The 72,089-nt window shown below is 41.1% G+C and overlaps 2 protein-coding genes across 3 annotated transcripts; both read right to left on the reverse strand.

Moving 5' to 3' along the window:
* Window positions 1-699: 699 nt before the first annotated feature.
* Window positions 700-14,651, reverse strand: LOC133960437 (meprin A subunit beta-like). Its single transcript, XM_062395035.1, has 15 exons — window positions 14,458-14,651; window positions 14,320-14,347; window positions 13,883-13,933; window positions 13,748-13,785; window positions 11,756-11,834; window positions 11,552-11,669; window positions 10,939-11,117; window positions 10,501-10,719; window positions 8,177-8,326; window positions 7,607-7,822; window positions 3,531-3,787; window positions 2,472-2,682; window positions 2,218-2,394; window positions 1,354-1,604; window positions 700-1,241 (listed from the first exon to the last, which is right to left on the reverse strand). Exons 1-15 carry the CDS (start codon window positions 14,590-14,592, stop codon window positions 1,197-1,199), a joined length of 2,154 nt encoding a protein of 717 aa, XP_062251019.1. The 5' UTR covers window positions 14,593-14,651; the 3' UTR covers window positions 700-1,196.
* Window positions 14,652-14,822: 171 nt separating this feature from the next.
* s100p (S100 calcium binding protein P) lies at window positions 14,823-33,174 on the reverse strand. Of its 2 annotated transcripts, none has more exons than XM_062395039.1 (5): window positions 33,060-33,174; window positions 19,617-19,724; window positions 17,564-17,734; window positions 17,232-17,427; window positions 14,823-16,405 (listed from the first exon to the last, which is right to left on the reverse strand). In XM_062395039.1, exons 1-5 carry the CDS (start codon window positions 33,107-33,109, stop codon window positions 16,121-16,123), a joined length of 810 nt encoding a protein of 269 aa, XP_062251023.1. In that variant the 5' UTR covers window positions 33,110-33,174; the 3' UTR covers window positions 14,823-16,120. The 2 variants fall into 2 exon arrangements, with proteins under 2 accessions (XP_062251023.1, XP_062251024.1); XM_062395040.1 differs by lacking the exon at window positions 33,060-33,174 and adding an exon at window positions 30,418-30,630 and having other exon boundaries at window positions 14,824-16,405.
* Window positions 33,175-72,089: the final 38,915 nt, after the last annotated feature.

A 72,089-nucleotide genomic window follows, 5' to 3' on the forward strand; every position in this document is an offset into this window, starting at 1 on the left:
CAACAGACATGGAGACATTTGACGACCTGTACATTGCTGCATTCGATAGTAATGTCCTCAAGATGGACTTTGAGAGGACCGCTTGCACCTCAACTAATGCAAGAAAACATATACAAAGAGCCTATTATCAAGAGCAACTTTGGGTCCAAGCACAATTTACAGACCTCACCTTAATCTTAAATGTAAGAAAGGGCAGTTTATTAGTCCCTGAGATTGTCATCTCAAAACCTGAAGGTTTGCCAGATCCCTGCTCATGTGGCAAGTGTGCACACAAGAATGTATGTCCCTGTCGGGTAGCTGGTATCCGTTGTTGCAAGTACTGCAAATGCAAGGGGGGCAATAGTTAAAAAAAATCCTATCACTGAAGTATTACCTTGCAGCACAGGGAATTAACCTGGAGTTTTTTGTATTTTTGACTTTAAGTTAACGTTCCAATGATAATAGCAAGGTTGGATATAAAATGTCTGTATATCACTTAAATGCTTGTTTTCTTTCTTTTAAAAAAGTCCAGTGTTTGTATACAATTGTATTTATAATCCCCCCCCCCCCCACACCCCACACACACACACAGCATCCACGCTGGACATCTACAGAGACAATTAGAAATATCAAACCAAAATTCTAACACTGTAAACATTGTGATCACCTAAGAAAACTGTAGCTTCAAGAGTTTATATTTAATATTTAATGAAATATTGCCTAATTTGCATATTTTATTTTATTTTTGAGACAAAGTGTATTACAAAATGTATTTCTCTTAATATAAAGATAAATCTGTTAGAAATTGATGAGGATATCTATAAAGGGAAAAAAAAAGTCCCATTAACCTGTAGTGTGATAATAGTGTCACCTATAGTGGTCATTTTCAAGACTTTTGTTCCGGATAGAGAATTTGGCACACATCCAACGTTGTTCAATGGGGTCATTTTAGTCTATAACAGTTTAGATATTCTCCGCTAAAAGATGTGCATACAAATCTTCCCCAGAACCTAGACTACAAGTGTTATTCCTCTAAATTTGAGGTTAAATTTAAAGTGAACACAATAAACTATCACTATTGAGAGAGAAGTTTTGAACAAAATAATTTGAATACTACTCCTGCCAGAAAATGTATTTCCGAGATACAGCTTCAGATTATTTGAAAAGGACTCATGTGCAGAGATGAGACGCGTCCTCTGCTCTGGTCAGTGAGGAGGTCATGCAGAGATCCCAACTGAGTGTAAGTCTTTGGTTCGGTGCTCCTGTGATGAAAAAGAGATTCAGAATTCATCGTAAGTGTTAGTGCACGCTAAATAATAGCTAGAATAAATTGTAATGACTTAAATTTGTGCTGACTCTAATAGTCGGACTCACACTGAAACGCATATCATGTAATGTCACCACATCGTTACTCCCTCGATGTCTCCTCACCCTCCACGCCTTGCGAAGAAGTACTGTGGAAACCACAAAAATGGCTGCTGACACACACATTGCTACAACCACTATCACCATGTGGTTACTAGCTGTTGACTGTGGGGTGTCTTGGTCAACAGCCTTCATCGCACTGGCTTCAGCATAGTCTGCAGAGCGAGGCAGTGGCTGAGGTTGCAGCAGGTCAGATATATCTGAGGACAAATACACAACAACCAAGATGTTTCAGAGAGGAAACAGATATAAACTGTGTCTAAATTTAGGGGCTGCATCCTTCAGAGGTTGTGTTTAAAAAAAACTATTGCATAACAGTGGCACTACGAGGCTGTCCCATTTCGAGGGTTCCTCAAGTTCCTTAAGAAGCAAGGGCTCAAACGTGTTGATCCTTCCTTGTCCAAATTGACCCAGAATTGATGAGTTGCAAGAATTTGAGTGTCACGCTTCAACCAATCAGATCAACCGTTTTTTTAAGAGGTAATGGTGCCGGCAAGTGATGAATAGTCCAGCACTTGATTGTCATGCTTCAACCAAACAGCTGACGATTCATACAAGAAAATAATCAAGGTGCATTAAAACTCTCTTTGTGTGTCCAACTTTAGCTCTGTTGCTGGGCACCAGCAATAAAGGCGGGACAAAGTAGTGGCGCAGATCACCAAAATCCTCTGTAGACCGATTCATTTGTTTCAGCCTATGCAGCCCACAAAGGAGGATGTCTTCATGGACGGTGTAGACCACGCTGTCTGAAGGATGCTGCTAAAGAGTATAAGTGTATGTGATGTCCTGGTCCTGTCTGAATGACTTCCATACCATCCAGACTTAACAAGAAGATGGCATCATCTCCTTTGATGAACTGTCTGCTCCTCAGCCTGCTGTGTGTGATGAAGGTTGAGGACCCCGTTCCTGGGCCTCTATAGTAAAAGCTGCCATCAGACTGCGTCACTTTAGACCCCACTTCCCTTGGGTCATCCCAGTAGTACTCATAACCTGAGAGAAAATGTTGAACAGTCATTCTCTGTTTGACTAACCCAGCTCAGCAGATGTATATCTTCAACATCTCTTACCATCACTGGACACCTTATCAGGGTCAGTTGTGACCATTCGGTACATGTTCATTTGCTCTCTGATGTCAGAATGCTGATCCATCAGGGCCATGGTCACCTGCTGCCAGGGGCACGGCCACTTGAGGTTGTGGTCGTTGGGGCCTGAGGTCAGATGGAAGTAGAGGCCCATGTACCCCTGAGGGTAGCTTGTTCCACCTAGATCAAGGCGAACCTGTGGATCAGAGAGCAGCATAAAGTGAGGTCTGTGGACTCAAACAATTCACCCATCCCTCTATCGGCCTAGTGGTGTGTAGATAATGAGCGAGTTTTAATTTTTCTGGGAACTATCCTTTTAAGGACATTATGTCATTTAGGAACTTGTAATCGAAAATTATACCACTGTACCATGCACTATACTGTATATTATCTTAAATAACTATTACCATTACAAACTCTAAAAAATAGACTTCAGGTTTCTTTAACAGGCTTGACGAAGTGTTTTACAGCATGGACATTTGTATATCTGAGATGGAATGGGTGATCATTTCAAGCTGATGTTTCTTTAAGTGGCTGCACCGGTTGAATATGGAAAGAGTCTACTGCTCGCTTCACTAGAATTTACTTTGTCATCTGTCACTGCATTAATAATTAACTCTTTATCTGTGTTCAAATCAGAAGAGCAATGGAAAGTTCTCTACTGGTCTCTGCAAGTCAATCATTTAATTTATTTTGATTGTTTATTAACAGATGTTTTTGATGATGAGCTAGATAAATTAATTCATAATATCAATATTCTATTCGATAAATTACAGCAGGCCAGACAAAAGATGAACAAACTATTCCAAATAGGGATATTTACAGTTGTGACAAATGTATTTAGAGCAGACTAAGATGAAATGTAGTTCTTACTAATGAATTAACAATTGTTATGTACATTTATTTCAATCCAATTTAAGCTTTTTACTTATTTATTAGTTTTCGTATTTGTGTTCTATTTATTTTTTTCTGTTGTTTCTCCTGTAAGGATCTCTTTTGTAAAAACAAAATAAAAATCGTGGAGAAACAGAAGAGCACACGTACCTGGAAGGAGTAACCTGCTGGAGAGAGAAAGCGAGGGCTGTTCAGTTGTTCTCCTGCTGGTGTGGTGGCCATCAGGCTGGTGATGTTGCGGATGCGCCAGATGTGCTGAGGGCACTTTTTGGACGACAGGTTGATGTCATCAAGAGAGAAACCACCACTCGATGGACTCTTTCCCCTCACGGCCTGAAAGACCACACGGGCCTTCTGTGTCATGTTCAGATCGACGTTATGCAGCTCCCAGGAACCCATGACACCTCCTGTAACAGAGATAATGTATATTAATCAATATTTATTCCAATGCATTATAGGTTGAATAACGGAAGGAGAGGAGATGTGACCCGGCCCGGAGGAAGCCCGGGGCCCCCGTCTGGAGCTAGGCCCAGACGGAGGGCTCGATGGCGATCGCCTGGTGGCCGGGTTTGCCACGGAGCTCGGTCGGGCATAGCCCAAACAAACTACATGGCACCCCCCCTCTCTTCATCCCATGGGCCCACCACCTGTGGGAAGACCCATTGGGGTCGGGTGCGCAGCCACATGGGTGGCAGCGAAGGTCAGGGGTCTCGACGGACCAGACCCGGGCGGCAGAAGCTGGCTCTGGGGACGTGGAACGTCACCTCGCTGTGGGGAAAGGAACCGTAGCTTCTGGTGGGGCTTACCTCCACGCACAGTCTCAGCTCTGGTACCGTACTCCTGGATAAGGGTTGGACTCTATTCTTCTCCGGAGTTGCCGAGGGCGTGAGGCGCCGGGCGGGTGTGGGGATACTCATAAATCCCTGGTTGAGCGCCGCGGTGTTGGAGTTTACCCCGGTAGACGAGAGGGTCGCCTCCCTGCGCTTAAGGGTTGTAGGGGCGAAAACTCTGACTGTTGTTTGTGCGTATGCACCAAACAGCAGCTCAGAGTACTCGGCCTTCTTGGAGACCCTGAATGTAGTCCTGTATGGGGCTCCAGTAGGGGACTCCGTAGTTCTGCTGGGTGACTTCAACGCCCACGTGGGCAACGATGGAGACACCTGGAGAGGCGTGGTGGGGAGGAACGGCCTCCCTGATCTAAACCCGAGCGGTCGTTTGTTATTGGACTTCTGTGCTAGTCATGGATTATCCATAACAAACACCATGTTCGAACATAAGGGTGCTCATAAGTGTACCTGGTACCAGAGTACCCTAGGCCGAAGATCAATTATCGATTTTGTGATTGTGTCATCTGATCTGAGGCCGCATGTTTTGGACACTCGGGTAAAGAGAGGGGCGGAACTGTCAACTGACCACCATCTGGTTGTGAGTTGGATCAGGGAATGGGGGAAATTTCCGGATAGACCTGGTAAGCCCAAACGAGTAGTGCGGGTGAACTGGGAACGTCTGGAGGAGGCCCCCGTCCTAGGTATCTTCAACTCACACCTCCGGCGGAGTTTTTCTGGCATTCCTGTGGAGGTTGGGGGCATTGAGCCAGAGTGGGCGGTGTTCAAAGCCTCCATTGCTGAAGCTACGGTGGCTAGCTGTGGCCTCAGGGTCTTAGGCTCCTCAAGGGGCGGTAACCCTCGGACACCGTGGTGGACACCGGTGGTCAGGGAAGCCGTCCGATTGAATATGGAGGCCTTCCGGGATATGATATCCTGGAGGACTCCGGACTCGGTTGCAGGGTACCGACAGGCCCGAAGGGCTGCAGCTGCTGCCGTGTCGGATGCTAAGCAGCGGGTGTGGGAGAAGTTCTGAGAGGCCATGGAGAAGGACTTTCGGTCGGCACCAAAGTGTTTCTGGAAGACTATCCGGCACCTCAGGAGGAGGAAACGGGGAACCATCCAAGCTGTGTACAGTAAGGATGGGACTCTGTTGACCTCAACTGAGGAAGTCGTCGGACGTTGGAAGGAACACTTTGAGGAACTCCTGAATCCGAATAACACGCCCTCTATGTTGGAGGCAGAGCTCGAGGTTGATGGTGTTTCGTCGTCAATTTCCCTGGTGGAGGTCACTGAGGTAGTCAAACATCTCCGCAGTGGCAAAGCCCCAGGGATTGATGAGATCCAGCCAGAAATGCTAAAGGCTCTGGGTGTTGAGGGGCTGTCATGGTTGACACGCCTATTCAACATCGCGTGGGAGTCGGGTACAGTGCCAAAGGAGTGGCAAACCGGTGTGGTGGTTCCCCTGTTCAAAAAGGGGGACCAGAGAGTGTGTACCAATTACCGGGGTATCACACTTCTCAGCCTCCCTGGTAAAGTCTACTCCAAGGTGCTGGAAAGGAGGGTTCGGCCGGTCGTCGAACCTCAGATTAAAGAGGAACAATGCGGTTTTCGCCCCGGACGTGGAACTACGGACCAGCTCTTCACTCTCGCAAGGATCCTGGAGGGGGCCTGGGAGTATGCCCATCTGGTCCACTTGTGTTTTGTGGATCTGGAGAAGGCGTATGACCGGGTCCCCCGGGAGAAACTGTGGGAGGTGCTGCGGGAGTATGGGGTAAGGGGGTCTCTCCTCAGGGCCATCCAATCTCTGTACTCCCAAAGCGAGAGCTGTGTTTGGGTCCTCGGCAGCCAGTCAGTTTCGTTCTCAGTGGGTGCTGGTCTCCGCCAGGGCTGCGCCTTGTCACCAATCCTGTTTGTGATATACATGGACAGGATATCGAGGCGTAGTCGTGGTGGGGAGGGGTTGCAGTTCGGTGGTCTGAGGATCTCGTCACTGCTTTTTGCGGATGATGTGGTCCTCATTGGATCATCGGCTTGTGACCTTCAGCACTCACTGGATCGGCTGGCGGCCGAGTGTGAAGCGGCTGGGATGAGGATCAGCACCGCTAAATCTGAGGCCATGAGCAGGAAACTGATGGATTGCTTACTCCGGGTAGGAAATGAGTCCTTAGCCCAAGTGAAGGAGTTCAAGTACCTTGGGGTCTTGTTCGCGAGTGAGGGTACTATGGAGCGTGAGATTGGCCGGAGAATCGGAGCAGCGGGGGCGGTATTGCGTTCGCTTTACCGCACCGTTGTAACGAAAAGAGAGCTGAGCCGCAAGGCAAAGCTCTCGATCTACCAGTCGATCTTCGTTCCTATCCTCACCTATGGTCATGAGGGCTGGGTGATGACTGAAAGGACGAGATCGCGGGTACAAGCGGCCGAGATGAGTTTTCTCAGAAGGGTGGCTGGCGTCTCCCTTAGGGATAGGGTGAGAAGCTCAGTCATCCGTGAGGAACTCGGATTAGAGCCGCTGCTCCTTTACTTAGAAAGGAGTCAGCTGAGGTGGTTCGGGCATCTGGTAAGGATGCCCACTGGGCGCCTCCCTTGGGAGGTTTTTCAGGCACGTCCAGTGGGGAGGAGACCTCGGGGAAGACCCAGGACTAGGTGGAGAGATTATATCTCAACACTGGCCTGGGAACGCCTCGGGATCCCCCCGTCAGAGCTGGTCAATGTGGCCCCGGGAAAGGGAAGTCTGGGGCCCCCTGCTTGAGCTGCTCCCCCCGCGACCCGACCCCGGATAAGCGGATGACGATGAAGTGATGATGAAGTGAAGTGCATTATAGGTGAAATTGTTATATAATCTGCACTCTAATACAACACTCTACAACTCGCAATTCCCCATGACTTAAAACCGCAGCTTCAAAATGGCGTTGGTTCATGATGGCTTATTGATTTGGAAAAGGTAGGAGCCAGGTTTCCCTCTTTCATTCACTCCTCACTCTGAATGCCTGTCTTACTCTGTGTCAAGTTGGTGAGAGAGTTGGATCTTCTCTGAAAACTTTGGAACTAACTGATGGTCACCGCTTCAATTGTCAGAACCAGGTCCGACTAGTTCAAGAGTAATGTTGAGCTGCAGATGAGTAAAAAAGCCAGGAAACCTTTCAAATAAAAATAATTACAAACAGAGTTTCTTTGCTGCAGCTCTTCTGGTTTAGGAAGCCAGGAATCATGGGTAATATCCACTAATCAATTGTGTTTCTGGAGCCCAACAGAATAAATATGTAGAGGGCGGTGTTCCTAAGTAAAAATGACAAACTGTGGGATTAAAGGTGTAAATTGGTATGTGAATATTGTATCTTTTACATAAAATCTTCCCCTGCTATCATGTTCCTTCTAATTGGGGCAAATGTCATACATTACCTGAAATGCTCTTGAAGAGGTTCAGTTTACCGTCGGGTGTGGCCTTGTCATACTCTCGCACCCAGATGTTGAGGACATCATCAGCCGCCCCCGTGTTATGGAGGAAGAACTGCAGACACTGAGCTCCAGGTTTGGGGTAAAGCCAGCGACTCTCCAGAGAGGCCTGGTGCCCAGGTTCAGGAGAAGCTGTGCTGAAGTGCATGAAGTTGCCTTTCCCTGGCAGAGCAGCCGAGAAGCAGGTCATACTAAGCATCCACAGTTTCTCACATTTAATTAAACTAGTTATGAATGTATACTGTATATATAATGCTCAATTGCAACTGTGTGTAGGTCTGAAGTAGGAGTTAGTGTAATGGTAAATTCCGACATGCAGATTCAACAATGAGCTGTTTATCCAGCAGGTAGATACTGCACAAAGTCCTTAACCACAAAGATGCATACTAAGTGTAATCTAAACAGCTACACATCTCACTCTGATCCAAGAAATGTAGTGGAGTAAAAAAGTGACAATTTAAACCTTGAGTAAATATACTTTGTTACTCGCATCCATTTTTAATGTATGATAATCACCTTCCCATTGCCCCATGGCGGTGAAGTTGTGCTGAGGCCCTCCACTCACAGATCTGCGTTGTTCCCACTTTGGGTTCCCAGGTTCCTGGATCATCCCACAGATGTTCTCCTGTTCAAAGTCACAGCTGTCCACAAAAGTGGAGGACTCCGCTGTGGACAGGGAAGAGCTGATCAGACACTGATCCCAGGACTCGAATAACCCAAACTTTTCATTTGTTTTACAGTAACTCTGTTTCCATTCATCTAAAAATCCTGGAATTCAGATAAAGTGAATAAGTTTTTGAAACTTTCAAAACACAATTATTCAGCCTTTTTAAAATGTATGAAAAGTGTGAGAGACTGGCAAGAGGAGGGTAAGATCACTACTGAATATCAGACCTATAAATGGCCAATGGCTCAATAATCACCTGATGGAAACTTCTCATGTAATCAATCAGGTCACCTCTGATCCACCACTCTGCCAAAGAGACAGTACGTGGTGCAACTGCTCCCATGCCAAACTTTCCACCTGAGTGCGGCTGTCATTTACTGATCTCTCTAATAAACATTAACCCATGTGACTATCACGTATATTATTAGGAATAATCTTAAATTACTATTAAAGTGATTCAATTAAATATTTTGGGGCATACCACATATGCTTATATGTTGTATTCTGACTTTGTTTGGAATCTAGTCCCATTTGAAATTCTATTGTTTTTTTACAACCTCAAGGGAAGGTTATATTTTCACTCATGTCTGTTTGAGTGATGTTTTATTTGTCAGCAGAATTACCAAAACCTACTTAACTGATTTCCACCAAACAGGGATAGGGCCTGGGAAGAACCTTCCAGGAGTGGTTTCAATTTTTTGGACTATGTTTTTATGACTAATGAATCAGACCGCTTGTTTTTTTCTATATTTCTACTAAAGGAACTTAACAATCATGTGTAGCATCATTCTGCCTTAGCAGATGTGGATGCTATTCCTTGTGTGTCTTCATTGTTTGCGATATGTTTTATTGGCAAAGTCACACTATAGTGTTGTGTAATACTTTGGAAATCTCCTTATGCCATGCTATGGCTACAAATTCCATATAACATATAATTGTATATAGCAGTGAATCTGAACAATACATGATGTATGATTAGTGTTCACTGCTGTCTGCCATATTTGATGCTACTACTATTATTATCTTTCATACATCCATACACTTATTTACTTCCTATATTAGCATATATATATGGAATAAACTATAGGTTCAAATGAACTGATATATCCAGCGGAAGGTGTTGCCTGAAGGCCAATGTATGCTTCTCCGTTTTGACAGACACGGACAGATAGGACCGCCTTCTCCAACGTGGAACGCCCTCTCGGGGCCTCTCCGCGGCTCCTCGGAGAGCTTTTCGTGCAGCTCTCATTTTTCTAACTACACGTCGAAATGGCGGACAGCCCACGGATAGCCCTTGGCTGTGATTGGTCCGCTATTGCGAGCATTTCGGGACAACATCATTTCCGGACCTCTAACTTCCTGTTTCATTCCCTAAATCACAATAAACCTAAATCACAACTACGACTCTATGATTAAAGTGACAAGTGTGTTAAGCCAGCAGTGTTGGCCGGCTGACTGTGGCTGGTTAGAGCACTTACAGCACGTGTGTACGGTCACATACGGTTATAACAAACTTTGATAACGGGGATAGCGGGCTAGCCACCATGCTAACTGTGGTGGGAACAGCGCAAAAACCCGCTGACTTTAATCCCACAGCTCTCATGACACTGTTTCTCAACACCGTCAGGTTAGAAGCAAACACTTGGTAGTAGTTAGTATCGGGAGTCCCTGCTGACTGTGTGTGGAAGCTGGGGGGAAGACAGCTGCCTCTGTGTAGCTTCAAGCTGTTGCAGCTGTTGAATTAGCAATGCAGTTTGGAAACAAGACCGGGGTACCGTTGCGCTAAGACACGATAACATAAGCATTTTGACCCGCTGGGTGTCACTTTATTTCTGCAAAACTGTCGCGTCATCCACATCCTTTTTCTGTTGTCATCGTTCACTGTGTGTGTGAGGAGCCGGGGGGGACGTAAATAAACCAGCGTGGACTTCTTCTATATACCTCATGAGGTAGGCTTCTCTAAGCTCGACTTCCGTTGCGCCAACTACTGTTCTGGCGGTGAATTGTTTTCGGAACAAAAAGGCTCGTAGAACTATAAATCAAAAAGTGTCCGTCCGCTCCGTCCGTCCGTCCTTCCGCAACGGACTCGGAGAAGCATACAGAGGCCTTGAGGCTGTCGTACCTCTAAATCGATCGACCTCTAAACACCTGTCTTTTTCATTAGTTAACTTACTGCAATTGTAGAGACGGTTGAGTTTGGTTCGGTCACTAGCACTTAACCCCATCCTCTGACCAATCACATCCATGAAAGAGGGGCTGTTGGTGATGATGGTGGGCTCCGAGCCGATGCTGAAGGAAGTCTTACTGTAGTGCATCACTGAACTGTAGTCATAGGGGACGCCCAGAGCACTGGACACTTGGTCATCATATGTCTTGAAGTTGTCCTCTTTTCCTGAGGAAGGCATAAAAAGAAGCTTGGTTTTGTGATTTTTTACAGATATGGATAGAGTAACAGGGGGTATGGATGTATTAAGATGGTAGATGAACATGAGGAGAAAAATTCAGCACAGCTTCTGTACAGTTTAAATAGTCTTGCATTAAATCTATTATAATATTTAATGCTTTTACTTTATTTACATTTCTATGACAGTGCTCATGTTATCAACGTTACCCGGTTTAATTTGATCCACCATGATTTTGACGTATTCATCGCGGTCAGCTCTGGCGTGCTCGTGCTGAAATCCAAGAGCATGCAGGAACTCATGCACAACCTTTCCAATCCTATCACATCTTTTACCAATGGACAATCGCTGCTCTCCCTCCTGCTGGTTGCCCACAAAGGAGGAGCATCTACAGAGAGGGGAAGCAAGATGCAAGTTTTTCAAAGTGGCCTTCAGGTGTTTTGCTCCTTAGATATTGAAAGAGCGTTTCAATTCATTAATTTATTTATATAGCGCCACACATTACCTCAAGGCATCGTAAGGTTAAGATGATTGTGTACCTGCATGACCCAAGAGATAAGCCACTAAATTTTTGGAGTGGATTTGGGAGATCCAATGTTAGCCTTGGCAGATGTATGTGCTCTCTCTTAAGTCAAGTTTCATGTTGCGTGTAATATTAGCATCGGTTAATATGACATGAATACATCAGCTAATGCATAGGGTGCAGCATTTTGTGCATTGGATGTGTGTTATGACTGTTGACAAAGAAACATACTACCAGCATGTCATGCAATGTAATGTTATGTAATAATGTACAAGTCTGAAGGTGAAAACTCAACTCACCCGCTGCCTTTGTACACAGAGATGTAGTTCTTTTCTCCGTTCCACGGTGTGAAGTCAATACAGGTCTTCAGTCTGTACTGGTCAAAGGCCTTTAGGATCACCCCCTTTGCATTCATTTCTATATGTTCCAAATTAAAATTAAATAATATGTTACTTCAGTGCATAACCATGGCACGTACTATGAATTTCCACACAGTGTTTTACCCAGACTGTCCTCAAGGTAGTAAGGAATGGTTGTAGGCCAGCGATACGAATCTTCGATCATGATGTTTCTGCCGCGTGGCTTACAGGAATGAAGAAAACCAAGAAAGATATACCAAGATAGTGAATAAGAAACCGATGAAGGAGAATTGCTTTGAATTGTGGTTCAACAGAATCATTTAAAAAAACTAAATAATGAAAATGGCCTGGACAAAAATGATGGTTCCCTTAACTTAATATTTTGTTGCACAACCTTTTGAGGCAATCACTGCAATCAAGCGATTTCTGTAACTCTCAATGAGACTTCTGCACCTGTCAACAGGTATTTTGGCATACTCCTCGTGATCAAACTGCTCCAGCTGTCTGAGGTTCGAAGGGTCTCTTCTCCAGACTGCATGTTTCAGCTCCTTCCACAGATGTTCAATAGGATTTAGATCAGGGTTCCTAGCAGGCCACTTTAGAATAGTCCAATGTTTTGCTCTGAGCCATTCCTGGGTGTTTCTAGCTGTGTGTTTTGGGTCATTATCCTGTTGGAGGACTCATGACCGGCGACTGACAGTGTTCTTGTCTTTGTATGCTTCATTAAAAAAAACAGTGCTTTTCATTGAAAAATAAGGACATTTCTAAGTGACCCCAAACTTTTGAACGGTAGTGTATATATATCATGCTCAATTGCAACTGTGTGTAGGTCTGAAGTAGGAGTTAGTGTAATGGTAACTTAAGGCATGCAGATTCAACAATGAGCTGTTTATCCACCAGGTAGATACTGCCCAAAGTCTGTGAACATTGTGCTGATGTGACTTGCCAAAAAGCTCCAGTTTTGTTTCATCTGTCCAAAGGACATTCTCCCAGAAGCTTTGTGGCTTGTCAATATGCATTTTGGCGCATTCCAGTCCCTTCTTATTATGATTTGCTTTCAACAGTGCTGTTCTCCTCTGTCGTCTTCCATGAAGTCCACTTTGGCTCAAACAGCGACGGCTGGTGCGATCTGACACTGACGGACCTTGACCTTGGAGTTCACCTCTAATCTCTTTGGATGTTGTTCTGGGCTCTTTGGTTACCATTCTTATTATCCGTCTCTTCATTTTGTCATAAATTTTCCTCATGCAGCCACTTCCAGGGAGGTTGGCTACATTCCCTTGGACTTTAAACTTCTGAATAATATGTCCAACTGTAGTCACATGAACATTAAGCTGCTTGGAGATGGTCTCATAGCCTTTACCTTTAACATGCTTGTCTATTTGTTTCTTTCTAATCTCCTGAGACAACTCTGTCCTTAGCTTTATCTGGTTTATGTTCAGTGTGGTACACACCATGATACCAAACAGCACAGTGACTACTTTTCACCCTTTAAATAGGCAGACTGACTGATAACAAATTTGAAGACACCTGCGATGCTAATTAGAGGACACACCTTAGTTTAACATGTCACTATGGTCAAATTATTTTCAATCTTTTCTAGGAGTACCATCATTTTTGTCCAGGCCATTTTCATTAGTTTGTTTTTTAATGATTCTGTTGAACCACAATTCAAAAACAATGTCAGATTTTCATTAGTTAATTTACAGTAAGATTGTATTTATTATTAATTTTGTCAGCTTCAAGTTACTTCAGTGACCATTCTGGTTTTTTTCTGTCTTTAACGGAAGGGTACCAAAAATGTTGTCCATGTGTGTATATATATATAATATTTAGCTATGTTATCCGCATAACCATTAAATTGCATAAATGTATTATTTGAATTGCTGATTAGTTGTTTCACCTCCCATCTGATCATTAATAGGACAATGAATCACCAGCAGAGAATGAATCAGTCAATCCAATTTGATTTGTATAGCCAATATTCACCTTATAAAACAAAAGATATGCATAGAATCTTTTTCTGTGCTCAAAATATTCCTTAATGCACCCAGAGCGCCCCACTCAACCTGGCTTGAAGATCCAGATTACTAAAAAGTAGTCGCAACAGAGTCTTTGTCATGATAAATCACTGACCATTTCAATATCTCCCTCCAGCAGGTCCAGCTCGGCCGCTGCAAAGAAATAATGTGTTTGCATGAGAAAAGCCTCAGAAACATTTGATGACATAATACAACAGAACCAAACAAAAAACAATTCGAGTCCTCAAACCTTGATTGATGTCGAAGATGTCCCAGTCACGACCTTCATCAACATCAGTTACTGCAGTAACAGAATCAATCATAATGAGATCACAATATGATGAGCTTAAACATACAAAAAAAAGATTCGGAGATAGACATTACTTTAGTATTGCTGAACTAGTTCCAAATATGCAGCGGTATGGACATACACTATGTATACATATATAATCATTTATATATATAAACTTAAGAAGAAATACACTAAACACACACATATATATAATTTATCCATTTTACCTTCAATTTACAATTGTTTTTCATTCTAATACAGCCCCAAGAAATAGTAATATCTCTGCTTTAGCAACATTCAGACTGAAATACTTGTACATGGAGTAAAATGTCAATGTTTTGTCTCCCTCTTTTGATCAGTACTGAACGAGAAACCCCTCATATTATCTGACTCACCTGTTTCCCCTGTTAGTGCAGCTGCCGTCTGTAAAATAAATTATATAAAGCAACTAACATTTATTGAAAAAAACTATGCCATCATTTAATTGTGAAACATTAACTGTCATCCTGCCTTGCAAAGTGCTCCATACTCACCAAACCCAGGCCAAAAAGCAGAGTTAGGAACCGGAGTGACATGACTCCTGCTGCTGACACACTGTGTTGTTTCGATCCTTGATGAGTCTGGGGTAGAGTTGCTGCTTTGTTTTTGTACAGATAAAAGTGCAGCATGCAATAGTCACTTTTATGACTCTGGTTGGAGAAGATTATGTGACTGTGTAATTCATTATATACAACAAGCATACAGTACAAATTAACTGACCTGGCTTGGAAAGGATGTCTATTCCCAGCAGATTCTGAGAATATTAACTGCTTGGAACCGTTTGAATTTACAATCAATAATCTAGGCTACACAATGGTGAATGTTTAACCGTGTAAATAGATGAGTGAACCAGAGTTTTATTTCCGACAGTATGGAAAGAGCTTTGAAAAAAACAAAGGTCATCGGTGTAATGTTGCGCAGTGCTCAGCAAAAACCCTCCGCTATTATTTTATCAAAGAAAGAAAACATCTTATTTAACAACCCTCCACAATAATCTGTTTGGAACTCATACATTTTTGTAGGGACTTGAAGATTTAATCATCCAATGATAAAAATAAACAAATGGCAAGGTAAATGTTTTCATAGTGCTGTTTAATGTGTATTGACCAATTCAGTGTCAACTCATGTACTACATTCTGTGCTCTTATTTGATATGGTTAGTGCACATGGACAGGAGGGGCAGGGAAAAAGGAATTGAACCATAGACCACTACCCAGGGGATTTTTGGGGATTTGTGGTGTGCGTCCAAATCATTAAGCTATCAGGTTGCACCAATGATTTTTCTAGATACTATGTTAATGATGAACTTACAGCACACATTCTTTCATCGATCAATCTTCTGAGCTGGAAATGACAGCTGGCTCAGCTATTTGATCATAGCCCATTGGATGAGCTTGAACTCTGCCTGCACTGCAGCTTTAATTCTGATGGGATGTTTCCAGGACAGCAGAGGTCAAAAGCAAATTAAGCATTGAATCCATGCTTGGTTCATGTGGGCCCAAATGGCTTAAATGCACTTTTGGTGTCAAGATACGAAGATCTGTCATTACAAGTTGGACATTTTCAGAAGTATAGTTACACATTACTATTTTGCTGAGCGTTCTGATTCCTAGTTCAACTCGATCTTAGTAACCATTTTCTTTAGGACAGCAGACATCTTAGAAACACTTTATCATTGGTACCAGACAACTTTGACACAATTTTTCAAACACCTTGTACAACTCTCATAAAGGGACCCAAAACTACAATGGAAGCCAGCTGTTTCATATAGTTAAGCTATGCTAAGCTAACTAGTTGCTAGCTGTAGCTTCATATTTATTGGACAGTAAATGGCAGAGAAAGTTCATACTTCCCAAAATGTTTAACAGCAGATGCAGAACAGATATGTAAACATGTTATATCACATTTGCATAGATTTTACTAAAAAAGACTCATCCACAAACAAGTTGCAAATCATCATTTCAAAGATTGTTACTACACTTCAACCACCAGCAGAGGCATCAGTTTATCTTTAAATGTGGCTTTCAACTGTCTCAAAAACACGTGCTCCTCTTTCTGAAAACTTTGAGATTGTCACTGTGTAAATCCCAGCATTCCACTTATGTCGGATGTCCGTATTACAGGAACTTCCATCTGAACCGGCCGCCTTTCTCTCCGTCACGTCTTGATGCGGCCCAGTCGCTCACACATGATGGATAGGTACTGAGTGAACTTCACCATGGCAACGATAATGGCTCCTCCAATCAGTGTGCAGGTTGGCCAGAACAGGGAGTGGAAGACGGCGACCCGACCGTAAATCTGAGTCAAAATGGCACAGTCCATCCTCTCCGCAGGGTCCGTGAAACACTGAACTGAGTGCTGAGGTCTGAGACGCCCAGAAATGTTCTGAACTATGGCATGTGTGGCTGCATAGTCTTTACGACACTTTGGGATGTAGAAGCACTGAGGGAAAGGAGGAAGAAAGAAAGAGTTAAGAATATATCATTAAGTTATGTTATATATATATATATATATATATTCTCTAGATAAATAATATTATGATACAGCGGTCTGGTCTTGTGGCAGAGGGCGATATAAACATATATGCTTATATATATCAAATTACATACACTATGATTCCTGTTCTACTCATTTCCAATACATGCATATAGAATTACAAACTCTTATTGCTGCTAGACGAATAGGAATAAATAACGAATCAAAACCAATCTTTATAGCACTTTTCTAGTCTTGATGACCCCTCAAAGCACCTTAAAGTTTTTCCGTTCACCCATTAACACTCATACACTGCATCTACATGCAACACTTTCTGTATCACACATCCATCACAAGCTGTCGGCACAGCTGTCAGGGGCAAACTTGGGTTTGGTGTCTTGCCCACCAAAAACGTCAGCATGCGATATGTGGGAGACAGACCAAACTCGTAGACGACCAACTCTACCTTACTGAGCCCCAGCCGCCCCCCAAATATTTTATTAATAAACGACTCCATGCCCGTGTGTGTGCTTAATACTATATACCACTGTTCAATCAACTGGCTTATTGAATGAACATGGTCTGTAGGTTTGCAATCCGAAGCCATTAGAAGTCTATGAGTGTGTGTGAGTAAGTCTTTGGGGGGTGGATTTAATGAGCGGCTTTCTGAAAAAACTCATTATTAAACAATAGATATATGTAATGTTAATTAATGGGAAAACACATGGTTAGAATGACTCAATGAAAAAATGTTTCAGGGATTCTAGCAGCAGCATCATCAGATGTTGAGTACCTCAGGGTTGTTGTCCTCAGTCTCCTCGTTGTGCAGCAGTCGCATCACCTTTCCTGAGGAGTTGAGGCTGACGTAGACCTGGAGACAGGGGTAACGGGAGTTCTTCCAGCACTCCGACCCACAGCTGTACGAACAGTTTACATCCCACATGATGGTGGAGTTCACGATGGTGCAGCTGACCTCATTAGTCCACACACTGTGGGAAAGAGCAATGATTTCCACTTGTTGCAGAGATCGTATATCTCTGATTACATAAATGGATTGATCTAACAACAACTGCGTTCAGACAAAACTGATGCATTTGTTGCTCTGTGGCCTGAAAGTGTCTTTACCTGTCCGAGTAAGAGCGCAGTATGGTGATTCCCAGGACAAAGTACGTCATGACAGAGAAGAAGACCATGCTGAGGCCCAGCAGTATGGCTCTGTCCTCTCCTGCTCTCAGAGCTGTCACCGTCTTCCTCTTGTCCAGCACCTCATACTCACGGAACTTCTGGTAGATGGATCTGAACATGTGTATCAAAGAAGATAGACAGGCTAAGCTCTCTGTAAATTCTGAAGTGTCGAGTAAAGCTAGGCTTAGACTGGTTACTGCTCAAACCCACACTGTACCAGTGACATGACCTGACTTTTCAATCAATTAATCAATCCAACAAATTAGATATGCGTGATACGAATTAAGTTGCAAACAAACATTTACCATGCTGGTAGATCGCAGATCAGAGATCACGATGGCGTAACATGCATTGTGATCATTTTTGCTGCTGATGATGGCTCCTGATGGTGGATCCTGATAGTGGTGGTGGATCATGATGATGGGTCATGGCGGCAGCTGATCTACTCACATATTCTAACATTACTCCCAATAACTCCTCCCTTCATCTCTGTCAGATATTTTCTTTGTAGAAATACTAAACATTGACACACTTCAAATATATGTTACAAACTGTTTCTTCGAATCAATGTTGTAAATATTGATATTTTGTTTATGGGGGTGCACTGAAATAGTTCATTTTCCAGCAGGTGAGTAGTCAGAAGCGGGTGACAGAAGACTACATATCTGACTACTGACTTCTGCACTCTGTGACATTGTCAAATTTAACCTATATACAATAAGCATCGCTGCCCTAAATACCTATTACATACATCCTTAGATAAAGTTTCACTGTTTCCTGGTTTGAAGGTGAAGACTGAACGTCCGACCATAATGAGATCAGGTAGGTAAACTCACACTTTGTCTAAAAAAACATTTAAACAGCTGTTATATTGTTATGCCTCAGAAAAATTACCCTCATCTTTTATTCATAAAAGCACTTGTAATGATAAATCGAGGTTGTCTGCATTTTAATACGATCTTGACTGTTATTACCCTCTTACTATAATGAATCTCTCCAAAACTCAATTTAATGTACTGCCACTTTTATTGTTTACAGAAGCCCTACACACGTTTCTTTCTCTAGTGCTTCAGCTTCACTTATAACTGCTTATATCTCTGCACTTGTCTGATAATTTAATGGTCGTCTCATCAACCCTTCAACTGATGGTTTACCTGCTTTCAGACTCTTCACATCATCTGACCTTTCAAATGAAAATGAAAATACTCCAACTGATACTTTAGTCACTGGTTCCCTACTGACACTTTCAGTATTCACAGGAGACCTGCCTACACTCTCACTGCCACTTACACTTCAATCAATCAATCAATCAATCCAATTTTATTTGTATAGCCCATAATCACAAATCACAATTTGCCTCATAGGGCTTTAACATGGTGAGACATCCTCTGCCCCTAACCCCTCAACAAGAGTAAGGAAAAACTACAAAAAAAAACTTTTAACAGGGTAAAAAGAACGTAGAAACCTCAGAGAGAGCCACATGTGAGGGATCCCTCTCCCAGGACGGACAGAAGTGTAATTGATGTCAAGTGTAAAGGAAAACATCATAAAGATAAGGGTATTTGCTGCATTTATTGGAATAACACTTAGCACTTAGCATAATGGAAGGTTAATTAATTCACGGATCAGTAATGGTCAATAATATGAGGAAAATGTTTTTATCAAGCAGTCTTGTTGTAATCATAGTCCATGGTCAACTGCCGCCATCATGATCCACCATCAACGCACATTGTATTATATTTTCATCATCAACAGATACACTGCACTATATCTTCCTTGTAAAATTCCTTGTATTCAGCTGCTCAATTTAAAACAAATAAAATTAATTAATTAAATTGTTCAACTTTAAATTGCAACTCCAAATTCAACATGTCACCTACAAAAACGATTAAAAAACTTTAATGTCTTCAATTTTAATTCCAGCAACATTTTGCATTAACGAACATTTCTGCCTTGATGTCGGAATAATCTGAGGTAAGACAGGATCCAATACCTGTGCTCGCTTCTTCCATTTGTTGCTTTACTTCCTGTCAAAAGAAACATCCTCTCTGAGGCATGTGGGTAAGGAAGTCCACCGTTGCTGCCAGAGGTGTTGACTCTCCTGTAAGACAGAGACACAGTGATTGAGGTAGGTTCTGTTAAAAGAGCGATGAGGAAGTGATGTACATGTACTCCTAAGTTGTAATACACCATCCATGTAGCTAGAATTAATAGAGTGGTTTTGGTTAGTGTACAGTGCCCCCAGAAAAGTCTACCATTCAAGAAAAAACCTGATCATCCATCACAAATACATTTTTACGCATGATACACTTAGGAATCTCCAATGAACATTCAAAAAAATACTTCTGGTCAACCAGCAAGGGAAATAGTTGTATAAATAAAATATAGTAAATATAAACATTTAAATTAAATAATAGATACAATTGTATAAATAATAAATTACATGGTATAATATTTCCTTGGCAGTGGCTGCTTGGTTCACTGATGGTCAGGAATGGTTGATCAGAGCATTTGCCGTGAATGGGTTTGCATTGTTAAGTGATAACCTGGTGAGTCTCTGTTAGTCTCCGTTAGGCGGTGAGATAAAGAGGCCATCTCAAGAAGGCTTTTATGTAACCTTACGTTACTGATTTCAAAAACTTTGATCATAATGTCCACAAACATGACCAAAAGAGTCAAAAACCACATGTTCTCTTAACAGTGGCTAAAAATATCTGTGGCTTGGCTGATCCGAAGTGAACAGGAGTGTGTGTTACATCAAAGAGGTGAAAACAACCCCAGCTGGTTGTCAAGACGTACGTTCATATGTCAGCACCGGCATGACCCAGCATGCCTCATCATGGTTTACGACCCAGGCTTAACAGGGTTCTCTTGTCGGTCATCAATACAATTCGAACACTTCTTTCTGAGTAGCTACAGCGTCGTCAGCTGTTCTCTTGTGATAAACCAGCCCATAGGTCATCTGTGCAGCAGCCTATGACTACCCATAGTTAGCTTTGTTGTTGAGTGGAGCCTGGTGGCCGTAGACATTGTCTAAAGAGTGATGGATCCTGCTGCTTGCTTTTATTGTAAAGCCAATAGTCTGTGTAGTTTCCTTTATAAGCGACCTAATCAAAACCTTACATTTTCATTATTTTAACCATAACAACAAACATTCTGTAATCTTAAAGAAGTACTTCTTTTAAACTAAATGGTGTTAATCTCTTCCTAAACCTATCCTAAGAAGTAGTAGACATTATCCGTTAGGTATGCAAAGGTATGGTTTGCTGTTGCTGGTACACTCTGGATGTTAATTGTTGTTTCCATGATGACCAAGATCTGTTTCACCTGCGTTTTCTAACTGAAATGATCTCTGCAAGTGTTTTGGCTCTGTATCAGTTTGAATCCCCATCTATACAAACGCCAGAAAACGTGTCTCTCATGAGCACTCTCGTACACTAGGCATGGGCTTGATGGTGTAAACAGTAGGGCATGTGCGACCCCTAGTCATAGGAAGTGTAGCAGATTGCTCTAAGAACACTTGTAATTGATTCAAAAGACTTTTACACAAGTGAATTACATTTCGTCGAATTCAGAATTTTTACAGTATCTTTAAATAGCAACTATTGTGGTCCGGAGATTTTGTTTATGCCAGATAAGTTTAAGGTTAAAAAACATATGGTTATAATTAGGCCTCTTGGCTAAAACAGAGCGTCCACCTGTATGCATTGGAGGCTTCAATGGAAAACCTTCCAATTATCTTTGAAAGTGGTCACGTCATGTTTTGGTGAACTGCAGTATGGTGTCATTGTTTGATTTGCTTGCCAAATACCCATGTGCAGGCACTAGCCAGTCAAATCGTGTAAATATAAATAAGTGTCCTTTCTGACTGAGAATGAGCCTGGAAAAATGTGGCTGAGGCAGGTGGTGAACCTGGTATGTGTTCATCTAGAGTTTATTTCCTGTGTATCTTCCATTAAGCACTGCACGGACTTCACAGTCTGACATTTTACACACCCATCCACCCACCACGACCTTCACATTCCCACTTTCCTCCACGCTGCATATAAAGGTGACCCCACATTCTACTTTGCCAGTGAGTGTTGGCAGTGACTGTAAATCTTGAGGTGCAGATTTTTCAAAAAACGACTGTAATTTCCTGGAAACTGGGCTCCTGCCTTGACTTTGAGCTGTACTCTGGTTGTTTATTTAAACCAATCCAGTGTAACACTATTAAATATCTGTTGAGGAACTGTGGGACCTCACAGTGGGACATCACATCAGTGCATCTGCTTGTCAGCTGATGATAAAACATGTGACCTAAATGATTGGGGCCGAAGTGCGCGTGTGTGTTTATGTGTGTGTGTGCACACGTCTTTCTTGAGAACATGTGTTTCTTTTGATTTATGTGGGGGCGAGTGTGTTGACTGACTGCATGCCTACACAGGTCTGCGTGTGTGTCTCTGAGTGTTATATTTGCCTAAGAGTTATCTTTGTAAGCTAGTCCACAACACATAACTGCCATTCCTTTCCAGTTTAAGGGCTCCTACACAAACAGGAAAAAACACTCTTGTGAAGGTTACTAGACATTAGGAGTAAAACATGAAATAATGCTAACTTGAGCACTGCGTCTTGCAAAACATGAATGGGTAAGATCAATGATGTTAAGCCTTTAAAGCAGAAATTAGACACACCTCTTGCTACATGTTCCCACCAAGGCTGTGACCCTTACTATACTATAGAAATAGTGGATGGAGCTGCGGCATCAGCATATAGGTGAAGGTGATTCAGTAGATGGTATAAAACCCTATTGAGACATTGTTTTATAATTATAATTATAAGGGTATATATTACTACAACATTTGGATTGGGTATAACACAGTCATTTGAGGCCAGTTGATGTCACTTACTTCTAACGCACCACAAGTGAACTATAGTAAAGGTGCATCTACACCAGGCTGCTATAAATTCAACCTAAAGATAGTATATTAATAGAGCTCATGATATCTTTAATGATGGTTTGGTTTTATCACATTCAAATGCCAAACACAATGTCTCAAATCCTCCCCCCAGGTCTGACTGCAGTATATGAACCATGGGAGCAGCAGGCTGGGATTTATTCTTCAATTATGCCAGTGAAGATGAGTTATGATTGCAAAAGTAATCTCACAATATCCATACCTTAGGCCTTTAAATATTCAAATGTTTTTATTTTAAATGCGTCATTTTGTTTTGATTCTTTTTTGATAATTTCTTTCTTAGTTTCTCACTGCCTGGAAAAGACACTCAGGTTTTTACATGACAACGTTCAGCTTAGCTATTATTTATTTCAGTCCAGAGTGGATCCATCATGAAAAATAAACATATCAAAGCCAGCAAACCTACACAGACATTTCTTCTCCGTTTTCAAGAACCACAAGACTAATCACAACAATAAACCTAGAAAATGTGAAAGACCTGATAAACACAAAGATCTCTTTCTTTTCTGCAAAGTGGCATCAAGCGCCTGCATCAAGTTTCCTTTTTCAGATCAACACAGTTGATAATTTACCATCCAGCACCCTTATTGTTTTACTTCCAAATGTGCTTTCACCAACTGAGAGCCCATGGAGGTGTTGGTCCGTGGTGATAAGAATTTTGCATTGCTATGACGAGGCAGCACAGGAAAAACTAAATCTGCTCTGAAGTCAGTGGCACAGTATTTCACAGTTGTTTTGATGCACCTGCATGTGAGAGGCCATATAAAGCAGAATGAATGAATACAATTGGCAAATGATTAAAGCAATACCTTAAAAACAGGGAATTAAACAGGGATCAGTTTCCTCTGCAGAGAAGTATTCTATCTTAAATTTCTAAATATAATAGCAATATGTCACAGTGCCAGTGAACCTGGCTTCTTAAAGCAATAGAAGATGACACTGACTGGTTTATTGAACGTTAAATGGTGAATGGTCTGTATTTATATAGTTATTTTTAGTCGTGATGACCACTCAAAGCACTTTATAGTACAGTTTATTGCCATTCACCCAATCACACACACATTCACACATCACTATTTCCTATCCTGTGTGTGTCTGCTGTCTGGTAGTTTTACACTGGAGAGGTCTGAGCTGTGGCTCAGTGACATTTTGAGTCTACCGAAAAATGAAACTGGTAATAATAGAGAAGTGCCGGGACAGGAAGTGAATTATAAAAATAAAAGACGGATATTTGAACTCTATTAGAGGATCACACACTGAATCAGAAGCATAACAGTGTCCATATGGCAACAGCTGAACAGCTTTCAGGCTAAATATGCTTGAATTTCATTCAATCCGGTTAAATTGTATCTTCCAATATAGGATCATTAGATTTTTTATGCATATCAATTTTTTTATTGTTATTAGTGGCATCAAATAATGAGATTTAACACAATATGATTTAATTTACTGGATACTGAACACTGTCATGTAATGTAGTGAACTGTGTACAGGAGCAAAAATAAATGAATGTTCTAATGTAGTATTTCTCAGATGGGGGTCTATGGCACACTGCCACGGGGTCCATGAAAAGCTTCCAGATTTATCCATTTACATGATCATAATTTATTCGTGGTTCTTTCACAAAACTGAATAGAAGCATAAAAAATAAAACATGTCAAATTTACAATAGACATACATGAGGAGCCCCTTGGAATATTTTCATCTTGTAGAGGTTCCTCGGAGAAATTTGAGAACCTCTAGTTGTACGGACATGTTGATTTTCTTTTGTCAGCGTAATAATAAAATATTTCGTTCAGTCAAACCAAAGCACAAAACGTAATTAGTCATGGCTCAATCCAGTAGTGATGGGAAGTTCGGATCTTTTTACCGTGTCGGTTCTTTGAATCTCGTTCACTAGAATGAACGAATCTCTTTTTGAGTCATTCGTTCGTTTCAACGGGGGGGGGGGGGGGGGGGGATTCGTTCATCTGCCTCGTACCCGGCAGATGAACGAATCGTTCAACTCCCGACGTGTTTCGTTCATCTGCCCACAGAGTCTTCGGCCACACAGAGCGAGCTCATTTCGCCGTTGACCGCGGTGCGAGCGGCGGACGGGAAAATCGCTCCTCGGAAAAGCAAGCCGAGCTCCGGGGCGGCGGGGCTCCAGAGCCCCCCGGTCCCCTACATGCACATCTGCGAGACGGAGGTGTTCAGCATGGGGGTGTTCCTGCTGCGGCCCGGCGCCTCCATACCGCTGCACGTCCACCCGGACATGAACGGGGATCTACGGAGCTGCTGATCCGCACGCTGCCAGCACATCCAGCTGGCCCGCCGCATCCGCGGACACAGAGTTTAAACTGCTGCTGCTCCACTGACTATAACAACGCCGCATTCCTACACTTATAAAATGTAATTCAATGTGGAATAATCCAAGTATTCAGAATACGTTACTCTGATTAGTTAATGTAACGGAATAAGTTACAGATTAAATTTGTTGGCATGTATTCCGCATTCTGTAACAGAATACGTTTTGAAAGTATCCTTCCCAACACTGGAAATGTTACTGACTTGAGAGCAGTAAGACACCTTTATTTAAAAAAAAATAATTCTCAAGATGGTAAATTTGCACACACTTTTAAAAAGTGCATGCCTTGTGTTTATACTTACAATGACTTTGATTAAATTACTTAAATGCACAACGATTTGTTATTCTGGTTTCTGTAATGAGCAGTTAAATAAAAATGTGGGACAGAATATTGTACAGTATCTAATACTGTGTTGGTCATATTTAAATCATTCATTACGTTTTTTTGGGGGGGAAAGAGAGGATAAAATAAAAGATTTGCATATTAAATCTTAATCGCAATATTTTGGGGGGGAAATCGCAATTAGATTATTTCCCCATATCGTTCAGCCCTATTCAAAAGTCATAATGACTGGTTTTGTTATTTTCACTTTACATTTACACTTACAGTTTAGTGCAGTGTAATTATTTCCCGTGATAATTAAATGCCAGTGTGACTATAAATGACAATTTAAAACCATACAAACTGTCATGTTTTACTGTATATAATATCAATCAATCAATCAATCAAATTTTATTTGTATAGCCCATATTCACAAATTACAATTCATCTCATAGGGCTTTAACAGGGTGTGACATCCTCTGTCCTTAACCCTCAGCAAGAGTAAGGAAAAACTACAAAAAACCCTTTTAACAGGGTAAAAATATGTAGAAACCTCAGAGAGAGCCACATGTGAGGGATCCCTCTCCCAGGACGGACAGAAGTGCAATAGATGCCACGTGCAGGAGAACATCATCAATAATCAAAGTCTCTAGCAGCATTGATGAAGCACAGTCCATGCTCAGCAACCATCTAGACCACGATCCTCCATAATAGAGGAGGTTTTCTTAAAAAAAATATGATCTGCCACACAAAAGCTGTCAGTCATGGCTGCTTTTTAACAGCGGTCCCGCGATAGGGAATGAGGTATCTGTTTTTTCTTCTGAGCCTATGGAGGTCACGTGGAAAATGATCCAAAGACTTGTACCCGGCAGATGAACGAATCGTTCACCTCCCGACCGTGTCTTCAGATCAGTGACTCGTTCTTCTGCCAACAGAGTCTTCAGATCAGTGATTCGTTCTTCTGCCAACAGAGTCTTCAGATCAGTGATTCGTTCATCTGCCGAATACGAGTCTTTGGATCATTTTCCACGTGACCTGCAGCAGCCTATGCAACAGTCCCGATGCGCGGCCATGAGAAAATGAACGAATCACTCTTTGAGAGGACTCGTTACTCCAGAGTCCTTGTAATGATTCGTTCAAAACGAACGAATCCTTCACGAACGACACAACACTACAATCCAGTCATATGTGAACTGAAAACAATATAAACCATCACTATCCTGGTTCCAACATCCTACTTTACAAAAGCATAGCATATCCTTATATTGCAGACGTAAGACCACATGGAGCTCATCTGATCTCTGACTGTGGTGTCTGACAGAAGTCAATGGTCGTCCCCAAACATGGCACCTTGCAAATTACAACACCTCCGTCCATTGGCTCATGTTAACCTTTATCCAAACTACGCTTTACCCATTTTACCTACTCAATGCTCCTCAGGCTTCACTGTTGGATGCTAAAACAAAAAGAAATGTTTGATTCGCAGCACCCAATATTGAGGAAGCTTTTCTAATATTTACTGTCAGAGGAAAACTGAAAAGACGGCAATCAAAAAAGGTTCTAGTTTTTTAAAAGGTTGAGACATAAAATGGAGGTTACTCATGACAAAACCTGCGCATGGATTCTTCTTTATAGAAAACAAACCTATGAAAATTGCCGAAGACATCGTCCAAGTTTAATCCACAAGTGTTTTATGACTGTGGTTCAGTTCTGTCTGAAGTATCAGGTCTATTTAACAGGGGTGTTCGTCAGCTTCATCAGCATCTGTCAGAGAGGATGTGGGTGGTGTGTGTGTGTGTGTGTGTGTGTGTGTGTGTGTGTGTGTATTTGTGTGTGTGTGAGTGTGCATGTGTGCGCATGTGTGTGTGTGTACGTGTTTGTGTGTGTGTGAGGGCTGGGGGGGAGGGGTGACAGAGAGGAAAGAAACATGAACATGACAATATCCTAAAACACCAGCTCTGTTCTGTATCTAAGCCTCTGTCCTTCCTCCTCCTCACACACTACTGACCAAACTTAACAGAAGTTACTGAATTTACACTTGATGGCAGAATGTAAACAAAGATCAAAGAGGAAAAAGTGACGTTAGGGGTTTAAAAACTAATTCAATGAAATGGGTCATTGTGTGGATGCACATGCACTTGGACAAAAGTCTTCAGAGACTTTAACATGAATGGTATCATGTGTAATGTCATGTATATATATAACATACACATCGCCATGTGTTTTACAAATAGCGTATCAGGCATCAAGAGACCATAGAGGTTTATACATGTATTTTTGTGTGTTTTGGAGACACACACACTCACACTCACACACACACACACACACACACACACACACACACATACACACATACAGAGCTATATATTCACCTTTCTGACAACTGTTAAAAAGGTCAAGGGCAGTGTGTCACAGGTGTTTAAAACCAGTAAAGAATGTTCTCTGATGAGGCCATACATCATACAAACACATGCACATATGTTTTTTCTATGCTCTATCCTCCCTTCACTCTTAGACCTCCACACACACACACACACACACACACACACACACACTGGATTAATCACATACGGTTCATGATCCACTTGTCGCTCATTGACACATAAACCTCGCAGCCTTCCTGGATGGTGGGACCGTCAGGTGGCTTGGTGACGGCACAGGTGCTGTGGTTCTCAGTGACAGCTCACAGACACACAGACGTGCCTCCTACACACTCATGCAGGGTGTATCTCAGCAGTGATGTCATCGTTCTCTTCGCGGATGGTTGATAGGCATGGCATGCGTTTGTGTGTGTGTGTGTGTGTGTGTGTGTGTGTGTCTGTAACCAGCAGTTGTCTGTTGGCACCTGACTGACGACAGTGAGCGTCTCACACAGCTGCTCAGCCTTGTTTAGAATCTAAGAGTTGCAGATTTTGAAATCAATAACTCCTGTCACTTTCCCCCCCTGCATGTTTGTGAACAGCCTCTATACAGCTGTTACCGATGAAACAGTGAAACTACTCATGAAGTTGACTAATCAGTTACTACATTTATCTTTATTTTGCCCTGGATTCAGTAAATCCATGTCTGCTTGCATCTTTCCATACACTGCAGTCCTGCCAACTCTGCAATTATATTGTTGCTGCCAAGCTGTATCAATCAAGACCAGAAAGCTCTAGACCTGTCTTGTCACATGCACAGTTTCCGCTACCTCGAGGATCCACCACTTCTTTCTGTCTTTTATCGCAATCACAACGCACTCACCTTAAGCCAATCACTTGTACGTTTTAAATGTTCGCTTTCCCTCCTGTCATTCAGCTGTTAGTTCAGCTCCATCATCCATGAGTTGCCCACCTCCACTCCTGTCTCACCTCAACTCTGGATCCTTGGTCAACCGTCCAATCAGAAGCCTTCATCAATTGTTCTGACTTTGTGCCCTATTCGCCGCCACCAGTCTCCAGGATCTGGAGGATAGAACCACCTCAGTGGCATTTTACTTCTCATTGGGGTCGAAGTACTGAAGTCTATTCCTCTGTTTACAATAAACCCAATTACATTCAAATTTACAAATTTTCATTTGTTTCTCTTGAAGTATCTCCCGATTAAACTTTAACTTCTAGATACAGCCAAAGACAAAGTTATGGATGATTTACATTTATTTAGATTACTCAAAACAAGTAGATATACAGCAATGCTAGTTGGTACAGGGTTCCACACACAATTTTGTATGATGAAAATGAAGGTGCAGCAGTGAACCCAGTGTAGAATAACCCAGTGTTTTTTACAGGTCATGCTTTAATTTCTCTCACACTTTTACTGTTTTTATTCTTAACTACTGACACACTGTTTTTTGTCGCAGTTGGAATCCCTGTTTACAAACCACGGACCGTAACATCGTTTGATATTTGTTGGAGACATTTATAAATTCATTGATTCACACTTGAATTAAAAACATTTACGGGAGTATGATGTGTCCAATTCCACCGTTGTGATCTCCCATATGACTGCCAGTATGTGTAACTTCTCCTGATAGACATCTGTACTGCAGCTGGAGAGGCCCAGTATCTTTCTAGTAGCCACAGCACAGTGCACTCAGCGAAACAGAGTGAGAGTGAAGCTGGAATGGCCCGAGGAGAGAAAAAGACAGAGGGACATGCGGACGGGACAGTGAGATGCACTGTAAATAGCATTAATGTTGTCTTGTCTGAGACATATTCTGTTGTCAGTGTTGGACTGAGTGCTAATGGCCGAGGAGCAGAGGCAGCTGGTGTTAATGGTTCAGACCAGACTTGGCGGCACCTCACAGCGATGCACCGTTAGTGGAACTTGGCAGACCGCTCTCATTGCAGTGCGTGTAAATTACACTATCACCAGAGCTGACAGTGGTTTGGTGGTTGGTCACCTAATTTCAAGTTTGGACAAAATATGTTTAGACTAATGAACAAGAAAGGGATTCATTTTCGAATGTATTTTTCCAGATTTTGTATTATTACTTCATTATTCCACTTGTCGTGACAGTTAACACTTTGGTAGTGTATTTGTTAGTATGGCTACACATTTGTTTTTCCTTATAAAAATGTTTAAGGGTCAAGTAGGAGACTATAATCCAATTGACTTCTCATTGAATTCAGTGAATATGTCTCCATGGTCTGCTGGCTGTCTGTTTGGGTTGTGTGTTTAAAAAATGGGATGCTCTATACAATCTGATGTTAGGAAATAAACCAAAAAAGACAATCAGCCACAAGAGGCATTCATGCTCACGGTTAGGACAAGGAAAAGAAGAAGACAAGGGGGGTACGGGGCAGTGGGAGCGAGAGGGTAAATGTGACGTATGCTTATGGTTGATTGTGCCAAATTAAGGACTTTCAAAAGGATTACGTATTTTATGATTTGGTGCTATACAAATATAATTTAATTTATTTCAATTCTCAACTTATTCTGAAGATGAGAGACTAGCAGCCAAGTGAGTCCATGGAAGGCACGTCTAGCTGTGTGACGGCAGCGCATCAAACTTTACCTGCGATGCCACAAAGTATACATTTACATGAAATGCTATTTGAATTGAGAGAAAGAAAATATTGAAAAACTATTTTTTGTATGAAAAGATATATTTTTGTCATGATAATGAGACTGACCAGTAGTCAAACAGCTTTTCCCTCTGTCATCCACTCAAACTCTCAATTCTTACCTTCAAATGCTGCTGAAGTAAGAAGGTTTCCTAGTTTTCATTTAGTCTTTTAATCCCATGGCATGTTAAGAGGTGTCCACTAGGCAACATGTGACATTGTGTTTATCAGGGGAGCAGCTCTGAGCATGACTCCCATGGTGCATAGTGAGGGGCAGCCACAAAAGTCACACTACCTCATAGTGCTCACACTAATAATCTAAGTCTGGTGGCCATTGTCTGTGGGACTTAGAGGAGATAGACAGTGTTTGAGAGGGACCAAAAGAGGAAAAGTGAGGAGGAGGAGACAAGACACAGAGACAAGAAAGAGAACAATAGATATATAAAATAACCAAAACCACACTGCACATATTACATGCATGAAAATAGGCTTTATATTTTGAAATATTATAAATGAAACCGGAGAAGTCCAGATGTCCATGTATTCAAATAAATGTCAATAAACCTCAGTCAAGGTATGACGCTGGTGTGGTTTATGTTTAGAAACAGGGACCTCTAGTGGTGGCTGGCTGCCCCTACAAGAAATATGAAACTAGAATTAAGTTGTTGAACATAAAAGTTCACATAAAAAACATAAAAAATTTGATGTGTTCTGGGTTTGCAGAGCTTGACACTGTGGGATATTGATATCACGTTGATATGTGTTTGAACATTTGTATGCTCAGGTTAGGTAAGACTATTATATTTTAAATAAGCAGTTTCAAAATCACTTCGATGACACCGACCTCCCCTCACACACTACAGAGAAGCGCAAACCATCTCAGTGTCGAAGGTGTGGATGTCATGCAGAGGTGAAGAGGCCATTTCCTATCGTCTTCATTTCAGCCCTCAGCCGCTGTGGCTTTAGAGGTTTCCCGTGAAACAGATCAGCTGAATGTTGCTTGACATGAGTAGGAGGAGTGTTGACATTATGACATCACTATGAAGTCAGATAATTGTCATATAGTGTACTGATGCTTTAACATAAAGATTAACTAGCCATTCTTAATCATAATTGTATACATGACAACATTATGATGTTATTATAAAATAGTATTAATACAACGTATTGCCTGGTTTCAGGGCCGGCCCAGGCACATTCGGCACTCTAGGCAAGCTTCACTCCTGGCGCCCCCCCCCACACGAAAGCTTATTATAAAATTATTTCTTTCTTCGTCGAAGTTGCTTGGACACACACACACTAACCATAAGCCTCAATGTGCTAGCATGTTCTGACAACACCAAGGAGGTTCGTACCTCAATTTTTGCCTCATTTTACCCAATGTTAGATTAATTTTTTTAACGTCAAAGTATTGGTTGGAGATATATGTTTTGGGTCCCAAAATTGATACCACAGCAACAAAGTATATCTGTAGAATACAGCATGAATGCAGCAGCAATAACGACACGTAGCATTCAGTTCCACATCCAGACTGCATCTTATTCAAATTAAAGACAATTTCAAGTACAAGCATTTCTTTGAGTGTAACTGCATTTTAAACTGCATAAAACATACATTCAATTATTATGGTGTCTCTTTCCTCCAAACATTTTAATATACATCATCACTCATAAAGAAATATAAACATTTACAATATATACCTATTGAACATTAGCTTATAACTGGTCTTTATAAGGCACAATACATGAATTACAGAGTCTGTGTGTGTCGGAGCTGAACTACACACTGTAAGGTAAACAATATACTAGCGCGACCCGCCTGCAAGACGAAGTGCAGGTAAAATAAACACCTATACAGGCGAATGTAGCCCCGCCCACCTAGTGCGCGAGTGTCTCTCCTCACTGCCCAGCGGAGTTTCTAAGTTTTACCAGTCAACACGTCTCAATGACACCCGTGGTGATCAAGCGAGGCTTTAGGAGCTAACGTAGGTGACTCTCACCCACTACTACCCTGTAGAATACAGGATGGAAGCAGCAGCAGGAACGACACGGAGCATTCAGTTCCTCATCCAGACTGCATCTGACAGTACGGGGTGCAACTGCTCTCGTGCCAAACGTTCCACCTGAGTGCTACTGTCATTTACTGATTTCTCTAATGAAACTACTTAAATTACTGTCAGAGTAATTAAATACAATAGTTTTGGCTATACCACATATAGAAGGGGGCGCCTAGCAAAATTTTATTTTATCTTATTTTTTGCTCGGCGCAGTTTTTGGCGCCCCCCTCTGAGTGGCCTGGTTTGGATATACAGCATAGAATGCAAAGCTCTTGTCTTTACAACTTTAGGCAGCAGAGGCCGCTGTTGCTGCGACAACAACTAAATAAGAAAATCGTTAAGAGCTGTTTATATTTTATTGATTACAATGATATTCCTTTTGCTACTGAAAAAAACGGAAGAAACTTAACATCGCATCTTGGTGAAAATGCATTTGTGTACATGTACATGTTTATACAGAATCATTTCATTCTAATTTAATGTCTCCCATAGTACTCCAGTTAACATTATTATTTTCTTAACATTATAATGTATACAAGACCCATAGACCAATATGGTTTTCTGAGTTAATTTTAAGATAAAGACCAAATCCAAAGGCTATACTTTCTTCTCTTCTTTTTTTTTTGTACAGAAATATGTAAAACATGAGATGAAAACAAGCATTAAAGCTGGTATGTAGTGAATGGAGAAACAGATCAGAGAGCTCACCCTGAGGTGCAGTGGGTTTCGGCCTTTCTGAAGCTCCTCTGGGTCAGCATGTTGTTGCTGTGTTAACGTTAACGCAGAGAACTGACACACACACACACAAACACAGACACACACGGACCACAGGATGGACTAAAATGATACAATCAAAGAGAGAGAATTGGAGGAAGTGAAGGCTTGGCTCAGTTTCCTGGTGTCAGCAGAGGGCGGCTTCCATTAAATGCTTCCATCCAGTTTCAACTTTTAAGTTTCTTGACTTTGGACACTTTAATAAGGTATTTATTACATCATTTGTGTTATATACTTATATAACTGAAGATCACCATGCTGCTACAATTGATTCATGTAGAAATCCTTGACTTACATAATATTCACTAATGTTGATTTTGCAATGATTACTGACAGCGATTCGTAGTTCTCTTAATAGTCTCACAGTAAGACAGGATGTCCTCCACTAGGTGGAAGCAGAGAGGGAGTCTGATCGTGATTGTAAGTGGTTCTATTAACAAAAGCACAGTAGGGGGCAGTGTGGAGTCATAGAAATCAACATGAAGGGGATGCTGTTTGTCCATAGGTGGCACTATACGCATAACCTTCTCTATTTACTTGGGTTAGTGTGTGTGTGTGTGTGGGGGGGGGGGGGGGGGGACGCGAGAGAGAGAGAGAGAGAGCGAGAGAGAGAGAGAGAGAGAGAGAGAGAGAGAGAGAGAGGAGTGTGTGTGTGTGTGTGTGTGTGTGTGTGCTTTGAATCAGGGTTCACTCAGGGCTTAGCTTGGCATTCTATTTTCGAACTCCATCTTTAACAGCTCTAAATGTGACTCCACCCCACCACCATAGTGTGTGTGTGTGTGTGTGTGTGTGTGTGTGTGCGTGTGTGTGTCTTCTAGTGCATGCAGAGGTGGGGAAAAAGAAAAGCCAGCGAACATCAAAGGGCCAAGGCATCAGGAGGAAATGTAGGTCATACTAGATATGAGGGAGGAAGAAGTGAAGGAGACAAGAGGGAGGAAGATAGAGGAGGACAAGATACTCGGCCTTTGGCAAATGAACAGCAGGGACAGAGAAACAGAAAGAAGAACAGAGGGATGGTGAAAGCAGAGCAGCACAGAGTCGATCACAAGTGTATTTGCTCTGCGTGTGTATGTGTGTGCGTGAACTGCGCTGACCAATCAACACCAACCATTACATTGGGATGCTCCTTCCTCTCTCCTTCCACAAAGAGGTGACCTAAATACTAAATCCACCGACTGTTGGAGAAGAAAGTGAGAGAAACTGCTCTCTGAGTGTGTGTGTGCGTGTGTGTCAGGGGGGAGGTAAATGTTGCATCAGTCATGAAAGCCATAGTACTGCAGCTCAAAGCTATTTTCTTGCCTGTTGGCATAGCAACCACTGAGTCAAACGAGGATGATCAAAGAGGGCCTGATTATCCAGTGTGTACGTGTGTGTGCTTCTGTGCATGTGTTTGTTTAAAGGTTATACACACAACAGTTAAAACATTGATGGAGCAGCCAATAAGATGTTCTTTGTGCTACATGTTAATTTTGGTGTAAGCAATGTCTTTCAGAGCACATAAACACTGACTACACTTTCATGGACATCAATATTCCAACTACTGACCTTAATAGAACTAGATAGTACAGTAGGCAGATAGCATGTCTACATGACAAGTTGCTTAAGGAATATTCACGCAGTCCATAACCGCCATTATGTCAATGTCACAAATTGCTATGAATTAGTACATTATCATGTGATTAGGACATATACGTGTCTACATCATGTGACTAATATCACAGAACTCAACTTGTCTTTCATAATCATTTCATAATGGTTTATACCAAGGATGATTTTGTTCAAGTTGAGAAAAACTCGGTTTTATTCAGCCTATTGGGTTTAATCTAGGTTATATTGGAATATTGGTGTACAAAAACATGTCTCTTAACAAAAATATCACCTGCCAACCATGCTGCTGTTGAACCAGAATTACTGTGGCCACACATTACTTATCTAAATAGTATTGTTTTCTAGTCTGTTACCTGTATGACTGAGTTTAAGCAATGAAAGCTAATGAGTCAAAGTTAGGGAAAGATTGTGGTCACTGGTGACATGATACATCCAGACACCCTATAACGTCTTCTCTAATTATTTCTATAGTGGTATAACAACAACACACAACTATTACCTCTGCTATTATTTTTCATTTCAAGAACAAAAAAATTATGTTAAGTTCATACTGTATCGGCTGCCACTCTAAAGGCTTGAAATAAACTAATTTGTATGAAGCGTTGTCTGATCATGTGTCAAAGCGAGAGTGTTTATAACCAAAGCTAAATGCTCAAATCAGCTAGCTTAAATCTCAAACAGGATTTAGTGAGAACGCTTTCATCATCCTTATATTTGGAAACACAAAAGAGATGTTGGGATTTCCTGCATCTCAGAGAAGGGCTGGAGTCCACAATGCTGAATTCTCAGAAACAGGATTATGCACAATCCTATGGGTGGGGAACAGTATTAAGCCACATTATTATTGAGTCAAGAAATAACACGATGGAGCTGTTCGAAGAGTAAAGGAAAGACGGGAGCTTGTTGATAGATTTTAAGTATCCCTCCTCGGTGAAATGCTAATGACCTCCTCTTAAGCGTTTGCTTCCTGTACATCTGTTTTTGTCAGTGGGACATGGCCCCTTAGTGCACACATAAAAGGTTACACGGAAATATCTTGGTCAACACCTTACTAGCATCTGCTCGCCATGCGTGTGGACACGTTTGAGGCTTTAAAATAGCTCACGATACACACGATAAATGAAGGTTTCACCGCTCAATTGAAAATTCAAACCAGCCTTATTCCAGTATTTCATAAAATCATAAGGTTGGTTTGTCTATATAATATCAACAGCGTACCACATTGCCGATACAGTCAACCGCACACCCAATATCCCAACAGACCTTGTGGCTTGTGCTGCATCTCATTCTCACTACAGTCACTTCACCCTAATGACCTCAGATGAATCGATGCAGTGGGAGTTTGGAGGTTTGTCCCTTTTCCCTCAGTCAGGTGAGGAAATTAGAGCCGGTAATGAATCAGTGAAGCCAGTCTGACAAAGACAATGCTTGAGATTCATTTCACAAACAGGTTCAACGTGTTTTCATCGGAGGGTAGAGCAGAGCTGTAAGTGAGAGAATAGGCGTGTGTGTATTTTTATGTGTATAAAAAAAGAGTCTTTGTGTGTGTGTGCGTGTGTGTGTGTGAAAGTCAGTATGGGGGTGAGCCTGGTGTTAGAGTTATAAAAAAAAACCTGCCATCATTTCTCTGAAATCACAGAGCCGGTTGCCATGGGAATGCTGCAGGGAGCTCCTCATCCTCCCACCAATGGGCGCCAGTGATTTGTTACCGCGGGAAACCTGGCTTGTTGCCTAGGAGACTGAGAGGCTGCTTGCTCCTGCTCAGATGAATAGTTTTTTCTGTTCGGCTGTTCCCAGAGATGAAACACTCAGTGGAGGAAGAATGAATAGGATTACACACACATCTGGGTTTACTGATGTGTGGGGGGAATATTGATCTGTGAATTAAAAAATTGGATATCAGCCAGTGCATGTCGTCCATCTATATTGCAGATATATTAATTCTCTTGTTATTGTTTTTGTCTTTACTACTGTTTACTGTCTATGTATGAAATTACCTTATAATCCACTAAAATGACCAATGATTAAGATGTCTTCTATTTCGTAAAACATAAATATCCAAATTATACACCTAAAATTGGGATCATTATAAATGTATTTCCTTCCTCTACAGATAAGAATACAATCCAACATCATACATATTTATATAGCCAAACCAATGCATTTTAAAATGTAAACTTAAATTAATTGTAAAATTGTCCATTTATTAAGTGGAAATATGTTGGTAAAATAAAAAAGATCATTGAACAGGAAATAGAATATTCCACTCAACATACAAGGTTACACAGATGTCGCTGCAACACCAATTGTAAGAGGTTAATTGTGTAACATGGCAGTGAACAGTGAATGAGTGCAACATCACCAAGCTTCTGACACAACCTATTCCCATTGACACACAGATAAAGATGTTTCCTTGTTTTAAACAAATTCCGTGGCTTAGGGTTTTAGCAGAGGATTAATCCTCATTCAAGACCAGTGAGTGTTTACAGCAGCAGGATAGTCAACGATAAGTAAAAATAGAGTCCAAATAAACCACAGTGAGCATGCTACTGAGTCGATGATGTGGTTTGTTGGTATTTTGAGGAAAACATGGTTTGGATACACAATAGAGCTTTAAATTGTTGATTTTGTTCTGTGAATCTTTGACGTGAAGTAAAATATAGAATATCATAACACCTGCTATTTCATCCCACTCCTCCCATCTCTATTGTAAAATAACATTTTACATCACACAGGCACAAAGTGCTCCTTCCTTGTGAAAATCATTCCAGTGTTGTTTACGGCAAACTCACTTTTTCTTTATATGAAATTATAAATATTTGATTTTAAGGATAGTGAGATAGTTCTGAATAGTAATGGATGGTCCTTTTTCTTTTTTGTTAACTTGAAAAAAAATTATAAATCGCAATGTCAAGGCAACTTTGTGATTCAAATATTTTGTGTGACAAAGCATTCTACAGGAGTGTTTCAGAGCAAAGAATGAAGAGTGAAGAAAGTATTCAAAACACGATGAATTATTGATAAGCGTGCCATCTGGAGATGCAAATAACCTCCTACTAATTCACCAAGGACACAACCTGAGTGCACGACAGCACTGCAATGCAGAGGAAAATATCACAAATTATATTGACAGTCGGCTGTGAAAATAAAATGTGGAACCAAAGCTCATTTCCAAGTTTTCAAAGTTTTGTATTACAGTGTGTGTGTCTGTAGGGGATGAGGTTTGATACTGTCCAGCTACTGAGGAGTTCATTGTTTTACAAGGGCTGACTCCTCTGTATTCATCTCCTATGGCAACTCTATCAATATCTATACACTGAAATACATCAGTATGCATGATAGCTTCACTTAGAATTGTCTAACGTGTGTGCCGGGTAAGGAAAACCAAATATTCGATGATACATTTAAAAAGTAAACATGAAAGAATATGTTTTAATGTGGAGATAATGAGATTCTAAATCCAACGTTGTGAACAATAAATTTACATTTTCCAAGGGATTTTTGCACCAACAACTAATATTATTATACAAATGATGGATTAAAACTGTTGCCTCACAGCCAGAAGTTTCTGGGTTTCAATATGTTGGCTGATCAGGGTCTTCCTGTCTGGAGTTTACATGTTCTCCTTGTGTAGATATGGGTTTTGTCCAGGTTCTCCAGCTTCCTCCCACATTCCAAAGACATGCAGATTGGGGGTAGGTTCATTGGAGATGCTAAATTGAGTGAACGTGTAAATGATTCTTTGCATCTGTTTGTTGGCCCGTGATAAGGTGGCGACCTGTCCAGGGTGTACCCCACCTCTCGCCCAATGTCGGCTTATTGGCGCCTGCTCCCCTGCTCCCCTTGGTGTGATGTTTTTGGGTTACAGCGATATCACAAAAACATCACACCAAACAAAACACTCTCTATACAATGGTGCAAAAGGTAATTTTATTCTCAACAGAACAATTTTTCTCAAACTATCTAAGATAAGTGCCTGAAAACATCCATTTTGACCACTTTTTGAAAAGAAAGGTCAATAAAACAATGTTTTTTCGGTAGGTTTTCAAGCTTTCAGCTACGCAGAGAAGTGTTTGCACCACTTTTAAGAAATGGAAAAACACTTATCCACCATTAAAAATTATTTGAACACTTACATAATGTAAATAAGCTTTCAAAAGGAATACTTCAGAAATGCCTCATCTTTACAATTCTCTGAACTATGCTTAAATAGAAGGACAGAGCTAGTGCTGGCCTAGAAAAATTCCCAGCCCCTGTGTGGTGCAATTGGTGTGTCAGGGCAGATTTTGGTGTGTGGCGCTCATGGAGAGCTTCTGTTTAAATGAGACGGAGGTCATTCTGCTCCCCTGAGTATTTCCTCTGCACTGACAAAGACTGAGACAGACAGATTCAAGATTCTGCTAAAGCTTGATCCTGGACGAGAATATAACCTTAGATGGAGACGCTTAATGTAGTAGGGAGTTTGTCTGTCTTGATATTTAATATCTTAAAAAAATTATTTAAAATGTTTGGTTCACGTTAAGTGTATGTAATATAATTTTCATCATTACTTGATATGATTTAAGCCTTTCTGCAGAGCACTGATGTTTAATGAGATGTGCAGGTTTTCACAATATTTGTCATTGTGTCTGTTCATATAAAAATTGCACAGTGACATAAATGTGCTTGTCAAGCTGAAACAGCTGAAACAGTGTGGTGACGTGTGGTGACGTTGTGACAGCAGGTGGTGAAGTGGCCATGGGGGAAAGGCCTCCTTGTGATATTACACAAAGGTGCACAGTGTGACACAGCTAATGTAGGCTGACAGCTACTTCCATGTTCTCCATTCAGGTCAGTGTAGGAACAAAAATGGTCAATTTATATTCTGACAGAGATGCTTATCTACGTGGTTAAATGTGTGAAAACCTGTAACACTGATATGGCCACTGATAGTAACTTAATGATACGGCTCATCCTACAGTGAGACTGAACACTGTGTTGTTCACTCCCATAGTTTTCTGCCCCCCCCCCCCTCTCTCTCTCTCTCTTTCCCTCTTCCTCTCCCTCTCCCTCTCCATCTCCCTCTCATTCTGCAGTTATCTCAGACCAGTGTTGCCAAAAACATCTCACCAGAAATAGCTATTGGCTATCTGAAATGAAGCTAAAAGTTGCTAGATTGTAGACAAGTGTAACTTGTTATATAGATACGTCTTATTTGCATACGTAGTGCTGCCGACAGGCATCTCATTGTCTTGCTTTTTTTCTCACGCTTGGTGCAGGGGCTGTGTGTTCTTAATAAAGTGCCTTTGGATTTTACCATCATTTGAATTTAGAGTATCTGCATCGTCGCGTTACAGTACTGAGAGTAAAATGCCGGAATTTGTTTTCAGACATAGCTGTCTGAGTGCTCATAGGACTTTGGTTTTATCCACATGCACGGCGATAGGCATCATAGCATCATTGGTTCTGGTCTGTGTCTGCCTGCAATGCACACTGACCTCCAATCATATCGCTAAGATGACAACATTGAGGTAAAAGTACAAATTAGCAAAACTGTCTCTGACTCCACAGCCGCCAGATCCAGATCTGACCCTGTCGGATAGAGCTTAAGCTAGCATCGCTACTTCCGGGAGTGGACTTTAAGGCTTAACACAAGGTGTAAATTAAACGATGACGTTTCGAGTCGAATCGGAATTTTGAGGCTTGCGGACAACTGAATGACACCACACAAGCAGTATGAAGGCATGCTAGGTTTCTTTCTGTTGTTCTTTTATTATGTGTAAAGAAAAGGTAGCCTTGGCTGCAATGCTGTTTACCACTGAGACTTTTTTTTTCAATCACTCAATCATTCAAATTGTACTTTTATAGTCCATATTCACAAATCACAATTTGTCTCATAGGGCCTTAGCAAGGTGTGAGATCATCTGCCCCTTGACCCTCAACAAGAGTTAGGAAAAGCTGTAAAATGAAATTGAACACTTTTATTTTGTACATCATTCGCATGTTCTACTTTGCAGTTCCTGGTTCCTGGTCAATTTACTGTTACACGCCTGTCTCCTGCTTGTTTTCCTGTCCCTGTACTTTTCTGCCAAGAAACCTCTTTAAACAGTCCACCCTTCCCTCTGCTTCCTGCCACGTTGTCTTGCTTCCCTTCATTCCAGTGTTTTTCCCATGTGTTGCTTCCCTGTGTTTGACATTTCTGTTTTTGGACTTTAGTCTTTTGCCTCTTTATGTTACTGTTTTTGGACTGAATTCTTGTGTATGAAGATTTGGACTCTGAGTAAAGACACCTTTCATCTTAAACCCTGCTTTCCTGAGTGTTCCCTGCATCTGAGTCTGATTCCTCTGCCAGTATCACAGCTTTCTCATTTACACATCAAGCAGTTACAGAGCAACGTCATCACTCACTTGCAGACGTGTTTCTTGCCTCCTGATGATTGTAAAAACACAATGTTCACTCTGTATTTTACTGCTAAAGGCTTTTTCACTGAAAATAGCTGTGGCAGAAGACAATGTTCCGACCGTGGTCAGCAATGGATCCTGGGAGGAGTTGCAGATTCGGTGGATAATGGTCATTTGATGCATTGTTATTACTGCTTGCCAGCTGTGGGAACTGTTGGGTCTCTGTATAATGTTGTAAGGTCTTGATCTTACTATTTAAAGTGACTTGAGATAATGTATGTTTTGGCACTATACAAACAGAATAAATGGAATTGAACTGAATAGAAATTTAAATGAACTGCTCTTTATAACTGCAACCATGTCTCCTGAAAGAAATGTCTTTATAGAACTAAACAATACATTCTGTACAAGACTTAATTGAGACCTAATTATTTTTGTATTTACAAAAGGAAATGTTAATTTATGTAACGGGCAATTGACAAACACAGAACAACAACAGATGCAAAAAAAAACATTCCAGCAGAACCAGACTCAACCGGTTGGGATGAGCGGTGAAAAATGGGAAGAGAGGTGAGTTGGGTCAAGAGGGGAGAGAAGAGAGAGTGGGGGTAAGAGAGAGGAGAGAGAGACCAGGAACAGTTGTGTAACTGTGAGGTAGTCTAGCTCAAGGGCCACAAAACATGATGGTAGGCAGACAGTCTCCATCATGTTTGATGGAAAAAAAGAAGAAACAAAAGGAAAATATCAGAATCTACAAACTCTGCAAAGGCACATGGTGGCAACACAGCTTCACCTCTCCTTATACCTTCAGAGCTACAAAATTCAGCTGCAATTCTCACCTGCAGCCGGAACCATCACAAGCAGGTAACTAGAAACAGTATACTTCCTGTAAATATTATTTCCCCAGCTTATATCCACAATGAAAGATCATTCACAACTACTGGATATCTTTTTTTTAAAACACACAGCGCAATTTCTACTTAGAAATCACAAAATAAACTCTCCTGAAGAAAAGAAAGCCCCTTTGTTTGTTTTTTTCCTGGTGATATAATCAATGACATCACCATGACTATAAAAGAAAACAGAAAATGCTGGGCAGTGTTCTTTCACACCCTATATGGCATAGCGAGCTAGAACAAACACACAATTAAACAGTGTTTTAACCTGCAACAAAAACTAAAAAGGTGCCTAAACTAACTAATGGTCGTGTGTTTACCTTAATCTACTCGTCTACTTAGATGTAAACTGTAACATTATGCCAACATTAACAAACCCAGGTAGTCAGTTATGTAATGTTACTTAAGTTAGGTAAATCATAGTAAAATGAATGTGTTAATGTGTAAAAACTAAAAAGTGCCATGTCGAATGTGGACAAATGGTGAGAAAAGAGGGGGTTCTCTTCACAGCAACCATCCATGGCTCAGTCAGACTGGTTGTTATGATAAAAATAATAATAGTGATACTTGTGATGTTACTATCAGAGAATCTCATATCTGCTTCTTCTGTCTCCGTCGGCCCTCTTCTGGCTCCCTGCCTGCCTCTTGTTTAATAATTCAGGTTATCACTAATGAAGGAAGTTATCTGTCTCTCACTGTGACAGCAGCTTTAAATATAACTGGAGCATCAATTCACAGCTAACCATCCCGCAGCGCGCTTTCTTTCTCTCGCTCTCTCTCTCCCTCTGTGTTACACAGCCTCAGCAGCCGGCCTGGCAATATTCTAACACGTACAACCCATCGTCAGATTTCATTGATTTCTTTTAATTGCCCCGCACTCTGATGATATTACCAACAGAATCATAATGAGGACAGAAACCAAAGGGAAAATGACTGTCAGGCTCTGCTAAAGTTAAATGAGGAGGACGGCCGTTGACAAATCAAGCTCATGTTCACATCGTCAGGGTTCAGATTAAATCCCCACACGGATAAATGTGTGTTCATCACGTAGCTTCGTTATACCCTTGTGCTGTTGTTCAGATGATTTAAGGTTGAGTGTGGGGAAATTCTTTTATTCATCTTAAAACACCAGATGGGAGACTGATACATATTTTCGGTTGGAATGTAATAGGAATAATGGATATCTCAACATTTGGAGATATGTTGAATAATTTGAGCTTCTGACACTGAACTCAGCGTAAAACAAATGTCTGAGTAAGAGGCTTCAGATGTGCTAAAGAGACTACCGGTGGCTGTAAATAATTGTTTTGTGTGCAACCATGTGACTGCAAATCATTCAACCCATATGTAATAATGAGAAACATGATGATCTTGCTATCTGGTCTAATCTATTTGCAGTTCGGCAAGTAATTAATCACTGGACAGTCACAAAGACCTGAGGATGGACCTGATCCAAATTGTTGTCCACGTGAACAGACCCATATAGAGACACAGACAGTTTCATTATGCAGCACCAATTACAGCAACAATCAAAAACAGCAGTAGCAAGCCACATTTAGTTTTTTCCTGCTCTGTATAATTCCCACTCTCTGTGTTGCCTCAAGACGCACATTTTTCTCATTCAGTGATTATGACTCACCATGATCGGAGCTGATGGCAAGTGCACTTGGATCCACTCAGGAGTATTGATACACAGAACTGACACCTGTGGCAATAACTGGACTCCATGCAACCACTTACATTAAACCAAATTGATATCTGACTCAAAATAGGTTCCTGGTCACTTCAGGTCAGCGGTTCGATCCCTGTCTCCTTCATTCCGTGTTTCAATGTGTCCTCAGGGAAAGTCCCCAAATTGCCTGTGAAAGCTTAGCTGACAGTGTGTGAGTGATGTTTGATAGAGAAACTGTTGCATATAGATGCATCGTCTGACTGTGTGTGTGTGAGCGGGTGAACGATAAAAAAACTGGACCACTGAGCTTTGAGGTGTCATCAAGACTAGAAAGGCTCTAATTCCATAAATGTATTTTACCATCGGTTACTATGAACCAAATGGACTTGTGAGCCCCATGGCTGTATCTGAAATCACTCAATCATCAATATTTGGTCCACTGTAGTTCACTATATAGTTAAGTTACCATTTTGTAGTGCTGTCTCAATGTTTAGAGACCTTTTGTATACCCCATAGTAGACTCATTATTTCCCACAATGTGTCATGAAAAGTACTATACAACAGATGATCACTAACTGAGTCATATATACCATCATGCATTGGGGTGACAGCATTGACAGAAAATAAACTTTGAGACCGATTAGTGGGCAGCACGTCTGAACCTTCTCAATTTAATCAATATTCTCATGAATCATCAGGAGGACAAAGAGAAAAAAACGGGTATAGGTAGAGATTTTAAAACAGTCAGTTTTAGCCAACAATGAATCCTGTTATAGGGTTGGACTGGGAAGGATTCATCCATTGGAGCCTTCAGAGTTTTTCAGGGACAGATTGTTGACCACATTTGAATTTAGATGTTGTTTGTGTGGGTAACACAACAGGATAAGGAAGGTGTGGCCTACAGAGAATTTGTTTTGGTCTGAAATGCTGCTGCTAGTGCAACATCATAGTAGCAGTAAATATCGTAGATATAACTTCTAAATTCTGAAAGTAACTTAAAAATACCTCAGTATTCTTCTCTCTACTCCCTCCTCCAAAAAATCTGCCTCTCTCTCTTTGTTCCATTCTCCAGAGAGAGGGTAAGTCTTCAGAAGTGCTCTGTATCCAGACAGACAGACACATAGAGGATTGCCAGTCTGCTAAGATAAAGGCAGCCAGAGAAATACAAAATATGGCAACAGACAGATTTATTGGGGGAAAAAAAACTGGATGATTAAAAGAGAAGCCTGGCTTCATTTAAGTTCAAACAAAGTTTAGATGTCCAAGCAAAGTTCAGTGGCGCTCTGAGAACTAAGTTGTCCTGATTATTTATTTTTAAATACCGCATAATACTCTGCAGCTTCACATTCCACGTTTTGATCTTGACTCTCACACTGTACACTAAAATAACCCATTTATTCCATCACCCGATACACAGGCCTACAGCCTAACACTCAGTCACAAGAGGATTTGAATTGTCTTCAAAAGTCATTTTTCCATACAAGAGTTCCAGTTAAACCAAATACCAACAGCGGAGTATGAAGATTCAGTCATTAATATGCAGAATGTAATCCCAAGCTGTATTTCCATGTGTGTGTGTCTGTCTGTGTGTGTGTGTGTGTGTGTGTGTGTGTGTGCGTGTGTGTTTGCGTGTGTTGTGGGATGTGAGCTGTGAGCACTCTAGGCTACATTGCTATATATAACTGACATTGGCAGAGTTGCATAAGGACAAAGCAGCACATCAGACTGTGGAAGACGGAGAGAGAACTGCAGAAGGAGAATGTGTTGGCACTGACTGATTATTTGTAAAATGCCCTCATTCCACTTTAGTGACGCATTTCCACTTCCTGCACTTTATATCTTTTTTTGTCATTTTTATTTATAAAGAATCACCTCTACAGGACAATGTTGATGAAGATTAGTGTTGTCAGCTGTCTTCTTGTTCTGATATTTTGCATTGATTGATTTAATTAAGCAAATATTGCAGAAGCAGGGATAATACGGATGAAAATATAATTTCATTGCTTTATCAATCCACATTGGGTGGTGCCAAAGAACGACACATTAATCTGTTGCACAACTAACCTTTTATTTCAACAGCAGGCCTGGGTATGTCATCTGATGCTGAAGGTGACAGCAGAGTGGAGTTTAGCAACTGTTGACTAAACATTTTATATATTTACACATACATTTTTATGCACATGGAGATACTAAATCCATTGATCAATATTCAGTATATTAAAAATGATTAAAATTACAAATTAAAAGCTTCATACGGGTGAGCTACATCCTGCAAATGCTCTATATTCTTACTATATTATGATATTGTCATTTCATAACCATTTATACCATATGATGATAATAATATGGTAATAATAATAATCATGTTCAACTCTAATTCTGCTGTACTCTGCTGTACTCTTCTTGGGTTCTATTGGTTTGCTGGCTGTATATGTCAGTAAAAGCAAAGCGACTCAATAGTAGACAAATGGAAATATTTGGGAATGATTTGTTCTCTTACTGGTCTTTGCTTGGAGAAGAGTATAAACTGCATTGGATATTGTCCCATCAACATCTGTATTACTGTGTCTCCAATTAAACTCCCACTGCGGACAGAGAAGGAAGAGGTTATCTGCTCTGCATTCAGAAATCATAACTTAATCTGCAGTCAGAGTCTGCCTGACTCCTCGAGCCTCTGCATCTCTTCAGGTCTTCTGCATTAATGTGAACTGCACCTCCGCCTTGTAGCCAGAGTGTAGGCTGTGCTGTGAAACAGTAGGCAGAGGGACAGTGAATGGTCTGTTCTAAAATAAAAAACAAGATGATCTTGTCAAGATTTAATATCCAGGCAAAAGCAACACACTTGTTTAGTTTATTAAATTAGATATTAAAAGAATATTGGCTGAACAAAAAAAGAGTTGAGTTTTTATCTGAAGCTTGGTTTTTATCTGTGTTGTGTCTGTTTTCTACAGAGATGGCATCAAACATTCAAATAAGGTTTCGTCTGATGTTTTCAAATTTTATGGTTCATATTCAAATATATTTTATTCCTTTTTACTTAACTCTACTTTGTTTGGATTGGGTTTTTTATGCTCAGTGCTTGTATCACAATTCTACCGATTGATTCGGAGCCTGCCCCGATATCGAATTCTAAATATCTTTATATATGTTTGATTGACCATTCACACACACATTAATGTAGTGAATCACTTTTTCCATGATTATTGTACATTCAAAAATACTTAATGCTCACTAAAGTAGGCTGTGTTCAACAGCTTAAAGAGGCTCAGGTACTGAGTTTGCACAGAGCATCAGCAGAGAGATATGGACACGGCCGTCACCTGCAGCGTCCTATTGTTTCTCCTCTACATCTTCAGACATCTACAGTGACCTTGCCTGAGGTAGCTTCAGTGTCCTCTGTTAAATATTACAGGATCTGTGACCTGTCTGCAGCACAGCTGGTTGGAAATGAAACCATAGCTCTAAAACCACGCAGATGTAATTTAAAATATCGAAGACATCACAGAAAAAATATCTTTGGTGTCGTATAATGCGCATGAGCATATTGCGTGGGAGCATGTGCATTTGTGTGTCTGGTGGTTTTAAGTGCGATCTTAAGCACATGTGAGCATCCTCCTGCACCTCTGTGTTTGTGTTATCTCAACAGCTCCACTGTTAATCCCTCATCAGTAAATGGAGCCGCTCTTTCATGATCGCTACGCAGTGGCCTCGATCTGTCACATGACATCATGTCAGTGCCAGTTTCACACACTTGCAGTCACATGTTTTGGTGTAAAGCAGTGTAGGTTGATAGTCATACACATGGAACACGCACAGGAACACATTACCTCTCCACATTTAACCACCATTATGTTGGTGCGTTTCCTTTATATATTTCTTATTCTTTATTTTTTCTCTGATCGAAGGTTTCCATGGTCTTTGTCAGAAACAGCCTGACAAAACCTTTTACGTTTGCTGATACTGTTTCCACTACAACCACATTTTCTTCTTTACTTCTGGTGCAGCATCTTCAAAGGCACCTTGACAGTAATATAGCAGCATGACGGTTACGCATTCACTTTCCATGCACACACTTTCTCTGGCAGGCTGCAAATTTGTGCTGGCACCATAACAGCCTGCACGTCCTCTTAGTTACATAAAAGTTGTCACTTGGGCAGAATAAGGAGAGGAAAACCACCTGGCAGGTGCTGCACTTTCATTATTTTACTGGTGAAAGTAAAGCACAAAATAGATCAAGGATCATGGACGAGGTCCAAATCAGGATCCTGACACTTGCCAAATGTGAGCAAAAAATAAACAAGCTCACTCTCCATTTGTGGGTTTCAGAAATAGGCTTACTTCACCATCGAATAATTTGATCGACTGTTTTGTGGGATTTATTGACCATCAATTTCCACCATCGCTGCTCAACACAAGAGACAGAAGCTGGTCATTTATGGTAAGGAAAAACTGTGTCAAGCTAAAAACTAGCAGTAGGCATTAACCGCTAAAGCTGCTTTGCGACATACACTGAACTGTGAAATGTAAAAACACAGTGAGAGCCTCCGGACTTTCTTCTGAGTTTCGCTGGCCAACTTCATAGTCAGATCTGTAGATAATGTCCAAATTAGCAAATGTAAGAACATATAGTACATCCTCACCACGATGCTCTAAAATATATTGTTTTTACTGACACACAATATATTTTAGATTTTCTGTATTTGGTTAAATTTGCAGCACAAACAATTTTTTTTACCCCAATTTTACCATAACTACTTGAGCAAATGGCTAGTTGGTATTATCTGGCAAGTATGATGTATTAACAGTGATCCTTTCTAAGGTATATCTAGTGATTATTCATTTCTTATTTGACCATGTAAATTTGACCGCAACCCCAACCTCAACCAAAATGCACATATTTGGTCTGTAGAGTTTCCAATAATTCATAAAACGATGAGCAGTGGGTGAGCAGTTGCTATATTCCCACCATTTACTGAACGTATTCCAAACAAAGGGGTGTAGAGGTTTTTCCAGCGCAGATGGCTTTGTGATGTCATCCCAGCTGAAGACGAGCCAAACAGCTGCAGTCACATTTCTCTTCTTCATCCTCCCAGCTTTCTCTCGGAGTGGCTGTTTCTGCATGAGATAACTTGTGTCAGGGGGAGGAACTAAAACGGAGCTCTAGCCTCAAACTAAAAGTGGCACGGTGGTGAACAAAAGTCAACCACTCACATAAGCCGTGAGCATTTTCAGATACCCTGACACTGATACGCAGACTGCCTAGTCCCAAATGCTCACTGAGAAATTGATTCGGTGACACTTTACATTAGCTGAGCTCCATTTGTTTTCCTTTTATAAAGCTTCAGCCTCCAAATAAGCCTTGTGACTCAATGTTAATGCTCACAAACCTCCCAGTTTCTCTAATCGGTAAGACAATCTATAGATACACATGTGGCAGCTGGGACACTGCTGGCACTGAGCCCATCTCAGCCTCGTCCTCATACACAATCTGCTTCACAACAGTTTTCTCGCTTTCTCTTTGTTTATCTCTTTGTGTGTTTGTGTGTCTGTGTGTGTGTGTGTCTCTCTCTCTCTCTCTCTCTCTCTCTCTCTCTCTCTCTCTCTCTCTCTCTCTCTCTCTTGGCTGCCTCCCTGCACATTCATCATTAATTTATCCAATTTCTTAATGTTCCTCCTCTTCTTCGCCTTCTCATGGCCTCAGTCTCTCTACCTCTTCAGCCACCCACTGGCTCCTCTCCATCTGCACTACTCTTAGATTGAAGAGCTTCTCTCTGCTTTATTGCCTTCTGTGTTGTTGAATTCCATCCTAAAAAACAATGATTGAGACTCTAACAGCTTTAAGAGAAATGGGAGAAATGTTGGACTTTCACAATTTCTGCACCGCAGGTTCTGTGGGAGCTGCTTTTTCTTAGCAACATTGGTAGACTACAATCCAAAAGCTGAAAATACTGAGTGTATTTGTGGTGAAAGTTTTGATGACACTTGCAGGGGAGATACACTTCCATTTTCACTTTTACCTGACAACATTCATTCTTGGTTGAAATGCCCAAGACACAAAAAAGGAGGAGAATCAAAGAGATTCTGGGATCCTGTTAAATTCCACCGTGATATAGTATTTACGCTCTGTTCTATAAATGCATAGTGCATATATAATTACTTCAAGCTGTGAGGTGAGGGTGTGGTGACGAGTGAAAAGTCCACTGTCATGAAAAACTGAATGTGTCATTGGTAAAAATATGCCAACAATAAAAATGTCAGACTGGTAATAAAAAATGAGAGATTAGACATTTTGGCATATAAATAATATATAAACTATTATTACTTCATTGCAACATAAAAAAATCGATAAGTTGTATGCTCAGTGACAGATTATCACTTAACTTTGCAAATCAAACTCTGTTCATTTCATTGCAGTTTCCTGCAGCTGTAGGCAACTGATCTACCTGGTGATATTATCTTTTAGGTTTACTGTACCCTTTGTAACATTACTAAAGAAAAGTTATGATATTACATGAAAAAACTCCAGGTTGAAAACAAAGTCGTGGTATAAAAATAAATACATAATTGAAAGGAAAAATATAATAATATGAGGATAATTGCTTTTTTCGTGTATAATAATGACTTTATACTCAAAATCTCTTATTTTTCTTCAACATGGCCCTAGCACTCTGTTGTAGATACCTTTGTCAAACATATTTCAAAATAGAGAATGTTCGGGTTTAATAAAAAATCAAGGCAGCATGACTCTTATGCTTCTTAAGCATCTTTTTTAGTTTCATTGATACTTGTTCTTGTCAAGGTATAAAGCCACCAAAAAAGCAAAGATATCTCTATTACAAATCTAATAACAAATCTGCAGACCCACATAAAAGGAAAACTATTATTTGCCAAAACAAGTGTTTCTTGTCAAAGCTATTATCACTGATTTAATAACAAGTAATCTCCTCTCCCTATAGACAATGATACATTTTCTTGAGAGCATTTGATCAGTTCTTAAATAAACTCTATTTAGCTTTCGAACGTTTCTGTTCCCAGATGTCAGTAATTACTTTGGCGAGACAATGTTATCACAAACAATCTTTCCCTTAAGTCATTCACTGGAGCTCATGAGAGTTCTTGAAAGCTGTCATGAACTGCCATGATTAAAAAAAAAACATACTGCCAGAGAGACAGTCTGATTAATGGTTTTATATCAGTCATGGAATAACTTAGAGATGGAGCCAAACGCAACAATGAGGTCTGTAAATGCCTACACTGCTGTGCTCTATCCGTAGGTGTCACAGCAAAACATTTAATCAGGATAATTCTAACAAGCACAGGGCTAAAAGCCTTGGAGTATTTATTAGTGAGTCAGAGTGTTTCAGCATGAGCTGTTCAGATGGGACGGAGGGTGAGAATGTAATGTGAGACTTTGTTTTCGCACTGTTCAACTGACCTTGGCACTGATGATTAGAGACAATGAGGAGACAAATCATCAGAGGGAAGAAACAGAGGAGAGAAGAGCGGGATCATTTTCTGTCACAACACAGCATCACACCCTGTTCATTTCAACATTATGTGAAAGTGTTTTGTACAATATAAAATCACTGAAAGAAAGACTGTGTTTGTGTAATGTTTTCCTGCTCTATTGACCAATCAAAGAACAGAACAATTGTCCTCTCTTTTGTGATTCAGTGCCTTGTCCTATGCCATCTATTGATCTATCCATCCATCCATCCATTGATTCATCTATCTATCCATCTATCCATCTATCCATCTATCCATCTATCCATCTATCCATCTATCCATCTATCCATCCAACCATCCATGACTCCATCCATCACCCAGTAATTCATCCATCAACCCATGTTCGGCTGATTATGTGAGTTGGGTCATGGTGGCAGCAGGTTCTAGCCACTGTTCCTTGGTGGAATATGTCACAAGGTCAAGGAAAATGTGAAGGAGAAGCAGTAAGGAGTGAGGAAGGAGAACCACTGTGCGGAGAAAATCTGACTCCACTTACACTCTAAGTTTTTTTTAAACGATTCTGTTTTGTAGGCTGTGTAATGATAGTTATTTCTAAAGTTTCCTGTCCAAAACAGAAGGACACATCCTGAGAAAGATGTTTTCAGTTTATACAGAGATAACATTTAACCATCAGTTAGTCACAGAAATAAACAATAAAATAGATTTCATTGAAAGAAAACAGGACTGAAATGTTGAAATAAGATAATGACGTGAGGAATATACTTGGAGAAAACCTAAAATCAGAGGGGGGAAAGTGATTGTGTCAATTCCACAATCAGGAGATTAAATCCCTTTTATACAAGTATTTAGTTCTGATGATGATATTGAGAACAATAACTAGCTTGTTGTTGACTGGACCAATGTGAGCTCAGACGATTATGTGATGTTCACATCAGTTCTGGATCATGTCATGAGAATAAAACAGCTGTTCTGTTATATTTACCTTGGTGGGTCCAGGTGCAAATACAAGGTTGTGTTGCTTTATATGTTACTGCTGCAAAGAATTGTGGGGTGGAATACATTATCTCCTTTCCTTCCATAAAGGATGGTCGGGTGTTTCCTACCGTAAAGGAGATAAGTTCTTTGTATTGTTCACTCGTTATGGAATCCAATTATTTTTTGTAGTTTGCTGCTTGGTGTGAATATAACTTTAATATTATCATCTTCTGTAATTTTTTTAATGAGAGACCCCTAACGGCTGAAGTTACATATTTTTTTTCTGACTAACAGAGAAAAGAGAAGTGGACATAAAAACATCCTACTCAACCAACTAAGCGTTAGTACTTACAGAAATTAGTCACCAGAGTTGGTAGGGAAGTAAAGTAGAAAAGAAACGACTACAGGAAGTGTTGAAGAACATGAATTGAGAGACAGGAACAGCCATGGCAGAAGAGAGGAGGAAACTAATATGGGAAGACAAAAGTTATGGTCTGTGCTAAAAAGAAACAAGGTAAAAAGTTATGGACTGTGCTAAAAAGAAACAAGGTAAAGAATAATAAAACCAAAGTAGAAAGGAGAATGCCACGTTACCATTTATTATTCACTCTTAAGGAGCAATTCCTACCAATTTCATTCCATTTCCTTCTGCTGCTTTCCCCTCTATTAACCACTTTGAGGGACGTGAAAGACTTAGGGCCCTTGAGGTGCTTTTCATTTGCTGTTATGTGTTAGGAGTGAGATTTGTGTTTTGAAGTCTCATTCCAGTAGAAATGGACTGAAGGACAGAAAACACTCAATCAGCGTCCACTGCAGCTACTACTGCACAGTACGCCACTGCATCCCCATCATGAATTATAAGTGCTAGTACATTACAATTACTCTACCACACTGTAACCATAGAAATAACTATATAAATATAATTTGACTTTATTTGCAATGCAGAGTAAGTGTGGAGACTTAGCAGGTACTCACTACCTTTCATGACTGGGACTTTAATCATTAAATCAAATTATGCTGTGTCAGTGCAGTGGAACCATGTTCGCAGTGGACGATTTCTGCACCTCAAAATTTTCGTTCCGTGCCAGCCTTCAGTGTCAAGGCCAGTGTTAGTCAGTGAAAAGGTACGAGTTTGGAGGTCAGGGTCAGTGGATAGACGTGTAAAGTGTCTGATGCAGAAGTTCACACTGTCAAGAATTTCTGTTGGCCAACCTTTGCCATTACTTCAATCACATTTTATTTGCCATGACGACACTCATTATTTTACCTTATCTGCTTTTATCTAGTTATCATGAACAGTTCATAATGAAAAGAAAAGTATGACTAATAAAATACTTAGTCTACTTCTCTTTATCTTTGGTGGAATGGATTTAAACGGGCTGCATATGCTGCATATACTGTATATTATTATGGTCAGCATGTTTCAGACTTGAGAGCAGAATTCCCATTTTAATTCATGAATTTTGTATTTGTTTTAAACACTTGCTGACTCCAGAAAACAGTGGGGAAAAAAGAAAAGTGGTTGTAAAAGAATATTGGATAGGGATTAGGACCTAAAGATTATGATGAAATTATGATCCAACATATGCACGGTAACATTGAGATTTCTATGACCAAATCTTTACCTGCTCTCTCACATGACCTCAGTCCAGATGATGCGTTTCACTTGCCAACCCAAATATAAAAGACCCGGAAACAGGGTGCAGATGGTGGCAGTTCAGACATGGAAGCCTATGACCAGAGAAGATGTAAAAATGAAAATGTGAAAATTATATTCATACTAGCAACAATAATATTAAGAGAGTGCATAATTGAATTTTAGATAATGTATACATACTTTGATAAATAATTTCCACCAGTTAGTTTCATGTATTCAATGATAATGAATATGCACTTTACATCAGATACCTGAAATGAAATTGTAACAATACAAATATATTATTGAAAATGTGCAATTAGGACACCATGTCTAAAACTGCTTTTCTAAAATAGCAATTGTAGATATCTGAAATGGGAAATTGCATTTCTATTCGTCACAATCCTTTTTCAACATCTGAGTATTGCAGACAAAATACATGTATTTGTTACTAGTAAAAAACAAATTAGTGATATTTATAATTAACCTAAATATATTTAACAAAATGTTATTTAAATATTTTTTTAAATAGATAAATCTTTAAGTCCCATTTTTGGTTTGTCAAAATGTCCCCTCCCCTGGTGAAAACCAAATTGTTGTTGGTCAACTCTATATTCAAACTGCTTGCATTACACTCAGACGCACCTTGACAGATGCCCCTCTCTGCGGAACCGAGTATAATATGAGACTCTATTAGAGCTGATATTAGTGCAGGTCTGCAGTGCTGCTGGTCTTCTCTGCCTTTGCCTGTTTCCACAGATCTATAAATAGCAGTGCTGAGCATGCAGCACAGCATGCCATCACCCAGCCTGTGCTCTGCAGCACTCACACACCCAAACCTACACACTTCACCTCATGTTTAAGTCTCTAATTTCCCTCCTAGACTCTGCAGCTCTTACATTCACTTTGTCCCTTCTCCACCCATCCTCCTGTCTTTCTCACGCTCTCTCATTAGACTTTAACTACAAGTCACTTTCATCTCTACACGCAGAGATGGATGGATGGAGGGAAAGATGAAGTGGCAAAAGTGATTGATAATAATGACAGACAGTGGGACTGTGGAGCAGTCGTATATTACAGAATAAAGTAACTACAGTTTACTGAACTTTGCTTCTCTAAATATGGAAAGTGAAATGTTTCATTGCTCCATGTTTTGCTATGAGATTAGACTATTAGATCACTGCATGGCACTAAACAAATCCCCTTTGTTGGCACACTTGGCCACAGGCTTCCCAGCACAGTATCAGGGAGAACGGCGAAATACTTGACCTTGATGTATGCTATGCAGAGTGCTAGCAACTCTCTGTGCAGCTCCACTTCAGACTGCATGAGAGCACAGTGTCTCTACATGTTGAATCTACTTTGTTAATTTATCTCTGTCTGTAAACTGTTCTCTCTGCCTCTGTGGCCTCAATACTACACCTGTCAGCTGACACATGAATGAAAACAACCTTCAGGAAAACTAGGAAGGAAGTGGTGCTCTAACAATCGTGTTGATTTTAGCACTCAACCATATATGAAGGCCCTCCACAATGTAAGAGCTGCCTACTACTCCACATAACTCGGCAGTGTTTCTGCACTTCTTACTTCATCAACGATAGTATCCTAACTATTCAAAACTAAATCCATCATCTCCTGCCCTCAATTGATGCACATATCAGCAACAAACTAATTTCCGGAGCAACTGAGAAAGCTGTTATTTATTTAGATCCTTCTCTTATAAATCTTGATAAGCTGACCTCAATTGTCTCATCTTGTAAACCCATAACTTCCTACAAAGTTACTTTAAGAAGTTCTGCCCTTAATAAGAAATTATTTGCTGAATACAATTAATCATCATCAGGATATATAAATATGTAAGTATGTATATATATAAAGACACCTCTCCACCAACTGCTACTGCACAAACATTTTGCTGAAATATCTCAGATATGGGTGCTGCCATCTTATGCTGGCAATGTCATTTAGTTATAGCCAGAGTCTGTGCAGTAGTAATCATGAAGTGGAGTCATGTATTGATACTCTTTTTTGCCCATGTCCCATCTACTAACATGGAGGAGCCAATATCATCCGTGTTTATATGCATTCTACGGTTTCCCTTAACTATACATGTTGTCCCCAATGACACATTACATGGGCTTGAAAAGGTGCTATATAAATTATTATTATTGTTAATAATATCTTAGAATGTAAGTAGAATAAGGATACCCTGATGTAACTGCCTTCTTTTGTTGCCACACAAAGCTGTAACAGCTGTGTCAGTGATCTCATGTGAGTTGATTGACGAGCGCAGATGAATACCAGTCATGTGTAGGTGGAAGTAGTCTGTGGACCAGAGGGACGTTATCCATTAACCCTGACCAAGCACTTACTGTCTGGCTGACTACTCTGCAGTCTATCCTTCCTCTCACATTGCCCATCCCCCATTCCATCTATTCATCCCTCAGTACCTCCATTAGTGCTGGGGAGAAACATACCAGCAAACCTTTTTAAATCCTCAAATGGTTTTACAGACACAGTCAGTACTGTCCGATGAACTTAAGCTTGCATAGCAGGTAGCCACAGTACCATCTTCCCCTTAGGACTTACCTTAGCTGTATGCGTACATACGGAAATCGAATCATATGCTTAGCTCAACCTGACCTGCACATTTCCACTGCCTGTGAGATCTGCCTGTACGTGCCAAACTTATTTTTCTCTATGCTAAGGATAGCACCAAATTAATTCATGTGCCGCATCAAACTGTGACCCAGTTAACATGTAAGCAACATTAATGCCTGAACTTCAAGATCTTACCATCCATCCACCCACATACGCTTCCATTGTCCATTTACAAACATTAACTGGGGCTACATCCTAAAGAGGGTGAGATTTGAAGACCTATTACGTCAAAGGGGCATGACTAGGCTGTCCCATTTCGAAGGTTTGTTCAAACACGGCAAAGAAGGGCGTCCTTCCATTCACAAGCAATGAAAGTCTAATGGGTGGATCCCTCTTGGGCCAACCTTTACCAGGATTCATTGCATGCCAGTGATGAAGCAAATAATGCAAACAGCTTGACAAGCTGATGAAATCTTCTGCAGATCATATACCCTCATTCAGGCAAGGACAGACTAAATCTTCCAACAGATGTGGCCAATTGTGTCTTTGACATTCTAGCCAGGAAAAGCATACTTGCGACATGATTATCACTGTCCTCTAACTGCAAGAGGTTTTCTAGTTCAAATCCCAGTTTTTTCTTTCTATGTGGAGTTGCATGTTCTCCACACCGGGTTTAGCATGGGGTTTCTCCAGAAAACCTTACATGATCCAAAGGTAAGTCACAAACTGCTGAAGGGATCACAATTGATCTCATAGTTAACTTCAATGGTTTCTGCTTTGACTGCAGCTGCTATTTCACCTCATGCTATGCTGGCCTGTGTCAATACCATTAGTTACATTATATGTCCCCCATGATCTGCATTTGTATCTATTCACAGTCATTATTTCTGTATACATCATTTAACAATTTTTCTCCTGCAAAAATAACAACACCCAATGGGAATAATTAAACATTCATCCAATACAGTCCAATCCATCCATCTACTGTATCTATGCTGCCCATGCTATAGTTTACCGTCTGTCACAGCCCACCTTTTTATTTCTGTCGTTCACCTCCATCTCTCCTTATTATCCTCTGACTTTATTCAATACACCCTCTCTCTCACACACACACAGACACACACACACACACACACGCACTTTCTATTTTATTAGGACATGCACTTAAGGGAATCACTTTCTCCGACCATTTATGCCTTTCCTCCCAACAACCGCACACAACCCACGTTCGCCTCTCATATGTACAGACACATGCTCTGTAGAATATGCTCCTCCAGAAAGGGTTATGTATCTATCCCACACAAACGTACATCGCACATTTCTGTCCTGGTCACTCCTGAGTTACGTCAATACCTTGTTTTAGTTATAAAGCACATCACATTTACTACATTTATTTTATGAGCTACTAGTTTATGAGCCCCTAAAGAAGACATTTTTGGAAACACTGCTGTTTTAGTTGGAAAGCTCTTGGTTTTAGTCTTTATGGGCAGAAACTAAGACATTTGGAAAAACAGCCGTCACACTTTCCTCCTGATTGGGTCAATCTCTTTCTCTTTGCAGGTATCTCAATTTAAGGTTTACAAATAACCTAAACCAAATCTGCATGTCTTAGGAGGAAGCTAAAGTTATAAAAGCAAAACATACGCAGACATGGGCAGGGGGAACGTTCTTGCCAACCACCGCACCACTGTGCTACCCACAACTTTTATATCAAGAATTCTAATGAAATTTGGTGAGTTTATTACCATATCAGAATTTTTGGTTCAAGACGCTGACAATGACAAATATACACTGCTCTCCTGAGCTTCAGTTCAGTGACTGGGCCTACACACAGCTGGAGCTCCTGTCAAGCAATTGATTGGCAATGTCAGCTGTTACGCAGCAGATTTACATAGCATTCCCTTAAATGGTGTAGTTTCATACAAAGACCCAAATTGAACTGTTCTCACTAAAACGCAACAATATACCTGACATATGAGGTAACATTTGCAGAATAGATGTTTAAAATCCTGCATTTTTCACATCAATGATCACTAAGTCCTTCTCCGTCTCTCTGCCTCCACCAGCTGCTGATGACTCATGGTAGGATAGTGCATTGTGTTGCGTGCTCATGCATGTGCATGATAGCAAACTATGACAAATATGTAGACACTTTCCATTCACAGTTCCTCATTAAATAAAGGCTTTGTCACATTTGTGGCTTTTTTTCTTTATAGTGTTGTTTTCATCTACCTGTTCCTGTGAGACAAGTTGGCAGTTGGAAGTGACCCAACCTTCCTCCACTGCCTCCTTCTCCCCCTCTCCAGTCAGCAATTCATTATCTGACCTAACCAAGCACACAAGCCCCGATTCATTTTTTCTCCTTTCCTCTCTCTGCTAAACCTCCCCCACCACCTCCTTCATCGCCCTGCCTGCCTGTAATTGTTGATTGTCCTTTCCAGTTTGTGCCTGCAGCAAGCTCACGTAGGCGCCCCCATGCACACACTAACACACGCACACACACACACACACACTAACACACACACACACATACTTTGAATATTTATCTTTTTATAGCTCTGTCTTGTTAGGCAGGGGAAGCAGATTTCTCCCCGATGAACAGTAAGCATCTCCTGCAGCCAAATCTGCTGTCTTATATAACAAGGGACTTAAAAGTATGCCACTAAAGTACGAACTCCGTTTCCAACTCTAGTCTTATGTTTCACAATAAAAACCTTGTAAAGTCAAAAGAATGATTCAGATTCAGTCAACAAAAACGTTAAAGTGCTGCTACTTTGAAACAGGTACGGTAAGCGTTGAAATAAGGTAACCAGTAAGTGTTATGACATATTCAACAGATACAGACATAGAAATCTTTCACTGTCTATTGTGACGCACATGCAGAGCATGAGAAAAAGGGTTAAACAAACCTACAATTATTTTAGGTAGAAGTGCTGTAGTTTTTTTTCCTGTGCTCACCAAGAAATTGAAGGTTTGAATATGTCTCATAAGAAGAGAGTTAGAATAAGAAGTAGTGGAACATAATCATGATTTGGGATCTGTATTGGATGGAATAGGTTTTAACATGGATGTAAAAGGCAGAAAGTTAGAGCGCCTTCTTTCCTGTGTCTAACCTTTCTTGTCAAGCTTTTTGGTGAGCATGCTGAGCTCTATGTGTGGTCCCCTGAGCAGGACTAGCTCAAGCTGCTGAAGGTGTGGCCCCACCTTGTTCCAGCTTCCAGTCTTAGCCATGAATCTTGACTGGAGCAGCACCCAGTCCATCTCTACAGTCTATATATGAAGAATTTGGTCAGTCTTTCGTTTGTGGGCCTGGTACCGTCTGCTTAGCAGTGTTCCTCTTATTGCTGTTGGTGGAGATTGACGGATCTTAGTTGGTGAACTAACTCACTTAACTTTGTTTTTTTCATTGCACTACCTGTAGAGGTGGTTGGGAATACACTTATACCTTGTCCACACGAATGCAGATGTTTTGCAAAACAAACCTTTTCCTCTGCTTTGTGCCTCTCGTCCACACGCAAATGTTTTAAGTCGCTAAAACAGTGATTTTGAAACGCCTTCGAGGTGCTGATTTTCAAAAACTGCCCGCGACCTGTCTCTCACAGTATAAACATCAGGTCGACGTTTAGTCTGCATGAACAGTGATGAGGCCTGCATCCTTGCTGCTACAGGGCTGCACGGATTCCTAGATCATGTGTTGCTGACAAATGAACAGAAATTCTGTTTCATTTAATGAAATATATTGATCATTAAATCTGAATTTCAGATAAACTAGGTTGAATGAACACAAAGTTCTCTAAATTCACTCGGCACACAATGTCCGGCACACAAACAATAATAAGTGACAGTATATTGTAGAACTGTTTGAGGAGGACTCACTAATGACAAGGAATCATTCTGAAGTAGCTACAGGACAAGAGAACAGGCCAGTTTAGAACTGGTACTGCACTAGCTGGATAAAATGTGACGAGTTCTTAACCGAAATGAGAGAAAAAAGATCATCAAAAAGTGACACAGAGTTGAGGCACATACTGGTATTTAGGCCTCAACAATTGAATCTAAGCACTTGCACATGGAGGATTGTGTTTCAAATCACGGAATAGTAACAACACGGGAGAGTGACGCTCCACCCAAACTCCATCTTTTTTAGAAACAAACATGACCTAACTTGAACCTGTCGTGCTGGTCATGTTGCACAACGAGCATATGGACTGACAGTGTAAGAGAGTGAGGTGTACATATACTGTATGTGAATATGCATTAAAGTCCATTATGAAGCCAAACATTGCTGCAGCTGCTCTCCTCTTTTTCCACAGCCACCCCTCGGGCCGCAAACGTGATCACAGAAACCAACAGAAAACTGCTGCCTGTACTTGAAAAGTTAATCAAACCACCTCTGTATCTTTCTCTCCTCCCCTCCTCCTCCCACATCGATCCGCCCCTCTTCCTCAGCCCCCACCCTCTCCAGAGAGACGGCGGGGGAGTCGAGATTATAGTTTATCCCTCCTCTGCTCTGCTCTGCATTGCCTCTCTCTGACAGCAAAGCCCTTTCACCTACATTCACTGAGCGTCTGCCTGCCTGCCTGCCTGCCTGCCTGGCCACACACACACACACACACACACACACGCACGCACGCACGCATGCACGCACACACACACACTCACACACACTCACACACGCACTCACACTCACACTCACACTCACACTCACACACACAGACACACTCACACAGTCTGCCTGCCTCGTCTTGTCATGCCAAGTGCAGCAGTGCTTTGCTATCTGACATGGCTCCCTACAGGAGGGAAGTATTTACCATCTGTCTACGTTAACAAACGCTCTCCCTCTCTCTCTCTCTCTCTATCTCTCTGTCTTTTTTCCTTAATCCCTGTCTTCCTTTCTCTCCTTCAGCCGCTCCCTCTCTTAAAATATAAATATAGGAAGAGCTAAAGAAAGCAGAGGAGCAAAGAAAAGGGAGGAAGTGCTGTAGGAGGAGCCCAGATGAGTGTATAGGAAACAAGCTGCCAAGACCTGTACGCTACATTGGGCTGTTGCATAAGCAAAATGGTGATCTGTTACTTTATTGTTACTGTATATTAAGCGAACATGTTCTTTGCCAAAAATACATTTCTGGGGAAACATTGAATTCTTCATCTATATGAGTTCAACTGGCAGCAAAATGTTATGAGTGAATGTTTTACAAATGCCCATGTATAGCATAATGGACAATTGTCCCTTTTGAGCCTCTCTGGAAATGAGCAACTGGATCACTCTTCTGTCAAAGTTTAATCAGAATCAGATGAGTAGTGTTGCAACACTGGACTTTACAAAGTTAGAAAATGTGACAAGAATTAGTGGTTCAGTTTTTCCAAAAAGCATTTGTTGAGACTCCTCCTGAAGCTCTGGTTTGTTTATCAATACATTTGCAGTTCTTTCAAGATATATATGAGCAGGTTTTGTGAATTTGTGAAGTAAATGGTGACCGATTCTTCAAACTTAAAAAACCTCCAATGGTGTCGTCCAAGTCCCTCAAATTCAATTCAAAATAGTGTCATTTACACCATGTTTTTGGCCTAAATGTCCACATGTGAAGGACATTCAAGGCCAATTTATGCTTCTCCGTTTTGACGGACACGGATCGATAGGACCACCTTCTTTGCCGTGGAACGCCCTCTCCGGGCTCCACGGAGAGCTTTTCCTCCAGCCCTGATTTTTCGAACTACACGTTGGCATGGCGGAGAGCCTACGAATAGCTATTGGCTATGACTGGTCCGCTAACGACAGTATTTCGGAACAACATCATTTCCGGACCTCAAACTTCCTGTATCATTTCCTATATCACAATAAACCCAAACACAACTACAATTCTACGATTAATGTGACAAGTGTGTTAAGCCAGCGGAGTTGTCCGGCTGATGGAGGCTGGTTAGAGCCCTCACGGCATGTGTGTACGGTCACAAACGGTTATAACAAACTTTCATAACGGCGCTAGCGTCCCAGCCACCATTCTATCTGCAGTGGTAACTGTGAAAAAACATGCTGTCACGACTTTAATTCCACGGTTATCATGACACTGTTTCTCAAATACCGACAGGTTAGAAGCAAATACTTGGTAGTAGTTAGTATCCGGAGTCCCTGCTGACTGTGTGGAAGCTGGGGGGGAAGGTAGCTGCCTCCGTGTAGCTTCAAGCTGTTGAATTAGCAACGCAGTTCGGAAACAAGACCGGGGAACCACTGCACTAAGAAACAATAACATAAGCATTATAATTTTTTGGGGGTTTATCAGAGAACACACAGATTTATTATTGTTGTTATTATTATTATTATTATTATTATTACATCGAAATAAGCCAGCCATAATAATGATTAATAACACCTCATCTTTGTCATTTTATTTCATTCTCGTCAACAGAGAGTACTTGCTCCTTTTTTAAGGAAATGGAGATTTGACTGCAGTATTTGCTAACTGTGCTGGATTTTGCGCAGGTTCTTTGTGCTTTTCTTTCTCTTTTATAATGATGCAAGCCAACGTGTTATTTGTACCTCAGAGACTCATGTCTCTGCTGCGGTGTTGTGCAGATCAGAGTCTAGATGAGCCTGTGATGTATTTCAGTCTTTCTCTGAATAATTGGAGAACATATAACTGGAGCTAATTAGATCCAGTGACGTGCAAAGCATATCTTCTCGCAAAGACTTGGTAGCCTTTCATTTTCACTGAAATATTATAACAGTCAATGTTAAGGATTTTTTTTTTAAACTTCATAATACACACAAAAAAACTGCTGAAACAAACAATATATATAAACCAGTGATAATATTTGTTCTGAGGGTAACACAAGATAAAGGGTTAGTCAATTATAAAGGGTTCACTTGTGGAATTTTAAATGTCCATGGCAGTTTATATTATATTTTCATTTTGGATTTAAATTGGTTCTGAGGAAGAAGATTCAGTATCTCAGAATGAGGACACTTTGTTCCATTCAGCATAAAAGTATGTAAGTGTCGTGAGGCTCATTCAAAACTTTTAGATTCTTCCTCTGATGACCATGAACGATCCCATTTCCAAATTACCAGAACGTTCAATCGATGGAAGAGAAAAGCTGTCTTAATAATAATGCAAAGGGAAAAAGGCATCATCCTCTGGGGTACAGCATGATTTCACGGTACTCTGTAATGTATAGCTCTTGATAGATTTTCTCCTAGAGGAGATTTTTAGGATTGCTGACAGACTAAAGGCCGGCGCATGCTTCTGGGTTTTCACGGGCCCGCCAGCGCAAGAAACCTTCCGGGCCGCTTACGTGCTTATGTATCCCTTCTTACGAGCTTACGTGCGTCGCCCAATTTTTCTAACTACACAATAAAACGACGCGATTCTCACGCAGCCCGCAAGGCTTGTGATTGGTCTGCTTACCACATCCCGTCCGGAGTCTAGTTTCCGGTTTCATGCCCCATAATACCGGCAGAAATCACGGAAGATTTAGAAGAACGAATATGGACCAAATAGAAGCACACTTGGCAGAAGAGATCCGATAGTATGATCACTTGTATAACCAGTCACTCACTGGCCGATTTGTCCGCCAGAAAGAGGCTACGAGGAGCCGCAGTGGCTATGTAAATAAACAATCGAAGAAGAAGAAAGAAGGCGTCTCTAAGGTCGTCTTCGACAAAAATCATTACTCCGCCTAGTGTTTTGGCGAGGAATTGCTTTGTAAGAGGCGCAACTCTTGGGGAAGCTTGGGGAAGCATGAATGACAAGAGTCCTGCGACATAGCTGTGTGAAAAGCCGCCGACGCAGTTGCAGAAGCATCCGCCTGCCTTAACTGATTGATCTAGTGACAGAGGCCTCGTCCTCCAACAATTCAGGTACGAAGTATGTAGCGCTCTCTTTTTTATGTTGTTAAAAAAACAAGGGTATTTTGTCAAAAGATTGATTTATTGCATAGCGAAGTGCAAAGTCTAGTATCTGAAAAGATAATACTAGGCAGGATTTTCTTCCCTGCAGTGTTGTTTCATCTCCTTTGCCAGTTATTTTTTCTCAGGAGTTGGTTAAGACCACAACAGAGTTGATATTGCCCTTATCTCCAAACAACATGGGACATGGATTATGTTGCTCTGTTTGCTGCAGTGACTTACTACCATAAAGTGAAAGTGTAAAAAGTTCTCTAAGTAGCTGGTGAGCCAGTTCATTACATGCTCTGTGGAGGAGGCTGTGTCTGAAGACTCAGGGGGAAACCAACCACACATATCACTGATTCTTGGATGTGTGATCAGGGACCCTGATCACTGAAGTAGTCACGAAGCTAACAAGATGCAGTGTGTGGATACACTTCACCCTTAGACATTGAAAGCTCTGGAAATTATTAGGTTGTCTTGGCTGACATGCCTCTTCAGTGCAATAAGTAATGCAAAAGTTGTGCCATAACGTTGCTATAAAGAGGCAACCGAGGCAGAACAAATGCTTTCAACTTACCAGTAAATCTACTGCCGTTTTTAGACATTAATTACAGAGGGAATCTGCACAATTAAGGTCTGCACAATTGAGGTCTCCAGAGTTTGTCTTTCACACATTAACAACGCAGCAGGAGATTCTCCACAAGTTTTCAACAACACAAACAACTAAGGAGGGGTCAGATTAGGGGTGGTGCAGCAGGCCGGGGCAGGATGTGACATATTAATTCTCCTGCAAAGATCACATGTTTTTTTTACTGCACATACTATGGGCAGCAGTGGTTTAGGGTATCATTCTTTTATGAATGGATGGATTTGTGTGTGAATGGGTGAATTGCAAAAAACTGTAGGTTTTTAGTGGTCATCAAGACTAGGAAAGCACTATAGAAATACAAACCAGTTACTGTATCGACACAAACATTGGCCCATAGCACCAAAAGCTCCTCATTCTACATCTGGCCTGGGTACTGCTGAGGATCAGGAGAGGGACATGTGAAATACTCTGCCCAGCCTACTGCCACTATGAACCAAAAAAGATAAAGGATGGATGGATTGTGAGTAAACAGCTGTTAATGCTAATGTCAGCTATATTGCGATGGCAAAAAACGTCCATATAGCTCCTTTAAGTATGCCCCCAAGACTGCAATATGCATAAACAGATTGAACAATTAATAAAAGCCCTATCTAAATGCTGGGATATGTTACCTTTGGCTGAACAGCTTGTTAGGTTTCACGTCCATGTACATAATAACCAAGTAGGATGGTGCAATTTAGAATAAATATCATCTTTTCTCCCTCCTGTCTCCCAGCAGAGCATCTGATTGTTAGTTCTTTCCTCATTTTCGGTGCTGCAGGGTCAGCTGGGACTGAAATTAGATGCTGATTTGGCCATCCTCCACACATCTCTCTTGCTTTTCCACTCACTCAGTCTTTCTCTCACTCACACACTCATACATACCATAATACACAATTATTTCTTCCTACTAAAGCTTTCTGTCAGCCACTCAGAATAGAATGTGGCTGCTTTAGTTGCGTCCAACTCATATTTGTTTTCACTCTCATTCACTCTCAAACTTTCTGCTCTCCAAATATGCAAACTGCCATCATATCAGTTTACTAACGATAGCACACTGCATAAACCAAGAACTATACATGGACAGACCACCTTTCTGAGGAAAATACTTAATTATCCATGCATGCCAGTTCATTTGAGTTGTAGAAGCAGCAATAACAGAAAGACTAGTGGCACTGGTAGCGGAAACAGTAGGAAGTAATAGTAACAGCAAAAGTAGAGGTGCAAGGTCCTTGCCTTGTGAATGCACCATCTTAACAACGCATCAGGAGAATCCCTTCGAACACAGCACAAATGGTGACTTAAACTCACAAATTAACTGACTGGATTGGATGGTTAAAGATCTTACCACTCTGGTCCTGACTGATATGTCTGTTGAATTAATGACCATTAGAACCGGTGCAGACATTAACCTCAGACTTAATTCTAACCTTCATGATACAAATAATTAACTTTAACTAATAATTTAACCTTTTGTCTCAGCTAAGATTAATGCTAATAAGCTAATTCTAGCATGACAACATTCTTAACTAAGATGGCAATTATGGTAAACCTACCTTTTAACTATTAGCATGTTAACCAGGGCTGCCAACTCTCATTTACTAACTGTGAGACATCACTGTCTCAGGGCACTCATATGCACATAATTGCCAAACAATAACTACTTTGGGTTTGGAAATATATTCTGCACTGCAGAGATAACCTACTTAAGTTTTTAATCTTTTACTTTTCTTTACTCATCATGGTGATTCATGGATTACATTATATTCAAAGATGGTCACATGTCAGGCTGAGGGAGAAATTGATGGTTAAACAATTTTTTTATATTATATACTCTATATACTGTACTATTTTTTATATACTGTCTAACAATAACATTACCATCATATCATCAGTACTATTATCATCATCTGCCACTGCACCTTATCTACCTATTTATCTTGTGTTTCTGTTTTTATTCTTTCTACCGCAAAATTTTTATATTTTATTCTATTCTATTGTATTGTATTTTATTGTATTCAAATATACCAGCTGCTATGAGGACTTAATTTCCCTTTGGGGATGAATAAAGTAATCTATCTATCTATCTATCTACTAGCATCGTACAAAATGCAACTAATGCTGAAACCTTTTAGGATTATCCTGTTAGATCTCTGGTCTTATTAAGCTCTGTTAAATATGAACAATTGTCTTTATCATCAGTGCTAATCTCAAGCAGCTTGTGGCTTGTTGGTGTTGTTGCAGTTTTGACCACAGATTACTCAACAGATGTGGAGCTAAGAGATAAGACTCATTTGCTAACGGTTGTATCCTGTTTCCTTCCCTTCTTCCTTCCTGTCGGTTAAATACGAAACAACAGCATGGGGGCGTGAAGCTAACGAGCTCATATGGAAAGGTTTGCCTAAAATCTTTAAACGTTAAATACTGAAAGAACCCAGACCACATCCTAATGTAAACTGCCAAGTAGACCCCAAATCTTTCAAACATCTGAAGAGCATGTAAACCAATATGTAATTCCACATTGCTTTACTTGGTTAATTAAATCTGAGCCAGGTCCCAATGTTTTTCTATGATATTTAGGGGATCATTGATGTAGACTCTATCGACACCTACCTGATTGGCATGCTTGTTTAAGTTTGTTGTAATTTTTAATTTTCATCTGGATGGAGATTTAATTTTAAACGGAGTGAAAGATATATGTTTAAAAAAAAAATCACATACAGTAAGTGTGGAGAAGGCCTCAAACGCTCTAACTGTTCAATTCATCAAACTCACTGTAGGCTTCAAGGTAACAAAGGTAAAATGAGGTAATACGATGCACCCAAGGTTGTAAAGCAAGTGCATTGTTTCATTGCTGTCCACATAACTGTTTGTAAAATGGCCCTGGAGCAGATGTGGTAACAAGAAAAACAGAAGTGAGCTGTGTATGTAATGTATACTGTACATGTGTTTTCCTCCTTTTGATTCTCCTAGAAATAGCACCCCATTCACAGCAAAGGTTGCTATAGTGTTGCCAAGGAAACTCAGAATATGTCTGGTATTGGCTCAGCTGTATCTAGGCAGCCTATTGCAACACACATACACTCACACACACATTTTCAGACACAAAGACACGTAATAATGGCCTGCCTCTACACAAACACAGCGCGTATGCTCTGGTGGTGCAGCAAATCAACAAAAATCACACGATGGTCCAATTTGTTCTGGTGATTTCAGAGATTCAATGCATTTTTATTCCTGACACAGTAAGAAGGAACAACAATGTTGTCTTATGTGTGCGTTTCAGTCGATAGTACATATATAAAAAGTGTAAAATTATAATAATCGTGTAAAGAAAATTTGGATTTCCCTCAGTTAGTCTGGTTTGTCAGAGGCCACACAAAAGCAACTTAATCAACCTCCAATCAATTATGGCTTAATTGACATTTGTTCATTATCAAAATACACTGAAGCAATACTGAGTCTATAAGGAAAAGACAGGAGAAGGGGGTAATTCTGCTATTTGGACTGTATAATTTGTCCTCTCATTACTAATGTGGAGGTGAGGGGAGGATGGGAGAGAGACAAAGAGAAGCAGAAAGCAGGTTGGATGAGCATGGACAAAAATGTTGATTTGGATGAAGCTAAGAATGATGCACACAGGGAATGTGGGACATCTCAGTAAGTCGCACATATCCAACCTACACACGCACACACATCAGCTGTCAGTGCAGTGCATACACAAAGTGATTCTATTGTCAAAGAGAAGAGAGAAGGGGGTAGCTGAAACACCCATGGAGAGTTCTCCTAATTCACCCTTACAAATTTAAAATTGTGTGTGCATGTGTGCCTGCGTGCGTGTGTGTGTGTTTGAGTGTGCGTGTGGGTGTGTGTATGTGTGTGTTTGTGTGTATGCGTGAGTGTGGGTGTGTGTAAATACTTTGATATCCAGAGCTCCCTGGAGTTAAGCTCTTCTCTGCCTGACTTCTGAAAACAGGCAGCCTGTCAGGGCAGCCTCTTTGCTTAGAGAAGTGTGTGAGGGAGAGACGGGTGGTGCAGGAGAGATACGATGCAAACAGAGAGGGGGGTGGTGCCCTGCCAAAAATAAATTTGACATTCATAATAACGTGATGTTAAAACTGATGAAGAGAAATAAAGTATAACAGGTCACTGAAAGCTATGTCAGTGGGGAGGTCAGAGGTCAGTTGTCCCTGAGCTGCACCTCACCTGAGACTGCTCCACCTACATCTGTTCTACAAATTATTACGTCTTTGTATGAAAACTCTGCAACTGATATGCCTGGAGTCCATGGAACAGTGATGTGCGGAAATGCAGCCAGCCGCATTTTAGTTTGAAAATTCCGGGGCCGAAACTGAGATATTTGGAAACTATAATGTAGTCACTCGTAGCTGCTTGCTGAGAGCGACTTTTCGGTCACGACGTAGCCTCCGCTGATTCATGAGACTCCTATGACACGACACTCCTCTGCAGTAAAATAACTGGTATTCAATTAGGAGAGACTTCGATTCAATGTTTTAACAATATTTATTGACATGGGCACAGAAAGTGATGTGACTGTTATAGTCTTTCTTGCGTTTTTTATACATTTATGTGATGTCATCGGGATTAGATGAGGGTGAAGCAGAACGTCCTACAGGAATTCCCCCCGAGGTCTAGACACTGCTGGTGGTTCAATCAGTCAATCAATCAAATTGTAGTTGTAAAGCCTATAATCACAAATCACAATTTGTCTCATTGATCTTATCAAGATTTGACATTCTCCTTGCTTAACCCTTTACATGAGTAAGGAAAAACGACCCCCAAAAAATATTAATAGGGGAACATGGAGTATTTACAACATTTTGTAACATAATGGAAAGTAACGTATTAGTCTGGATGTAGCCTACAGCTGCAGGAACTAGGGTTGTCGTGAAGAAACCACACTTGACTTTCACATGCAAATTAGAGGATTAAACTCTGGTGTAAGTTACACAGTTCACATGGATTTGGCTAATTGATAACATATCGCTTTTACTCATACTGATCTTGAATAAGGTCCTCATATCTGACCTATTTTCCCTTTTTGAACAACCCATAATTAAATATAAGCTGATGTCAAATATCAAAATCTCAAATGATCAAACAAATCAGCAGAGCAATAAACATACACTGACTAACAAGATATACATGAAATTAGAAATTAGCTTCCTGATGTAAGGCATGTTCAGCAAACACTTGAGCGCATTCAAAAGAGCTCTCAGGTCCTCGATTAACAGCCCATGCACTTTGGGTCTGAATGTGACATTGTACAAACTAGTGTTAGAAAAAAAAACAGTTTGAGATTTAATGAAAATAATAATAAAAAAGGCCAAAATATAGATGCCACATGTGGAAGCCAAGGAAAAGCCATGTAATATTTTGAAATAAGATTATTGTAGCTCCTCTGCTGACAAACATCAGTGTTTATTTTACTACTTGAGTCTGGTTCTTATCCCTTCAACAAACTCAGATGGTTATATTTACATATTACTCAGATTATTGTTCATTAGCAGAATACTGATCAACCCAAAAGATGGAAACCCAGATAGATATGTTGTGGGAATATATACATAGCTATATTCTAGTCCTAATGACCCCTCAGCTCTTCACAGTACAGTTTCTGCCATTCACATGCAGATTCGTGCACACGGCACAGGGAGACTTGGACCTGCAGGTTAGTGAACCACCCACTCTACGTCCTGGGCCACAGCCATCCACAGTCACCTTCTCTCTCCACTGTCGCTAAGTGTTTTCGATTGAGAGGACAGTTTGGAGGAACGGCCTCCCTGATCTAAACCCGAGTGGTCGTTTGTTATTGGACTTCTGTGCTAGTCATGGATTATCCATAACAAACACCATGTTCGAACATAAGGGTGCTCATAAGTGTACCTGGTACCAGAGTACCCTAGGCCGAAGATCAATGATCGATTTTGTGATTGTGTCATCTGATCTGAGGCCGCATGTTTTGGACACTAGGGTAAAGAGAGGGGCGGAACTGTCAACCGACCACCATCTGGTTGTGAGTTGGATCAGGGAATGGGGGAAATTTCCGGATAGACCTGGTAAGCCCAAACGAGTAGTGCGGGTGAACTGGGAACGCCTGGAGGAGGTCCCCGTCCTAGGTATCTTCAACTCACACCTCCGGCGGAGTTTTTCTGGCATTCCTGTGGAGGTTGGGGGCATTGAGCCAGAGAGGGCGGTGTTCAAAGCCTCCATTGCTGAAGCTGCGGTGGCTAGCTGTGGCCTCAGGGTCTTAGGCTCCTCAAGGGGCGGTAACCCTCGGACACCGTGGTGGACACCGGTGGTCAGGGAAGCCGTCCGATTGAAGAAGGAGGCCTTCCGGGATATGATATCCTGGAGGACTCCGGACTCGGTTGCAGGGTACCGACAGGCCCGAAGGGCTGCAGCTGCTGCTGTGTCGGAGGCTAAGCAGCGGGTGTGGGAGAAGTTCGGAGAGGCCATGGAGAAGGACTTTCGGTCGGCACCAAAGTGTTTCTGGAAGACTATCCGGCACCTCAGGAGGGGGAAACGGGGAACCATCCAAGCTGTGTACAGTAAGGATGGGACTCTGTTGACCTCAACTGAGGAGGTTGTCGGACGTTGGAAGGAACACTTTGAGGAAGTCCTGAATCCGAATAACACGCCCTCTATGTTGGAGGCAGAGCTCGAGGTTGATGGTGTTTCGTCGTCAATTTCCCTGATGGAGGTCACTGAGGTAGTCAAACATCTCCGCAGTGGCCCCGGGGATTGATGAAATCCAGCCAGAAATGCTAAAGGCTCTGGGTGTTGAGGGGCTGTCATGGTTGACACGCCTATTCAACATCGCGTGGGAGTCGGGTACAGTGCCAAAGGAGTGGCGGTTTCGGACGTGGAACTACGGACCAGCTCTTCACTCTCGCAAGGATCCTGGCGGGGGCCTGGGAGTATGCCCATCGGGTCCACTTGTGTTTTGTGGATCTGGAGAAGGCGTATGACCGGGTCCCCTGGGAGAAACTGTGGGAGGTGCTGCGGGAGTATGGGGTAAGGGGGTCTCTCCTCAGGGCCATCCAATCTCTGTACTCCCAAAAGCGAGAGCTGTGTTCGGGTCCTCGGCAGCCAGTCAGTTTCGTTCTCAGTGGGTGCTGGTCTCCGCCAGGGCTGCGCCTTGTCACCAATCCTGTTTGTGATATACATGGACAGGATATCGAGGCGTAG

This window comes from Platichthys flesus, chromosome 9 (genome assembly GCF_949316205.1).
Source record: "Platichthys flesus chromosome 9, fPlaFle2.1, whole genome shotgun sequence".
NCBI classification, from domain to species: Eukaryota; Metazoa; Chordata; class Actinopteri; order Pleuronectiformes; family Pleuronectidae; genus Platichthys; species Platichthys flesus.

Excerpts from the sequence above, each read along its gene's own strand:
- LOC133960437 (XM_062395035.1), bottom strand. The coding sequence starts at position 14,592 with ATGCTGCACTTTTATCTGTACAAAAACAAAGCAGCAACTCTACCCCAG. Across the intron at positions 13,934-14,319 it reads TGCACTAACAGGGGAAACAG|TAACTGATGTTGATGAAGGT; the intron begins GTGAGTCAGATA and ends CTGTTACTGCAG. Across the intron at positions 3,788-7,606 it reads CCTCTTCAAGAGCATTTCAG|GAGGTGTCATGGGTTCCTGG; the intron begins GTAATGTATGAC and ends TCTCTGTTACAG.
- s100p (XM_062395039.1), bottom strand. The coding sequence starts at position 33,109 with ATGCTGACCCAGAGGAGCTTCAGAAAGGCCGAAACCCACTGCACCTCA. Across the intron at positions 17,735-19,616 it reads AATGGAAGAAGCGAGCACAG|ATCCATCTACCAGAAGTTCC; the intron begins GTATTGGATCCT and ends ACACATGTTCAG. Across the intron at positions 16,406-17,231 it reads CTGAGGACAACAACCCTGAG|TGCTTCTACATCCCAAAGTG; the intron begins GTACTCAACATC and ends CCTTTCCCTCAG.